Source organism: Cucumis melo, chromosome 8, assembly GCF_025177605.1.
Source record: "Cucumis melo cultivar AY chromosome 8, USDA_Cmelo_AY_1.0, whole genome shotgun sequence".
Lineage (NCBI taxonomy): Eukaryota > Viridiplantae > Streptophyta > Magnoliopsida > Cucurbitales > Cucurbitaceae > Cucumis > Cucumis melo.
The window spans coordinates 15,868,395-15,940,483 of record NC_066864.1 but is presented as its reverse complement, the minus strand read 5'-3'; the positions used below and the strand labels follow the sequence as shown (position 1 = coordinate 15,940,483).

General features: G+C 36.2%; 3 protein-coding genes across 8 annotated transcripts in view; all 3 read right to left on the bottom strand.

The window, feature by feature from the left end:
• Positions 1–938, bottom strand: part of LOC103499530 (uncharacterized) — a 1,910-nt gene extending 972 nt beyond the window's left edge. The window contains exons 1-2 of the mRNA XM_008462548.3: positions 792–938; positions 1–223 (exon numbers count right to left, since the gene is read on the bottom strand). The exon at positions 1–223 is cut by the window's left edge and continues 272 nt beyond it. Coding sequence (XP_008460770.1) covers positions 1–223; positions 792–894 — 326 coding nt within the window. The 5' untranslated portion in view covers positions 895–938. The remainder of the gene's footprint in view (positions 224–791) is intronic.
• A 40,773-nt stretch (positions 939–41,711) lies between these two features.
• Positions 41,712–71,332, bottom strand: LOC103499535 (uncharacterized). Of its 6 annotated transcripts, none has more exons than XM_008462550.3 (9): positions 71,072–71,332; positions 70,310–70,487; positions 70,132–70,181; positions 69,985–70,054; positions 69,777–69,882; positions 59,831–59,897; positions 59,515–59,590; positions 42,810–43,108; positions 41,712–42,025 (listed from the first exon to the last, which is right to left on the bottom strand). In XM_008462550.3, the coding sequence occupies exons 1-9, from the start codon at positions 71,090–71,092 to the stop codon at positions 41,942–41,944; spliced, it is 951 nt and encodes a 316-aa protein (XP_008460772.1). In that variant the 5' UTR covers positions 71,093–71,332; the 3' UTR covers positions 41,712–41,941. The 6 variants fall into 6 exon arrangements, with proteins under 6 accessions (XP_008460772.1, XP_008460773.1, XP_008460774.1 ...); XM_008462551.3 differs by lacking the exon at positions 71,072–71,332 and adding an exon at positions 70,670–70,873; XM_008462552.3 differs by lacking the exon at positions 71,072–71,332 and adding an exon at positions 70,670–70,833 and having other exon boundaries at positions 70,310–70,519.
• On the bottom strand, positions 43,118–59,503 carry LOC127150770 (uncharacterized). Its single transcript, XM_051089420.1, has 2 exons — positions 53,527–59,503; positions 43,118–53,420 (listed from the first exon to the last, which is right to left on the bottom strand). The coding sequence occupies exon 1, from the start codon at positions 54,516–54,518 to the stop codon at positions 53,607–53,609; it is 912 nt and encodes a 303-aa protein (XP_050945377.1). The 5' UTR covers positions 54,519–59,503; the 3' UTR covers positions 43,118–53,420; positions 53,527–53,606.
• Positions 71,333–72,089: the final 757 nt, after the last annotated feature.

Below are 72,089 nucleotides of genomic sequence, written 5' to 3'. Positions count from 1 at the left end.
CTTAACCTCACCGTCTGGGAGATTGAAGCCTCGTTCCCTAACCTAACAGCGTGGGACCCGCGGGGGATTGGGAAGTAGAACCCACCTGGCTGTGGCCCACCTGACACGTACTCAACTACTCCATTGATTTCCCATTTTGGGAGGGAGTCTTTCCCTAATATCACTGTTTTTCTTAAGTTTGATTTATGCGGTGGAGTTTCGAAGTCACCATTTGGGACAAGACCTGATCAAAATACAAATTAAACAAATTCTTTCACTACCAGAATCACATAAAACTGCACCCACAAATCTTGGTTCATTGCATGTAATTTTGATGCATCGCCATACATACAGTATTTGAAGTACAAAACATGTAGTTTACACAATTTCATAAAAGTGATGTGAGCCAGTGAGGTTAGGTCTTAGGTTTAGACAATTTCATAAAAATAACGACATTAAACAAGAAAGTAAACACAACAAAGTAAAGATTAAAAAGAAAATAACAACAACAACAACAACAACAACACTTGTTTGGCAAAGCTATTTTCAAAATATGAGATTTCTCTGTCTCTGTCTCTCTCTCTCTCTCTCTCTCTATATATATATATATATGTATTTTTTTTTTCTGTAAAAGAAGTAAAAGGCTCGAGAAGTTTAATATTATGATCTTCAACAAGGTTTAGAATCTGAAATGTTAGACGAAGCAATAACTTCAATAACTACAAAAATTTGAAAAAGAGAGAACAAAATAAATAAAATAAATTTAGTTGATAATAAAAATGGAGGAAGAAGAGAGTGATTTTCAGCCTTACCATCAAGATAGTGATAAGGAGGAGGAGCTGAAGATACAGATACAGCAAAAAGTGTGAGAATGAATGAAGAAATTAGAACAAAATTGCCCAAATTACTTCCCATTCTCCAAAAAATGTGTTTGGGAATTGAGATTTGAAAGATGCTTTCCTCTCAACTCTCTCCATTATATATACACATTTACATTTAAATAAATGTTTGATAATTTAACGTAGACGTCAAAAAATAAAAAAAAAAAAAAAAAAGAAGAGAAAAGAAAAGGAAAATCCACAAATTTCAATGCACCATTTTCTAATCTTCTTTGCCGCTTAATCTGCCGTCTGTTCTGTTTCTTTTCCATTCATACCCTCCAAGAAATTTCCTATATATATAATTGATATATATATTATCATACCAATTTAGGTGTATTTTGTTGTATTTCGTCTAATCTTATACAACAATTTCAATATCAAATAAGTTCGTAGATAATTAAATTTGAATATCAAACTCAATGTTCTTATCACTTTTATTGTAATACGTTTTTATATTTGCCCATAATTTTTAAATACACATGGTTAGCTATGGAGTAGTATAAAACATTTCATATCGTTAGATAATATAAATTTGATCATAATTTAAGTCTTGTTTGATAATCATTTTACTATTTGCATTTGTTTTAGAAACTAAGCCTATATATTCTTTTTTTTTTTATCTATTTTTTATTAAAGGGTTAGAACACTAACGGATTTGGTATAGGTTTAGGGTGTTCGAGTCCATCTCACCTTAATGCTCTCTTTATCTTACCCATACATAAAAAGGTGAAACAAAAGCAATTTAAAGAAAATTAGCTTAATGGAGTTGATAAAAATTTATAGATTTATGGGACAGATTTAGAAAATTAAAAAATAACTTTTAAAAAATTTGTTTGAAAAAAGATTAAGAGAAATCAGTTTAATATTGAGGGAAAAAAAAAAAACAAAAAGGTTAGAGAAGAGTAGTTAAAAATTTAGGGTGGAATGAGAGAGAGTGTAAGAAGCAGAATATGAAGGGCAAGAGTGTTAATATGATTGTTGGATACATCCAACAACCATAAAATTATCATCGACATTATATTTCAATCTCCTTTAATGATAAAATTTCGTTGGAAAATCAAAACCCCATTCTTCACACTAATCCTCCATCAACATATATCTATAGAGTTTTGAGTATTGGTTTCTTCCCACATAAGTGCGTGGACCCCACATGGGCTTTAAATTGATTGCCATAAGAGACTTTTGAGACTTACTCCTCTCATTGAAATTATATCTATATATTTTAATTCTAGCAGTGCTGTCTCTTTAGATCTGTCTATATATGTATTTTTCTTTCTTTTAATTAAAATATATATTTGGTACCTTCGAAAAGTTCCACCAGTCAAAAGTGCAATAAAGAAAGGTTTGGTGTCCTCTGTTCCATAATATGATCTTTACTTTAACTCTATTATGTTGTGCCGATTAAAAGAAGAGTAGTTGACCTCTAATAATATAGGACCAAATTCTTCATATAGTACACAAATAAAATCATATAAATTATTGTATGGAGGGACGTATCAGATCACCCCCCAAAGTTAAAGCATTTGACATGGCCAATGGACCAGATCGAGTACTTGGAGGTTAGCCAAGCTCACGAGTCCAATGTAAAGCTAACTGATGGTTAATTGGACAATAAGCACGATGCGGGCAAGTTACCCACTTTGTGCACTTAGCGCACAAGTAGCACACAAGAGAATACCAAGGTGGAAACTTATACCGGAGAGTAGGCATCCGACATGGACAAATTGCCTGCGACACTGTCGTGCAACATAAATCTCATGGTATGTAATTTATAAACAATCTTCATTTGTTTAATAAAATATAGAAGAAGTTATTTTATTCTACGTTTAAATTTGTCTATCTCAATTCAATAAACTAAAATCCAACCTTACTCTATGCAACTTAAGTGGTAATAAACTAAAAGGTCTATAGCATATGGATAATGTCGGATATTCTTATCTTGGTAATACTAAGGATACAATTTGATTTATATATAAATATGAAATAAGGTGAAAAAGTTAGGTAATTGTAAATTACCTTTGGTCGTTACTTTAGTTAACAACTATAGGAATAAAAAAAGTAACATTAATAACAAATAACACATAAAGCTTTGTTAACCCAGTTACGTGAAATCCACCTATGTCTGGAGAGCTTTTGGCTTAGATATGTAGATATTATTAAGATTCAAATGAGTAAATAACTTTTAATAACCTAGAAGAGATTCTTCTAGTATAATAACTCTTTTTAGTTATGAATAGAAACTAAAAATAATGAGGCTCTCCCTAAATTGTGTTTGAATCTAATGAAGATAAACCAGACTTCCTCTAAAGTAGATGACCCAGAATCAACCGACTTAATCTTCTTTATATCTCTTATTAATAATATATTGGAACCACTAACGAAGATATCAAGTATTCTTCATAAAATATTAAAGAAGGTAATTCTTTACCTTCGTACAGGTTCTTCCTGCGATGATTAAATCTTCCAAAATTGTTGCAAAAAAGAATTAACCTTAATGGCAAGGATTTTCTTCTTTTATAGCACCGAGAAGCATTAGGAAACCAACAGATCTTTTAAATAAATTTACGCGCAACACTTTTCTTAAAGATAAAAGATAATTAAAAAGATTCCTAAAAATAAGAAAGATCTTTTATCTTTTCTTTAAATACTCCGTTCGATCTTTTGTCTTTCTTTTAATAAAAAGAAACTATTTTAATTATTTGTCAAAATTGTAACAAACTCCCCCTTTTGACAAAAAATGAATAGTTTTCTTTTTTATGTGCAACTAATGACGAACTTAATCCTCTTCTTGAAACATTAAGCCACCAAGAGATAGAGAGCAGAAAGTATATATTTATAAGAAACACAAAAGATAAGTCATTAATCAAATACAAGCCCTTAACATAATATAATGACTTTAAAGATGAAAAATAGTCTTCAAATAAACAAATAAATTCAATCACCACAGAAGCATCCAAAAACAACCACCTTATAGATCATAAACATATTAGCAACAAATAGCAACAACACTAACCAGTTCAGCTTATAGCAAAAAAAATACCATCACAGCCACACAACAACAATAATCACACCAAAATTTTACCATCAACACCAGCCAACAAAAGTATGAAGAACATAGCAACAATGTTTTCTCCTCCTTTGCACATAAAAGAGAAAAACTCATTCTATAGAGGAATTTGCAGTACTTGATAAAGGGAGAAGGGCCTTTAAATGACAAATAAGAGCATCCACTTATGGTCTTCTCTATGTTAAAGTGTTTGTGGTACTACTCAGAGCTTGAGACTCAGCAAACAAGTTGCTGATGATCCGAGATGCTAATGAATGAGGAATAAGGAGGTCATCTGAAGATATATCAATATGCTTTGAATTATAAGACTGAGGTCCTCAAGGAGGCCGAACTAAGTGCTCAATATCTGGAACATAAGAGCCTTGAAATAATCTGTAGATGAGGAATAGAGTTTTAGGAGTAGGCACTGGAGCATCTTGATCAGACAAAATCCTCGGATGTTGGTGAAGAAGTAGGTTAAAGAAGAACCTTGGAAATGGAATTGGTATCTTGACACCAAAAGTGCCCACATGTCGTAATGATTGGGAATAAATAAATATACCAACATCAATAGAAGAACCATTGCCAATTTGATATAGAAATGTAGCAAGGGCAGCAAAGACATTGGAGGCATGCGAAGATGGAAACCAATTTGAAATGCCTATCTTATTTAGAATAGCATATTTTATGCTTAGAGAAACGACAGATATTTGACCATTAGCTGGCTATTTAAAAATAACACCACCAGTAAGTTTTGAGGCCAGTTCTTTGTGAGAAGGTTGAGATGTAGGAGTTTCATTTGGCAAAGCATTTCCTAGAAAAGTATTAAAATGTACGGAGAAGGTTTAAAGAGAAAACCCTTGATATGAACAAGCTGATATTTAGAACTACTTGGATCATTTAAATCTGAAGGAAGATTTACAATAAACTCTCTAATCAACTTTGGATAGAAGGGGCCGACATCGAAAATAGTCTTTGAAAGGCTAGCCTTAACAATAAGATCTATAATACTAATATAGGAATGATGTTTTTCATAAATATTTTGCTCATCAGCCATACGTTTTTGGACTACATATTTCCATCTTTGAACGCTGTCTTCATGGTGAAAGGATATTCCATTAATAGTAATAGAAGGGATATTTGAAGTTAGTTTTCTTCTTCTAGCTTTTGTGGTAATTATTTTAAGACCTTTGGAAGACTTTTTTGAATTGTTTAGAACATGAACATGATCCTCATGTCTAGGACAAGGTGCAGTAGAAGTAAATGGTTGAGCGAGATTGATAACAGGCTCTTTAGGACAAGGGGAATCTGTCACACCCCGTCCTATACATATCCTTGGTTGGTATGCGAGACGCAGTGCGACTTGAACATCCTTGACGCTTCTAAACACCAAAGACACTGTCTTGAGTTCCTTAATCTTTTCTTAATCGCCTCATAACCTATCTTAATCTTAACTTATACCTTATCAAAAACCTTTAGGCAATATGCAAGCAAAACTCAGAGAAGATCAGAGAAGATCAACCAAATTAAACTTTTTTAATCTTTATCCAAGTACTTACAACAACTTTACATTTATAAACATAAATACAACAATGTAAAACTTAAGCTAAAACGTCTTGACAGCCTTCTCGCCTAACAAGTCCCCCACCCTTCCCTACTGGGCCTTAACGCCTGCTCCCTAGAAGATGAATTTTAAAATATAAGTATATGGACTCAGTGAGATTTTAATAAATCCTTTTCACAAATATCTTCTATAAACTCTATTTCCCCAAACAAAACAAAAACATATAAATTCATCTTTTCAAACAACATAACAATTTCATATATAAACATTCATTTTGCTTAACGTCTATTAATTACCAACATTTCTTTTACCAAGGATCCCGAATTATCCACTACGCTAGGTCACGTAACTTTGCGTTTACACTACTGAAACAACAACATTCGAGGATATACAAATTCGTCCTTGTTGCCCAGGCTGCTAAGTGTAACACATTCCTTTCAAAGTATTAACCATCGTCTTATAACCATGTAGCCTCGTACACCCCATGGTGACCTTTACTCTTTATGTGCACATAAAAGTTAGTTCATTACAAGAAAGTAGCTAATGGTTTGAAAACCATTTCATAGACAAGTCATACTCTGAAGTACATAAATCATACTTTGAAACATATAAGCTTTTCATGTAAATCTCTTTTAGAAACTTTGTGTTAATATCATCAAAGAATTTTATAACGAAAGCTGGAAATCATATAAATATGTTGAAGAAAACCTCACAAAAATCTTAATCTTAAATCGAAATACCCTTCTTTTTCCCCTTCTTGTGTAGGCTCTTTGGCATCACTTTCAACTCCTTTTGATTTTCTCTTAAAATGTGCAGAATAACAACAACTAATGGTCTGCCCCCAAGCTCTATTTATACTTCTCAACCGAGCTTAATCACCCTTAAACTTTTATCCTTTTGCTAGCTACTACTCATAATGGTGCACGTGTAAGCTTCAGGGGCTATTTAGAAGGGGGATAAACATTATGGGGTTGAGTTATCTTAACCTCATAACCCTAGTTTTAGGGTTTCAATAATATCCATATTACCTCTCAAACCTCCACATTCTCTCATCTGCCCACTTGCCGATTTCTCTCCTTCATCATCTCCTTCAACCTGTGTTAAGCCTTTCCTTCAACCTGTGTTCGTCTTCCCTTCGATCCCTCTTTCTCTTCCATTTGATTTTTCTTCTTTCTTCTTCTCCTTTTACTCCTTCATTGTCGATTTGTCGTCCTTCTATGTGAGAAGTTTCGCCATTTCATTTTTGCGCCCGAAAAATCCATCCCCCTTCCATAAAAAACCTCATTTGCTTCTCTTCGGAATCCATCTTTACATCTCTCTAAACCATCTCTCTCACTCTTCGAAACTCAAACTCGTTTTGTTGAAGGCTTCACTCCAACGACATTGCCTCCAAAACATTTTGGTTTCTGATTTGTGGGTTTCGTTGAATGGTTTAGACTATTCCTCGTCTTTGAAACCTTCCCTTACATGTTCGATGGGTGTTCTCTATCAACATGCAAGATTGTTGTTGCCCCTTGGAATTCCCCTTGTCGCTCGATGATCCATTTTGTCACTCGGTGTTTCTCTTGTCGTTTGGTGTTTCCCTTCACTGATTTAGAATAGGTGCTACACTCCACATCATTTTGTGGTAATCAGTGACGGTCGAACATGGTATGGAGGTAACTCTTGGTTTGATTTTTTTTTTTTTGTGAAGCTGATGATGAGTTCTAAATTGGGATTGATTTCTGATTTTTTTTTTGCATATTTAAATATGTTTGCATTTTTTTCTTATGTTTAGTACATGTTTGGTTCTGTTGTTTCTTTTGGTTCCTCTGATGTTTTTTTTTTTGTGTTTGTATATTGCTTCATTTACTTATACAAAGATTTTCTTGATTTGTTTCCAATACTTGTATCTAAAATTATTGGCTTCAATGTTTGTTCTTTCGGCTCTGTGATGATTTTACCTATTGGACATTATTCTGTGAATTATGAATTTGTGTTGCCCTCTTCTTGTAATTTTCTTTCACTTTGATTTAGTACATTATATCATATTATGTTGACTGACTGCTCTTATGGGGAAAAAAATTGGCTGCCTAGAATCTGTTCCTTGCAAATTGTTTTGTCTCTTCAATCCTTTTGACAATATTTCTTTCTGTACTAAATATGGTAGCTTCCAATGGTTAGGGTTTAATTGTTGTTGGACTTTTCTATGCTTTTATCTTGTCATGTGCGGAGATTCTTCTATGGTTTTTAGTGTGTGGTCATTAAAGGCGTCATAACTTCCCCCATCCCCCCTATGTATACACCTTTCCTCTTTTGCCATATTACTTGCATTTGGGACTTCATTGACTGCCTTCTTCTGTCTTTTGCTATTTTCTCTTTGGTAGGTCACTTTTTGTTTCCATATTTTGATCATTCTCCATCCCTTTTTGCCTTCTTTTGTTTATATAATCCATATTGTCATTGATGTCATCCATGTATGTTGCTATCTTTTACTTTCATTTCAACCACTTAACAAAAAGTGTTTTAGTCTCCTTATATGCTTTTACTTCTTTTCCTTTTAATTGATGTTTCCACTACTATGAAATTTGGTTCAAATTCTTGAACGGATTTCTTTACTTTGAGCCTACTTATTTTTTAAAAAAAATCGTTTACATTTTCATGCTTATTATTAATGCCTTACGTTTTGAATCTTAATTTCGGGTCCATTCGTTGACGTACAAAGTATGTATTCGTTATCTTTCTTTTATTTTTTTCAATAACTCCACTCATTTGCAATACTTCGTTCGCATGTCTATTTGTCGTTTACTAATCTTGTTTTTCTTATGCAGGACGTCGACCTTCACAATATCCTTGTAAGAGGTACTACGAATTAGCTGTTTGTAGTCTATTTTTTTGGTTTGTTGTCGTTTTGTTTCATTTATTGTTACGAATGTGTAATTTAATTTCAATTGTTCCCAACAAACTTTCAGTTTTGTAATTTGACATTTTTTGGTTTTGTATTGACACTACATTTCACTTTATGTAGAACATTTGTCGTATGCTTTCATTATATGCACTTTATAATTTGAAAATATTTTCAATTTATTCCATGCACATTTAATACATTGTTTTGCAAAAGTACTATCCCAATACTTTGTATTTCACTACTACGACCCACAGTAGTCTAACAAAATATTGAACGATAATTTTTTTCCATTCACTACTATCTTTGACTTTAACAAACATGATCATCAAATGTGAAGTCGATAAATTGAAATGCAATAAAAAGCAGAAATTTACATTCTCATTATTATGTCAATTTACAAAAGTTAAATGATGCCCCCCAATATGTTAAAAAATGAAACTAAGAAAATTTTAAATCTATTATAGTTCCAATATTAACACATGTTTAATTTTTGAAAATCTTTTCACATTAGGAAACATAGGTCTAAAACTATTTTAACATTTTCTAATTTAACCGCCAATATCTTTTAAAACAATATTTAAGTGGAATTCGCGTGTGAGCTATGACAGAGAAATGTTTTACTTTGTTTGTAGTACAACTTATTTGAAATTAGGATTTTTGGCGATACTTGTATATATTTTTCTAAGTACACACATCCATCACAAGTGTAACCACCTAGTAAAATTGGAAATTTTAAAAAAGTTGTACATAATTTTCTTCCCATCTAGTTTCATCACAAGTTTTACCAATTTTTAAATTAGACTTTTTAAAACATCTATATTCAATATTGCTTCTTTGCAATCCACATTCATCACAAGTTGTCCCATGTTTGAAATTTGAATTTTTTAAAAAGTTGTAGGTATGTTTCATATTCGAACTTGATGTTTACTTGTTTGTTTTCTAAGATGTATATCACCATTCTAATAACACAACGTACTTAATCATGGTTAGGACAGTTGTTATCTTCAAATGGATTCACAAAACCTTGCTGCAATCCTAACTGTGTTCACTGTTTCCCAACGTTAGTTACTGCTAACGTTGGAGGCACTCATGAATGACAATAAGCGGCTGACACATACACCCTACGATACTAGGCATAAAATTAGGCAACTTGCGTACTTCGCATGATACACGAGTCCGACCTAGTATGTTTCTGGCCTTTCGTCAACAGAGATTGTCGATGTTGAGGAAATGGTTGCAATGTTCTTGCACGTTCTTGTCCATGACGTGAAGAACCAAGTTATATAGAGGGAATTCGTTCGATCCTGTGAGACTGTTTCTTGACATTTCAACTTCGTCTTGTTGGTTGTGATACGATTGCACGATAAACTGCTAAAGAAATCGTAGCTAGTAACCAACACCTGCATCGATCCACGGTGGAAGTGCTTCGACGTGCACATAGTCGAAATCATCTGTATGTCGCATATCACTACATCCCAATAATTAATGGTGGTTTGTTTAACTCTGCAAAATTACCTTGGAGGCATTGAACGGGATGTATATAATGGTGAACGTGTCATAAATTGATCGCCCTAGGTATAGAACGCGTGAGGGCGAGATTGCCACTAATGTCCTCGGAGTGTGTAACACAAAAGGTGATTTTGTATTCATTTTAGTCAGTTGGAAAGGATTCGCAGTAGATTCGTGCATTCTTCAGGATGCGCTTGCACTACCAAACAGGCTGCAAGTTTCCAAGGGTATTTACAATTTCTACTCCTCCCACGACGTTTAAAAATTCCTACATCACCATGTATAACCTATTGTGTTATATAACAAGGTTTTACTATCTGTGCGACGTGGGGTATCTAAACGCAGAGGGATTTCTCACTCCACGCAGAGGGATTTCTCACTCCTTACAGAGGGAAGAGGTACCACTTGCAAGAGTGGTGTGGCGTTGGAAATGAATCAACCACTGCGAAAGAGTACTTCAACATGAAACACTCATCCGCATGAAATGTCATTGAGCGTACGTTCGGTCTTTTAAAAGGTCACTGGAAAATCCTTCATGGGAAGTCATACTACCCCATCCAAGTGCAATGTTAGACCATTCTAGCATATTCCCTACTGCACAATTTGATAAATAGAGAGATGACGAATGTTGATGACTTACAAGACATTGACTAGGAGACTCGGCATATGCGATGACCACTGTAGGTTATGACATTCACTACATTGAGACCTCGAATGAATGGACTCAATGGCAGGATGAATTAGCTGAGGCGATGTTCAACGAATGGTAGTTGTATAATGAATAACTCCTAACATTTGAAATTAGAAGCTATTGTGTTTTTGCAATTTTACTACCGCTATTGTGTTATTGAATGTTGAATGTATGCGTGTATGGTTTACAGTAATGGAAAATATACATTCCCATGATATACACTGAAGTTGTTTCTTTTTCATGTTTCTTTACCGTTACCATTTGACATTACTTACGTATGAATGTCTTTGTTATCATCTTCATTATCAATATGGCAAGTTTGTCGCATGCCCCTAAGCATGTGTGGATAAAAGAGGAAGAGGTCACACTAGTGGAGTGTTTGGTGGAGTTGGTACCCGTAGTTGGATGGAAGTCAGACAACGGCACGTTCCAACCAGGTTATGTGGCCCAACTTGTCCGAATGATGACTGTAAAGTTTCCTGAATGTCTTGTCCAAGCCACTACTGTTGTAGACTGCCGAATAAAGACATTGAAGTGAACCTTTTAGGCAATTGTAGAAATGCATGGCCCATCATGCAGCGGGTTCGGGTGTAATGATGAGGTGAAGTGCATAATTGCAGAGAAGAACCTATTCGACAACTGGGTCAAAGTAAGGAAAAATTTTAAAAACGGAACAATACTTTTAAACTTTACTCCGGTTAGATCGTTTAGGTAATGCAAGTTTTTATTGGTTATGTTTTTATGCATACATATCCTACAACGAAGGGCCTCCTAAACTTATCCTTTTACGATGAACTGGCCTATGTGTTAAGGAGGGATAGAGTAATGGATCAAGGTACATAGACTTTCATCGACGGCTGGTCCAATGACCCTGATGGGTGTGAGGGATTTCAAATGTCTGATGAAAATGATATGGAGATCCCCACCATGTACATTAAGGGGTTTAACATGTTCCAAAATTATGTACGGACCTCACAACCTAGTTGAGCGTTCGACGGTAGGACCGGATCGAGTGGATCAAAGTGAAAGAGGGGAGGGCAGCAGGTGGGTGAGATTGAGCTAATTCATGAGGTGCTGAAGTATGTGAATGACCAGCTGAGGGCCATTGCTAAGTGGCCTTATGTCGCGCTTCGGAATGATACCACAGTTCGTCAGGAAGTCCTTTACCAGCTGCGTGCGATGCTCGAACTAAGTAGGTTAGAGAGGACGCGCTACTCGCAGATCCTCTTTCGTAGTTTGGCCGACATGCACGGTTTTCTTAAGATGATTGATGAGGAGAAGATGGACTTCTATACAATCCTTCTACAAGAAGACTCATGACTATTCTTCTACTTCCACCGACTTATTTTATGTTTTCTTACTTCTCTCCTTATATGATTTGTACTGTTCTTGGTAATTCTATTTGATGAAACTGTTTTAGTATTTACTCTATTCGTTGGAATCAATGCAAGTCCTAGTATCGCAATTTGCATTAACGGGTGTTGGTTGAACATATTTAAATTTGTACCGTGAGTGTAACATTTGCAAAAAAAAAAAAAAAGTGTTTAGGTGCCACGTAATTAGTAATTTAAGCACGTTAAATATGGATGTCTGCGTTCGAGCAAGTAAGCCAAATTGTTAAAAAAAAAATATTAGATGCTTTACAAAATGACTTTAAAAAAAATATCACAACTCTACCCACATAACGTTTCTCTCAAACATATCTTATCACAACTTTATCCTAATGCGACCCACATAACCCTTCCCCCAAACACATCTTATCATAAGACTACTGTTTTAAACCCTTCCCCTAAACACATGTTATGATAAAACTAGGTTTATCATAACACTAGTTTTATCATAACCCTAACCTTTCCATAACCCAACCCTTCCCCCAAACCCTAAGAGTTATCCCAAACATGCTTAACTTAATCTCTACACGTGACCGATAAACTTAGGAAAGTTCTAAGAAATTTTATTGTTTCTTCTCCCCAAGTTCTCCTTCTCACATAATTCCTTAATTGGATATGAACAATTAAACTTCAAAAATCTTCCTCACGAACTACCCTGATCCTCCCCCTTCTTCTCACCTACTCTTACTTTAAAATGCCTAGTTCAAAATACTTATCCAAAATTTTACTCCTTTGCTTTTAATTTAGATGTTGGTCTTACAAAATCAATATTAGGGACAGATGCTGCAAGAATAGATTCAGTAGGTGCTTCTTGAGAGGTAGAGCAATCATGAGAAGCATCATTAGTGGCTTTAGATAAGTTCTCATAATTTTTATTCAAATCACCAGAAGAAATAGTACGATCATCCATAAGTACGGTTTATTCAACAATAATATTAGGGTTGAAAGATTTATCAGAAGCATTATCTGAGGAATCGTTCTCAGAATCATGAGACAATGAAACAGTAGGGGTTGTAGTAGGTTTCTTTGATAATGGAGGACATGAAATAAGAACTTCATGTTGAAAAGTAAAGGGGAAATTAGGAATTTTAGAAGTTTTTTCATTTACACTGAGCTTTTTTGAGAAAATAATCCAAACAGGTATTATCTTTTCATTTGAATTACCGTCAGAATGAAGGACAGGTTGATTATGAACATGTGCAAATGGATTCTTTGAAGACTTAAAGCATGGTAGAATAAAAAACATTTGGAACAGGAGACTTACTTAATCTGGAAGGTTTTCCAAAAGGACGATGTTTAGGATTACTTTTTAGATGCTTTCCTCCCCTCATGTGAACCTCGTGCAAGTCCATTCTTGGGCTAATGTCTTTAGAAGGGCTAATGTCTTTAGAAACAATTGGAGAAGAAAAATGATAATGATAGATAGTTTCTAGAATACAAAGAAAGGATGGAGATAAAGAGTGATCAGGGTGAGGGGATTTTGAATGATGATCTTTTTGAATAACTTCTTTCGCATTCTCTCCCTGATCTTTAAAAAAAATGATGAAAGCCTTTGGGCCAGAAAGAAATGGGGGCTTTTTATAGGAAGGCTTTAAGAAAAAATATGGAAAGTTTTCAGATTTAACCAAGGGGAATCTGTGGAAATGACAAATATAAGAATAGAAAATAGAAAAATAGCAAACTATTATTTGTTTTTTATTTATGGAAAAACTAACTGCCTTAAATATTTTTCTACTTTTTTGGGTCAAAATTACCCCTCCACGGATGAGAACTGTCCAGATACAAATACAGTGTATTTCATAAGATCGAAAAATCAAATAAAATATCACATATCCGATTACAATGTATTTGTAAACACACCCACTTATGATAATTATTAGCTAAATCAAAAAAATATTATATTCTTTCAGAGATCCCTAAACATATTTAATTGGTTTCAATATCCCCTAATTATTCCGATTTTTACCTTCAAATTAATAAAAAATAACTTCAAAAATTTAATTTCTTAATGCAATAATTATAGTTTCAAACTATTATAGTTCAAAACTATATAATGCAGTAATTATTTATTATCATAAAAAAAATGAACGAAAAAGATATTCAAATATTCATTTTTGAAATTTTGGAATTATACATTCGAAAGTGAATACGTCCTAAAATAATGGCAAAGATAATGCAATAATTAATTATTAACAAAAAATTAAAAAAATAACAAAAAATCATTTAAAAGTTTCAAATTTCAAAGCCCACGTAAATACCAATCATTCCCTAAAATTATGGCAAATATAATGCAAATAGTTAAGTTTAGACTCAAATCTCAACCCTCCCTAAAATCATGCCAAATACAATGCAAATATTAATTATCTAGGGAAAAATACGGAATTAAGGGAAACGAAATTAAAAGATTCATCGGAAGACCATATTGACAATCAACTGGAACGCTCATGGCCGTAGAAACGTAAATTTGAACGAAGAACGTAGCAAAGGATATTGTTTTCGAAATTTTAACTGCAGAAATCCAACGAAAGGTTGAAGAACGAACACAATAGTACAAATGATCAGAAGGTTGAAGATCGGTGGAAAGAGATCTGGGAACGGTTCCGGTGAAAAGCAATCGGCGGTGCAAACCGATTAAAAAGGGAAGGTCGCGCGTATCTGGAGAAGTGGAGTGGTTGCATGCAGAAGATGTGATGTTTTACAAAAGATGATTTCTTTTTTTTTTTTTTTTTGGGAAAGAAAATTAAAAGATTGAAGGGAGTGCATACTATGTATTAATTATAAGGTATTTGTGGTTTTTCTTACTATTGTATTTAGAAATCTATATTGTCAATTAGGTAGGGGCATTTAAGACATAGTTGTCTCATTTATTATGTGAAAATTAATTGTTTTGCTATTTTGACAATTTAAAAATAAAATTGTCATTTATACAAATTAAACCTTATATTTTGCTATTCTTCTTGTCGTCCTTTTAACGAACTCCCAGACCAGCTCTGAAGATTTTAAAGGAAGCTACATCAAGCAGTTTGGTAAAAATATCTGCCAACTGAAGGGAAGACCTAATATGTTCTAGAGAAATAAATGCCTAATGTGAATGTGTTTGGTTCTACTATGTTGATCAGGGTTTCTAGAGATATTAATTGCACTCATATTATCATAATATAGAGTCATAGTTTCTTGCTTGATGATCTCATATTCAAGAAGCATTTGCTTCATCCACTAATGATATTAAAACACTATTTCATTGACCATGCAAATTTCAAACTTGAATTGCATTTGGTCAATAAACCCATTCAAAAAGGCCTGAAGAGATTCTCCGAAGATGATGTCGTCCACATAGACTTGAGCAATAATAAAATCTTGACTGGAACGTTTAATAAATAAAGTCTAATCAGGTCCCTCTCTACAATAGCCTTGTTGAGACATAAATTCAGCTAGCCTATCATACTAAGCTCTTGGAGCTTGCTTAAGACCTTATAAAGCTTTGTGTAGCTTATATACATGGTGAGGATTTACAAGATCAACAAACCCTAGGCTAAGCAACGAATACTTCTTCATTTTGAAAACCATTCAGAAAGGCACTTTTAACATCCATATGGTAAAGTTTGATTTTGTGAATACAAGTTAAGCCAAGTAGCAACCAATTAGCTTCAAGTCTAGCTACTAGAGCAAATGTTTCTTTGAAGTCCACACTTTCAATCTGAGAATATCCCAGGGCTACCAATTAAGCTTTATTTCTTGTCACTATCCTTGATCAATTGTTCTATTTCTAAAGATCCATTTGGTGCCGATAATACTAGCTTCCATAGGCTTGGGAACCAATTCCCAGACTTGACTCCTTTGATTTTTCGAACGTTTTAGCTCGAACCTCGCACACCTCCAAATTTTGAACTCAGCAAGGTCCTCATTGCAAAAAAGTGAATGATAAGATCAACTTAGAAAAATTTATAAAAGAGGTTTGAGATAAAGATTGCTCGTCTAAAGACTACAAGAAATATTTACTAAGTTCATTTCGCTTTGGAAAGTGTCATCGCTAGGTGCAAGTTAAATTAAAGTTACCATAAATTTCATCACGAAAGTTGTCCTTGCGAGGAACAAGAGAAAGCATGCTAAGAATACATAAATGAAACAAACGCCAAGAAAAGTAAATAACATAAGAATTAAGAAATATGGACTTAGAAGAAATTTGATTAATCAAGATGAATGTACATCAAACAAAAGAACAAAAATACAAACGCAGATTAAAAGAAATTACAAAAGATAACACCCCCAAATTTAGTTGTCCAGGGGAGGATCAAGTTCGCTTGGAGTTGGATCAGTTGGCTGGATAAAGGGGGTGGAAGGCACGATCAAATAAGGCAAAATGATGGGTTTTGGTACACACTATACAGAGATCGCACGAGTGTATTCCATTTGGGCAGCAAACTGCCTATCATGTCGCTCTACAATTTGGCGCAATTAATTTGAATGTGTGATCATCAAACTTGTGAGGTTTATCATGGCAGAAGACATCTGAGTGACTATTGAGGTAAGCTGGGGCGTTCAAGTCTTCCATTTTGGCATTTAGCCCCGTTACTATGTTGTTGAGGCTGACAATTTGTTCTTACATCACCACGTTCTCTCGAATGAGCATAAGAATCTTGAGTAACATATCGTGGTGATCCTCGTTGATGAAACTCTGCCGCTTAAGTACTTCATTAAATACTTAGGTCATGGGCTCCACGATTATGTCAATGAGTAAATTGTAAACGACCCCTTCATTTTTTACGGGAGCTTTAACTTCAGGCTGGGTCCTTCTTGCTAATCCTATCTTGCTTGCTTCATCAAAGACATGTTTTTCTTTGATGAGTGGGTCATAAACAATCAGCTATCTCTCCAAGTTACATGGAGTGCCATCCTCTGTTGCGTTCATTGGTGCATCATCCTCTTCCGAAAGTTCAATCACTGGGACATTCAAATCTGGCCGCGCAAGGTCTAAGTCAATGGTTTGACGAGATGGTGTGTGGCTAGGCAACACAGAGTTTTGTCACGTTGAAGAAGTTTGGGGAGTTTGGTATTTGGGAGAGGGAGGAAGGTCGTCATTGGACTGGGATGGAGATTGGGAAGGCGAGGATGATATGCTGAGGGAAGGATGGAGAGAGTGATTTTGGCGATCACAACCAAGTGAGGGCTTCACTGGCTGAAGAAAATGAGTGATTTTGGTGGTGGAGAAGGCGATATGGTTTCATCGTTGAGAGGAGGTAGGAGGTCTTTTTGGTTCTAAGGAAGAGTAGGCGGGTCACTTTTAGTTGAGGGTGGATGGTCTTGAAGGCTTATAGACTTGGATAGGGAAGGGATTTTTTCTTCTATGACCCTATTGGATGTTAATTTCCTTCTTTTTTGACGTGGATGGTCCTTCTCAAGTGCTTCTTCGCTTTCTGCGTCAACTTCCCCTTTTGAGGTGGATGCATTCTTTCTCTTTAAGAGCAGAGGTGACCAGGAAGTGTTTCCTTTCATCTTCTTCTTGCTCCCTTGCTTTCGCTAGTGTCTTTAGGCGATTCTTCCTCCTTATTCTGATGGAGGTTTATAACATGGTTAAGTCATGCCAAGTTACACCTCTCTCCCACGATATTAGTCTCTAGGAATCTCGTAACGGTAGGGAGGTACTTAACACAACTTTTTTACGGTAGTAGGAAAGGGCTTGGCGCCTTCGAGGTGCTCCATCTAGGCGAGGAGTGTCAATTGCATTAAAAAGCCCAAATTGAATGCTTGCTTTGTGAGGATGCATTAGAGAAGCAACACATACTTAATTGGCACCGTAATATCATGCATGGTGGGGAGGATTTTCTTCTTGATGAAAAATAAGCACACATTTGCTTCTGTCGTCAGTTGGTGTGGGTATAACTACAACTCTTCATAAGCGTCCTTTTCCAATCCGCCCTGGCCACACGATTACCTTTAAAATTTTCTTCGTAAGTCCTTCAGTGGGCTCGATAATGAGTGGCTGGCACCTCATTAGGGAGTCTGTAAAGTTCGTTGATGGCCTCTGTGTTGAATGGCACCCTTTCCCTTTCCATTGTTGTATACAAGTCCTTCGGGTGGTATTTGGCCTCGAAGAACATACCTACCACATCCGGTTGTACTTTTATCTCGCCTTTAAGCAAAACTTAATTCACAATTAATGTCTTGTTTGGCCTGTAGAGGAATTCTGGCAATGAGGCCTTAAATCGTAACAGCCCCTTTTCAATTTTGATTATTTTTTCTAGCTCTTGGGCGTTTAGTATCCCACCTTGTAGGGCATCCTCAAGTCTGGATGTCCCCGCCTTGCTTTTCTTTTTCTTGGGTTGGACGACTTCTTTGAGTCTAGGCTCATTAGGCGAGAGCCTTGGTTCCAATGGACTCATTCTTTCTATTTCTTTGCTGAATTCTTCCGCCACAACCTCAAGGTGATCTACTTTTTGATTCTCAGTGGCCTTATACCTTGTTGCCTGATCTTCAACCTTCTCGCTTAGATGCGAGAGTTCCTTCTTCTTTTTCTTTTGGACAATTTGAATCTTCACCAACTTTTTCTCTTTGAATGTTTGGCGGAGACGATTGCCCTCTTTACGTGCCTTCTCCTTGTGTCTCGCCTCTTCTTCTTCTCTTTTCCTTTTATCTTCCATCATGTGTGTACTTCTTCCTTCTTCTCTCTTCATCCTCTCTGATCCTCTCCTCTTATCACCTTACTCTTTCTTTTTTTCTTTTCTTCATCAACTTATCTTCTTCCTTTTTCTTCTCTGCCTCAGCTTTCTCGCGATTGAGTTCTTAAATAAGCTTCAGCACCCTATCAAAGTATTCCATCGAGACTTCAATTTCTTCTGTTTCACTAGATTCTCTGACTCTAAAAATTACTTTGACCACACCGTGTTTGACGCATTTGTACCCAGGCTGGGAGTCTTTATCAACGTTCATGGTATTAAATCAGGTTCCATATTAGGCAGACCATGATATATGGCTTCTTCTTGCCTCATCCATTCATCAGCTTCCAGAATTGAGTCCGTGGCGCTTGTCTTTGGTCTCTGAGCCTACTCCGAATTAAGCCTAACAAAGCGGCTTCTTAAATAGAATATTCATCTCCTTTAATAATAAAACTTGAGTTCAAATCAAATCATCTCAACATATTGAGCGGTTTACATAATTTAAATTTCATTAACAAATATTTATAATTTTTATGGAAATCATTTTCTTTCAAATCATTCATCATCAATATGTCGCATAGGACAGTCATTCACATATTGCATTATATAAACCATAACGCATAATCATTCTGCATATTTCATTACATCTTTGTATCCTTCCTCAGCTTAAGCGTTTGCCACACTCTTTTGCTGAGTTACAGTTGTGCGGAGTTATCTCAACACCACAGAAAGTCTCCATCAATTCCATCATGCATGATGCGTCTTCCAATGCTAGATCATAGGGCAAACATAGGACATCTCATACCAGATCACATAGCAAGTATGTGGTATCCTATTCTAGATCACACAGTAAGAATAGGGCATCCTATCCCAAGTCACACAACAAGGATAAGGTATCTCACACCAGAACACACAACAAGTGCGAGGAGTCTCATTGCATAAGGTAACAAAGATCATTTCATCACAACATCCCAATTCATATTTAATTTCAAATCATTTTACCAAACCCATTTTAAGAAATTGATTAGGACATAAAGAGAAACCATGTAATTGAAGAATTTAATGAAGAAATATATATATATATATATATATATATATATATATATATATATATATATATATATATATATATATATATATATATATGTATGTATATATATAAGGATTCAAACATTGTAGAAATTCTTTTAGTTTGAAATCATTTTAAGAAGAAGCCAATAAGAATCAAGTATATTCCTTGTCTAGGTCCTTAGCCAAAGTCTTTTCGTACTTCTTTCGAAATTCTTGTCGAACTCAAGTTCGTGGTGAATCACTAGAAATCTTTAAAATTCTTTCAATTCTTTCTTAAGTGAATAGAAGGTAAAATAGCCTTAGAAAATGGTTGGACTTCTCTAATTTATAAGCCTATCCGGTGAGACTTTTCATGCCAAAATGATTGCTTATGTTTGACGATGAGAATCATCCAAACATCAAAATGTCACGTGTCACTTATCACATCTTACTTGAATTTAGTTGGACGGTAAGGTCAAATCAACCTACTGCTCTTTTTGCACAAAGATGATGTCAACATCATCACAATGAAGGAAGATCACAACGCCTCTTAGTTCATTGCATAGTTAGAACACGAAATGCAAGTTACCTTGCAAACTTTCCAATCACTAGCTTTCATCACACCACAGTCTCATTGCATTGCCAGATCTTGTCGCGTGCAATCTTATCGTGTAGTTTAGAATGCAATCATGGTCTCACCGTGAGTGACATTATCTTGATAGGATGGTCAAACAGTTTGATTTTAAATAAGATATACCATCAGAATGCAATACTAAGCTACTTATGCACAATATTGACTTGAGAACTACGATTGGTTAGATAAGGTCACACATTGGTAGTCTATGACAATCTCTTACAATGAGAGCTTCGATTCAGCAATTTAACTCAAGAATACATCCATTGGTATAATAATATTACAATACTCTACATCACTCAATCAGGAGCAGTTGTGGGTCTTTCACCTAATATATATTTAAATATTGTATAATTACTTTAAATTATATACTAAATTAAACATTTACTACTCTTTTTTTGTGTTTTACAATTCACATAAATCAAACAAGAGTAGACTTCGTGATGTTGTAGATGATCCATAACAAGTCCTTAATATATGCAATAATAATCAGAGGTATATGGAGAAGATACTTTATATGTACGATCTACCTACTGCGCCTCTAACAGTTCATATGGGACATGTTCGAGTGGAAGAAGCTGAACTCAATGAGGTTTACCATAATGTGGAAGAAGTGCCTCTTACGACATAGACATAGAGCCAGAATGGTTATTGGAGTCCGATGACGATGATGTCAGCATTGGGTCCAGGGGATTATGGTTTGGGGGTCAGTACAATATATTATGATTCAAGGATCGGTCCATCGTCTTCATACATGGATGTCGGTCTATCAACTTCATACATGTATGGACACGAACGCGACCATGGAGAACATACAAATATCTGTAATATGAAGCACTAGTAGAGGTATCAAATCCATAAGAGTACCAACAAAAACTAGAGAATTAAGGGGAGCCAGAGCAAAATAGTGTTCAGAGTTGATGAAGACAACCAGCCCGAAATTGACGACGTCTATGTTGTTAAATATATTGATTTTCTTTTAATTTTTAAATAAAAGTAAAACATTCATATATACATTTTAATTTACATTTAGTTTTTTCGATTATAAATCATTATTAGAAAATAGTTCAACAATCATATTTTTAATCATTAAAATATATAATTATAAATTTTCATAAAATTAATGACAAACGAAAGAGCTATAAACGTAAAAAAATATATATAAATGTCTAGTTAGATTAATTACAAATTAAAAATTAAAAAATAAAAGATCGAGGTTTGAAGAAAATATATAGCAGGTCAAAATTTCAACTCAAGAGATAAAAGAGAAAAATTAAAACCTATCCTAAAATCTCTAAATATTTTCAAATCCACCCAATTCCTCTAATTACTCTTAAACGTACCAATATTCATTAAATAAAAAAGACGTTTATATAGGTGAAATTGCATCAAATGACAAATTTGAAAAAAGTAGTCCATAACACCTTTTTTTTCACGTATTGCAAATATAACAAATATGATTAGTTATATCATAGAGCTATCAGCTTTTAAATTTGTTACTTTTACAATTTAGAAAATTTAATGACATAAGTCCTATTATCATAAAATTTTGATTTTTTTTTCAAATAATGTGGCTTAAAAAAAATATTGTCGAAAATAAGGTAGTTGGAAAACAATTGTAAAAACTAGGGTTGTGAAGTCGTGTACCAGGTACACGACTTCTGTAAATTGTGGACTGAGTCTACGATTTAGGGCCAATATCGTTACCCGATCCACGACAAATGATTGGACTAGTGTACCCGATCCACGACTTCTGACTGGAGTCGTGTACCGGGTACAAGATTTTCGTACCTGACATCACAGCTGGCAGTCAACAGTAATGTTGACTGACATTTTATCTGGTAGTGCGGAAGTCGTGTACCGGGTACACGACTTTCGTCACGTGAAGGCTGCCACCTGTCCTTCATGCAGAAAGTCGTGTATGGGGTACACGACTTTCCCGCCTATTTAAACCCCCCACACCCTTTCGTTTTTCCTCACCCTTTCTTCACTCATCCAAATTTTTCCCCATTCTTCCATATTTTCCTCTCTTCTGTCGATTTCTTCTCCATTTTCCCATATTTTCCACTTCTCCTTTACTCTTCCACCTATCTCCTCCACTTTTCTCCTCCATCCAACTCCACTTATTTTAACTCGTCAAACTGAGGTAAGTTTATTTAATTTTTATTATGTTTTATATATTTATTTATTACTTATAAATTTTTTTTAGGTTGTTATATATTTTGAAAACCTTATTGGAATAGTTATTATTAATTACGTATTTTTTTTAGGTTGTTATATATTTTTATTTATTAGTTATATATTGGTTTTAGGGTTGTATATTTTTACAATATTATTGGAATAATTATTATTAGTTATGTATTTTTTTAGGTTGTTATATATTTTTATTTATTAGTTGTATATTGTTAATAATTAAAATTTAACAACAACAACAACAATAATAATGGAAGGTGCGATGGAGTTATTCATATTTAACAGCTAATTACAACAACAACAAAAACAACAACAACAATAATAATAATGGAAGGTCTGATGGAGTTATTCATATTTAACAGCTATTTAAATAAGTCATTGCGACTTGAAGATTTAGTTATTCTTGAACCTGGTAATCACGGAGATAGTGATATAGATGTAGAAGTTGATGAACTATTTGGTAATGAAGAAAATATGGAAAAAGAGAATGAAAGGATCCCTTCTGAGATATTTACACATATAGATAGGGACATTACGAATTCTATTTGTGAACAAGGGTCTACATTGGCAAATAGGGATGAATCTGTAGACACGTCATGTTTAATTCAGAAGGAAATTTTATTTGACTTCAAGGAAGATCTTCAATTAACAGTAAAAAAGTATTGTGTGACCCAACACTACGAAATTGTTGTAGTCGAATCGAACCAAAATATTTGGTCTATTCAATGCAAACAGTGAAGTAATGGTTGCAACTGGAGGTTACGTGAAAGTAGGCGTAAAAGCCACGGATTGTTTGAAATCGGTCGACTGGAAGAAGAGCACTCAAGTCTGTACTCAAATCTAACACAAGATCACTCACAGCTACATTCTAATTTCATGAGTATCGAAATTCAAAACATAGTCAGAGTTGATCCTAGTGTTACTGTGCATGTGCTCATGGAAATGATAAAACAACAATATGGTTACACTGTTAAGTACAGACGGGTGTGACAAGCGAAGAGGAAAGCTTTGGTTTCTGTTTTTGGTGATTAGGAGAAATCGTACAACGAGCTACCGTACTGGTTGAGTGTCGTTGTATATTATAATACGGGAACTCAAGTTGATTGGTTTTTCCTTCCATCTAATATACTCGGGACAACCATTTTTGGACGCGTTTTCTAGACATTTGTTCCTGCAATAGAAGGGTTCAAATATTGTAGGCCATTAATTCAGATCGACGGATCCAATTTGTATGGAAAGTATAAAGACAAAATGTTAACTGTCCTATCTATCGATGCAAATGGTCATATATTTCCTCTTGCATTTGCTATTGTGGAAGGGGAAAACGCGTCCAGTTGGTCATGGTTTCTTTATGCATTGGGTCAGTACGTTATTGATCGATATGGTATTTGCTTGATCTTCGACAGGTATTGGGGCATTCTTTCTGCCATTAATAATGAGGAGAACGGTTGGAGTGAACCTCGAGCATTCCATCGATATTGTCTTCGTCATGTTGCTAGCAACTTAAATAATAAATACAAATCGAAGCAACTAAAAGGCGCAAATTTATAAGAAACATGAAAGAAATAAAACAACTGAACCCAGAGTGTCTTCAATTCTTTGAAGATATTAACCTACAAAAATGGACCCAGTCTCATGATAATGGGTATCGATATGGGTGGATGACAAGCAACACAGCTGAATGTATGAATGAGGTATTTAAAGGAGCTCGTATATTACCCATCACTTTTTTGGTTAGATTAACATTTTATCGCACAATTCTGTATTTCGAATGTCAAAGAGATGAGATAAGTGAAGCAGTCAGACTGTGGCGAAGTTTATACAGAATATGCGATGAGAAAGCTAAGAAGATGGGGAAAATGGGCTTCTGCACATTCAGTGACATCCATTGATAGAGAAACCCAGATGTTTGAGGTTCACACGGGTATGAGTATGATTTCTCCATACAAAGGCCAGCACACACAGATAGTGAGTTTGATGGAAAGGACCTGTTCGTACAACAAGTGGCAATCGTTTAAGATACCATGCTCCCATGTAATTGCAGTTTGTAATTACATGCACTTAACGTATGCAACATACATTGATGAATGCTACTTGTTGTCGAACTTCAAACGATGTTATACTGGTCGATTCCATCCAATCCAACACCCAGATTATTGGCCTGAGTTATCATTCACCGAAGTTTGTCTAAATGCGGACTTACTTAAAGGACCCGATCGACCAAGAACAACGAGGATCCATATTGAAATAGATTGGAAAGAGTCTGGTCAATCACTCAAATGCACTATTTGTAAAGTCGAAGGACACAACAGACGTACTTGTCCTCAACGTGCATCTTCTTCTTCAAGACACTAATTTTAGGATGTATTATTAGGATTTTATGATGTAATTGTTTGATGTAATTGCTTCTATGTAATTTTAGAAAGGTTTAATGAACTACTTCTGTATTTTTATATATACATTTGAGTATATTTTGATAATAAATGTAAATTGGGGTTTAATGTATACTTTTGTTCTAGTGCAATTATATAATTATATAATGGTCTTGCTTTTCTTCTTCATGTAATTAATGAAATATTTTTTATATATTTGCAGAATGGATCCTGGTCCAGTTGATGATAGCCATCTATATCTACAGGCAACTCATAGATCATAGAGCATATGGGATACCTCCTACACCGTCGTGTTGAGTTGTCGGAGGAGAGAGGCAGCGTCTCAGGGTACCATCCCCTTCAACCAGTGTATTGCACCATATTTAGAGGCTACTAGATTTCTCTGGGTTTTCAGGTTGGATTCATGCAGTTAGATTGACATTTGATTACTGCACTAGTCGAGCGTTGGAGACTAGAGACCCACACATTTCACATGCCATGTGGGGAGTGCAGGATCACCCTGCAGGATGTTGCAGTGCAGTTGGGGTTGCTAGTGGATGGGGAGCCTCTGACAGGATCATTAAGGTATAATTGGATGCTTATCTGCAATGATTACTTGGGAGTTGTACCGCCTGACATGAAAGGTCAATGACTGAGTCTTCCATGGTTGGCAGAACAGTTTGAAGAATTGCCACCAGATGCTGACATTGTGAGCATTCAAAGATACGCTCGTGCCTACATCATGCAGTTGATTGGGGGCTTTATTTTTGCTGATAAGTCAAACACTTTGGTCTACTGTATGTTTTCTCAATTTTTATTCGATTTCGACCAGGTACGTACACGTGGGGTGTTGCGACTCTCGCATGGTTATATAAGGAACTCTGTCGAACGAGTAATGCACAGTCCTTAGAGATCGCTGGCCCATTAATGTTGCTACAAGTATGGGCATACAATAGATTCTCCATTGTAGCTCCACAGAGAACGCTGCAGCATTCAGATGGTCGACCTTTGAGTTTCAGGTACTATTTAATATACATGTTTTTTTAATAGAATTTGCACTATCTATAATTTATTAATGGTTTATTTCACAAATTAGATGAAGCAGTGTTCAAGCTACATCTGAATAGTCAGGGAATATGTTGCTCATATATCGATGGACATTTGATCGGTTGAGTCGGTCTCAGGTAATAAAATATAATACAAATGTTCTATAATTTTATTTTTTGTTGACTACTGACGTTTGTTTTTTCAATAGGTTAATTGGACACCATATACGCCTGACATTATGGCATCGCTTCCTGCTAGATGTCATATGGTCAAGTGGTTTGGACTGGTGTGGGTCTATTGATTTGTTTCCATCTAGTCGAAAAACATCAACCAGATCGCGTGTTGCGACAGTTTAATATGTTGCAAATGCCACAAGCGATTAGCTACACAGATCAGAGGTTGCATCAAATAGATTTAAGGGGTAAGCATGATCAAGATTGGTATCGGATTCATGCGGAACATATCGGGGTGTGAAATTCGCGATATGATTTTCGGGTTGAAGCACCCACCACAAGCCAACCGACGGTATCAGAGAACTATTTTGTTTGGTACAAGTCGATTACCAGACGCTTCATCACCCAAAAGGATACTTTCTACCATTGGATGGTAAGGATTTAATATGCTTTGTTTTATACATTTAATCATAATAAAACAATAATTTGGTTTGTATTACTTGCAATCTTTCAGTATAATTTTGTTGACATAGTACAAACTTTCTCTGTGGAACACGATATAAAAGCTTTAGGGCACATATGTGACAGAACCACAGAACGCGTAGAACACATTATTCAGCAGACTCGACGACTTACTGTTGCCGACACAGATCGTAGACGCATGCGATGTAGACGATGACGGCAAGGCGATGATGTCGTAGAGGGTGATGAGGATAATTGAAAGTTTGTAAATTAATTTTGAATTCTTGTTAATTTCAATTTAAAATGTATAAGACATTGTTAATAAATTTTTTAAATGTCTAACTTTTTTGAAAGTATGGTAGTTTTTTACTAAGAAACTTGACCCTAAACTCTTGATAACTTATACATTTAGTACACAAACAATTTATCTCAATTCAATTGAAATTTAGAACATATCGTTTATAGACTTCTCGATACATCTATTACATCGAATTATATTAAAATCTTGATAAAGGAAACTAACACAAGTATTTGCTACACATAATTTGAGTTCTTATCTAATAATAATTCTAATTCTAATTCTAATAATAATAATAATAATAATAATAATAATAATAAACATAATAAACATAATAAACATAATAAACATAATAATAATAATAACAACAACAACAACAACAACAATAACGACGACGACGACGACGACGACAATAATAATAATAATAACAACAACAACAACATAATAATAATAATATTAACTATAATAATAATAATAATAATAATAACATAATAATAAATTAAAACCAGTAAAGAAGTGGTGCACGACTTCTTTATCATCCGTCCACGTTAGACGGTCAAAAGGTCCAAGTTAACGGTACACGACTTCCTTCGAAAATTCAAATTTCACTCTATTTTTTACAATAGTTTGCCTCGCCACTCTACTTTTGTAATTTTTTTCAACTAACTCTATTTTTGTCAATAATTTTAAAAATCATTGTATTTTCTATTTTCTAAGATAAACCCTAAAAATTGTTACTGTCGTTACCAACACAACTTTATATAGTATAAAAATTACATGAAGATTAATTATAAAACACTCCAAAATCATTTTAAAAAAAATTGATTTATAATGTTTGACCAATTAATTTTATAAAGTAATTTATAAGTTAAATGAAGCATAAGAACATGATGAAATGGATTTGAGAAGTTTCCATAGATTTGAATTACGAGACAAAGACAGCCCATCTCAGTGGGTGCGCCGCAAACAACGGAGGAAGTAGGTGGGTTTCCGTTTCAGGAGAACAGTATGGACTGTTTCTGTGGTTCTTTAAGGATCACGTGGACTCTCCCACGAAAGCTCTCAACTCAAAAGTCAACAGTTTACACGTGTCATGTTTCTAAAAGAGTGACACATAAGTTACATTGTTATATATTGCAGGGGATGATTTGAAATTTGACGGTAGTTAAAAGCAACGCCAGTTTCGGACGGGTTTTGTGGCATGGTCACGTGCATAACTCATAACACCGACTGCAGACCAAAAATGGGAAAACAACCTCCTCACTCCTCACTCCTCACTTCTCACTCCTCACTCCTCACTCCTGCCGGTATTAAATACTTAATTATTTATGTTACTCCCCAAATACTTTTCAAACATTTTTTCTTTTAAATTGTTTTGGAAAAATATAAATTTTAATCCAAAATTTGATAAGTGCATGTGCATCACTGCATCCATTCCTACATTAAATTTTAAAACTTAAAATTTATGGAAAAGTACATTTCATCTTGCTTTCTTTCTAAGTCTAATTTCTATTCGGTAATTAAATTTAAAAACTTATACTTCTCATTTCAATTTAATCCTTAAATTTTATGGTATTAAAATTCCATTCTTCGAAATTTAGTAAAACTACGGGGGTGTTCAAGAAAAACAGTAATTCAATCAATCGTAAAGGTTTGATTGGATTAATTTTCTGTTAAATTAGGTTTGGTTAGAAAATTGAAAAAAAAATATTGAACCAGATTACCAAGTTGGACAGTCAAGAGGTCAGATTTAACTAACCCAACCCGATTATAATATATATATATATATATAAACCCTAAATACATTTAACCTTCACGCTTTTCCCTTCTTCAATGGGTAAGCAAGCTGAAATTGAAACCTCATTCTCCTAGACTCACGTTCTTAGTACTTAAATCTAATAAACTAACATCCTTAGCTGGTTAACGAGTATAACATATAGGGATCAATTTTCTAGATATAACTTAAAGGGTCTATAGTATAGGGATTGTTGGGTACCTTACTCTGGTAACACTATGGATACGACTTACTTTGTATTTGATACAAATGCAGTAATCCAACGCGTCCGTGTAAGTGATATGCAAGTGAGGATATTCTATACAATGAGTTTGCACAAGACTAAACCACAAAATAATAACCACTAGATATAACTTCGTTAGCTAGTTAGGTTTTTATTTCACTAGGAAGACTTAAGTAACTTAGTCTTAACCTTTGAGTGTATTATGAACTTCTATTTACGAAGGATTTGTCTTTTGATTTGTGTGGGTGAGTGTGGCCAGATTGCCGACTCAATAAGATTATCATTTTGAGGACAAGACCGAGTGGATACTTGAAAACATAATCAGACAAGATGAAATTCACTCCTTCTCGACATTAGGGTAAGTTAATTAGCGTTTCTTTAAATAGTGTCTTCGAGACTTCGAGAGGAGTTTATGTTTATTGATTGGACCATAAATAAGTTGTTCACTAGAAAAGCATTGGTATTTAAAGACTAGAAGAAACCCAGGGGTAGTAATTTGATCTAGCTAGCGTGACTGACACTTGTGAAGGTAACTTATTGTTATTGATCTTTATCCATGGACACAAAAATATATCTATAGTGAGAAAGTGCAGCTCTGAGTCTTTAGTGGAGTGTACACATAGTTAACGAATATTTGTGAATGTGGTTAATGAGTTTAGTCAATTAATTTTATATCGTTGTAGCTTCTGATCTATAGATCCATTAGTTCGCCTTCCTAGCTCGTAAAGGACAATGAGGTTCAATTTATATTGGATGTAAGTTGAAATATTCAGATTAACTTTGGAAATTAATATAGTGTATGGTGATACATTATAATATAAAGTTTAATTAAACTTCATTATAGAAATTTAATTTTGGATATGATTCAAAATTAATTTATGAGAGAATAAAATATTTGAATGAGTTCAAAGGTTAACTTTAATGTGAATTAGATTCATATTAAAGCTATCAGTTAAAATTTAATGCATATATGATACATATTAAAACTATAGGTTAGGAAAGATTTTTATATATGAGTATGATTTAAATTTAGATATAAGATATTTAATTTAACAATTAATTAATTGAAAAATTAATTATGATTTAATTAAATTAATTAAATAAAAAGTATAGTTTATATGGGGATGTTCATTTAGTTATGATGTACATGAAATATTAATTTAATTTAATTTAATTAATTATTGAATTAATTTTATTAAATTATTATTATTTATTTTATTAAATAAATAAAGTAACTTCCTTATGTGGGATAATCCCATGTTCTCTATTATTCCCCTCCCTTTTAGCCTTTTGCTAAAAAAGACCGTAGGGGATGGCATTTGGTAGCTTCATGGCTTCATCATTTTAGATGTGAAAAAGAAAATCTTTGTGATCTCAAAATAATTATCTCTACAAAATTTTCATTTCAATTTTGTTTTTCACAAATCAAAATTTTCAATTGGTAGATTATAGAGATTTCTAGATGGAGACCTCAATATTAACATTTTGTAGATAGACGGACTTCAACAAACGTAATTTTTTTTTTATCTGTAACTCTATTTTTTATGTAAATGCATGCTTAGCTTTTAAGTTAAAGTAACTTAGGGCCCGTTTGGTAACGTTCTTATTCTTTGTTTCTTATTTCTTGTTTCTTGTTCCATGTTTCCTGTTTCTTCTTTTTTTAGAAGAAGAAACAATAATGCGTTTGATAACTGTTTCTATTTCTTGTTTCTTGAAAAAAAAAAAAAAGAAACAGAAACAAAAAATGTGTTTGATAACTGTGTTTCTTGTTTACTTATTTTTTTTTCTAGATTTATTTTTTATTTTTCGCATCTACTTCAATTAAACATTAAACAAAAATATAGGTTTATCCATCAAACATAAAAAATAAAATTATCAAAAGTTTATTCATTTAATACGAATGCACAAATAAAAATAATAACATAAACATAAAATTATATTTATCCTTCAAATGTTGCCAAATTTGATTGGCAATATCATCTCTTACTCAAGTCATTTCTCTTAGATGATGTCGATTCACTTCTTAATCCATCAATTTCAACAACCTCATCGTTATTTCGTGACATCTAGAATTTAATATTAGTTTTAAAGTAAGATATTATGTCTTCAATATTCAGAATTGAAAGAAACGAAACAAAATTTAACTTTAACTCTACTACCTATAATGCTTTAGAGAAAAACCCACAACGAAAATCCATATTTTCACAAAGAGGAAGACGAAAACTATGGATCCGACGAAGAGGAACAAACAAGTAAAAACTATGGATCCGACGAAGAGGAACAATCTAGTGAAGAGGAAGAGTTCGGGTTGTCGAGGAAGACGATGAGAGTGAAGAGGAAGACGGTGTGCAGAGAAAAACGATGAGTGAAAGAGGAAGGGGATGATTATTTGGGGAAAGACGATGGAGATAAGAGGAAAATGAAACCAATAAAAATAATTAAGAAAAAGGAAAATGAAACAAATAAAAATATTTGAGAAAAATGAAAATGAAACCAATAAAAATAATTGAAAAAAGGAAAATGAACCAATAAAAATAATTGAGAAAAAGGAAAAGGAAATCAATAAAAATAATTGAGAAACAGAAAAATGAAACCAATAAAAATAATTGTGAAAAAGGAAAAGAAAAGAAATAAAAGTAATTGAGAAAAAGGAAAAAGAAACCAATAAAAATAATTGAGAAAAAGAAAAAAAACCAATAAAAATAATTGAGAAAAATGAAAGGAAACAAATACAAATAATTGAGAAAAAAGAAAAACAAAACAAATAGAAATAAATTGAGAAAATGAAAACCAATAGAAGTAATTGAGAAACGGAACAAAAAAATACTTTTTTTGTTCCCAATAATTCCTTATAAAATGAGAAACGTTTCTACTTTTTTTAAGAACGAGAAACAATGAACGTTATCAAACTTTCTTAAAAAATGGAAACAGAAACAAGAAACAGGGAACAAGAACGTTACCAAACAGGCCCTTAGGTTTTAAATTTTTTCCCAATGTATTAATTTTTCTAAGTTCCAATGAAGTTGGAGTTTATTAGTTCCATTAATTATTTTTGCTACAAAAGACTTTTATCCCTCCCTGTAAGATAATAAAGATAACCTAAATGATTATCTTAGTAAAAAAAATTATATAATATAAAACTTTAGATTAATTTTCATAAATATAACAAACTTGTAAAATATTAATGGTGGTGTGTAACAAAATGAAAAAGCCCATTAATCTGGCCATTTTTTTTTTAAATAATCCACGTTTTCTCTTCATTTTTATCGTCTTTCTCTTTTTTTTTTCATCGTTTTTTTCTCTTATCCTTCTGCAATTTTTTTAAATATTTTCATTTGCCCTTCCTTTGCATCTTCTTTCTTCTGAATTTTTCTTTTCTTTCCATCGTCTGTTTTTCTTCTTTTCAATTTCTTCTTTTATTTTTTTCAAATTGTTATTTGTTCAAGATCATGTACCAAATATTAAAGATATATATATATATATATATATATATATATATATATATTAAATTGTTATTTGGTTGTTTAAAATTGTGGGTCAAATATAAAAGATCGAGAAAAAAATCGTTGGATATTGAATAACAAAATCGATAAAAGAATCTTAAAAAAATCGATTTGGGTAGCCAAATTTAATTTAAACAATCATCGTGTACCAACAAATCCTTTACCAAAAAAATCAGATTTTGCTACCCAAATTAAAAATAAATATAAACGATTCATATATCAAATATAAATGATTTGTACCAAAAAAAATCTTAAAAAAAAAAAATTGTGATTCGGTTACTTAAATTTAAACGATCAAATTGAAAAAAATAATTGAGATTTATTGAAGCCAAATATAAAACAAATTAAAAAATATTAAACACAAACATGAAGAAAGAAGGTCAAAAGTGAAGAGACATGTTTCCATGCGAATAGCTAATTTGAGATTATATGACATAATAGAAATAGAGAGTTAAATAAAATGTAAATAAAAAATCATGTTTACGAATGGGACTTCAACTACCTCCAAAGAATCAGACTCAACCTTCGCCAGAGGTTTTGCCTATGCCACTCTTTCTAACTCAGCCAAACTAACCTCCGCAACTTTAGCTTCTGAAATTTTGATTTCAAGAAAATTTGCAGCCTTTCATTATTGGCTTTCAAAGATGAATAACGGAGATTCCACCATGGACCCCCTTGTGACAAAGTTCTGAACAAAGCCACACCCACATTTATATAGCTTCCAATTGCCTTCCTCACAAGCCTTCTCTCCAGATGAAGCTAGAAAGAAGAAAAGGGGAAGGGAGACGGAGACCTCCCGAAACAAAGTTTCCTTTTATGAATGTTAGTGACAAAATCCCAAGGTCGGATTTATTCACATTGATTTCCACTTCTTTGTCTGCTTTAACTAAAGAGAGTGTTTTGGTTATTCATCACTTTTGTCACCAAGCTTAGCACCAACACTGTCAAAATACTTTTGTCTCTTCTTGCCTTATATAATTGGTCTCTTATTCTAATGGATATTAATAATGCCTATTTGAATGATGACTTATTTGAGGAAGTATGCATGGATTTGCCATTTTATACGAGACATGGTTCTTCAAGGTTGCTTGGAAGCTTCTTCCTGTTTGATCTACTGCTCAGCTAGCTGAGATGTTTTGGAAAGCTTTGTCTTCTTTATTGCTTCACATTTTATGTTTAAGATTGGTGTTTTCGATTTATGTAGTCCATCTTGAAAGGAGGTAACAGAGATATTGGTTGATATAGATTTGATTTCTGGTTAAGTAGTGTTGTGGGTTACAGTTGTCATACAATTGTCTTTTCTTTTCCTTTTTTTAGTATTCGATCAAACCATTCTTTGTATTTATTTGGAACTTTCTTCATAAATGTAAATAGAAAAGGAGAGCATATTTTTTTCTCCTTTCTCTCTCTAGAAAAGAACATTGTCGAATACGAAAGGGAGATCAATCAAAAAAGAGGCCATGAATTCAGAAGCAGTGGGCCTTTCACCCTCTTTCTAGTGACTCGGGGAGCTGATCTGAGAAATGCACTTCAATAAAAAAAAATCAAAGAAAAGAAAGCATATTTTTTTCTCCTCTCTCTCTCTAGAAAAGAACATTGTCTCATTGAATAATAAGGTTGACAAGTAAATGTTCGGTGGCTTAATGCACATTAAAATCTAGCTATTTGCTATTTGAATACAGGGATATCGATCACTACAAGAAGTGGGGAGACTCCCGACTCACAAAAACGTCGGTGGAAGTGGTAAAGACATCAGAAAATGAATTCTCAATGTAGAAAGGAACGTTGGGAAGACCATCGAAAGAAACACGTCGAAAGACCGTCAGAAGAAACGCGTCAGAAGACTGATTCCCAATGTGTCACCAACAAGAAGTAGGGAATAATATTCTCCCAATGTCTTCTTTACCGACATCTGATGCTTGGAAAACCTTCTCTCAACATCTTCTTTATCAACATCTTCTTTATCGATGCGTCGACAATAGGTAATCCCCAACATCCACAGTCCTGGCGTTATCTGTGCGTCAGGAATAACTACTCCCGACGTGTTTATATCCAACGTCGTCCATGCGTCGAGAATAACTATCCCCGACGTGACATTTGTAGCATATTCCCAATATTTTATTGCGTCGAAAAATATTTTTAATACATTTTCTAATATTTTAAATATGTAATTTTTATTTTTTTCTGAAATATTTTCCTGTGATGTTTTCTAATCGAGTATCTATTTTTTGAAATATTCACATTCGTTTTCGATTAAATTAAAGAAAATTCAAAATAAATTAGTAAATTAAGAAATACAAACACAAATTCAACAAAAAATTTAATGTTAATAATACAAAGAAGTTCAAAAAATGTAACATCATTCATAATATAAAATTAATGTTTATAATATAAAAAAGCACAAAAAAGTCGTATGTCTCCTAATGAGCCTCGTACGCCATTCTACACCACAAGTCCTACAATGATACAAAAGTGGCTAAGTTTAGTACATATATGCATATCATCACTGTATACTATCATTTTAATAACTTAAGAATAATGGAAACATATATATGTACCGCAAAGCTAGAGATCATGTGGTGATCCTTGTTGTGCCCAAGTCATTTCTTCTATCAGCTTCCGCATTCATTCCACTTCTGAAACTAACACTTCGTGTTTTCTTGTTTGCTCTTCAATCTGTTGCATAACTTGATCAAGCTTAGCCAGTAATTGAAGCTCTACTGTGGATTGCGGATATGACGTTGTGGAATTGCTCGCACTTGTCGTCTTGTGGGCCTTCGACTTGAGTCCCCAACATAGGCCTTTCAAGTAGTCCAGTCATCTACCCAACACAGTCTTCCATGTATCATCCCTAGAGAGTGGTTGACTACCCGCTAAGGTAGGTTGGGATTTGAATTCTAGCATTTGATGCTGCAACAAATTTAGAAATTATCTTAGTAAGTAAAAAATATACTATATATTAAAGAGGACAAATAAAAGCAGAAATGTTGGTTGGATAACTTACATGCGCATCCTCCGCAGCCTGAGAGACGAACGTCCCATCTTGAATGTGTGTTTTCGGAACAACTCCACATGGTCGACCAGCTCTCCTCTTTGCTCAGCGAGCTCGTACTATCGTTGTAAAAACGACTTTGACCTGTTGCTATGATTGTAAAGCTGCTTCTGCCTAGCAGCCTTGTTTGTCCGTGATTGCTTCTGCATGAAAACATTTATAATGTTTATTTCTTATACATATTAAAAGTTGAAATCGTAATTAAACATGACAAAGGGTTTAGTTGCTCACTTGGAACGCACAGCTCATGTAGCGGTCATAGAGGAAGTGTCGATCCTTATCACGTCCCACCAATAGGTGTGGTGGGTTGGCACAAGCCTCCTCGGGATCGCTGTACTTTTTGAAGTGCTTATAACAGTTACCCTGAAACTCTTTAAAGGTATTGAGCATCTGATGCTCAACAAACCTATTCATTGCTTGATCATTGAAATCATGCACAAAAAGTTGGTACATATTACAAAAACAACACATTAGCTTGGTTAACTTAAATATGTTTCAAATGAAATCATAAATTTGTAGTGGAATTTTTTTCCTCTGTTATGATTAACCTTGTACCGAGCCTCGCCACATGTAGGACAATGTTGCAAATGAGAAAACACTTTTCAGTATAATACACAGTCGTACTTGCACGTGTGAATAGTCTTGTATCCCAAGCCCAAGTCATGAAGTTTTTGTTTGACTTTATAAAATGAACTAAAGATAGTACTACTACACATTGGAAACACTACTCTTAAGAGTTCTAACAACATGTTGAACGACTTGTTACTCCAACCATTCAGAACTTTCACATGTTGCAACTTAACCAAAAAATTCAAGGAGAAAAATTCATAACAACTGGGGTACAACTCATTACGTGCTTTATTCAATAAGTCCTGCAATATGTTTGTTCTATCTTCATCTATATTTACCCCAATATTCCTCGGTATTTCATCTTCCAAACGATGTTCCTCCATTTCCTCTTCCTGTTCAATCGAGACTCGTAAATCATTCAGCATACCAAACATATCATCTTGTTCACTAAACTGCCTACTATTAATTCCTTCATCAAAAGGATTACTACTATTTCATTCCTCAAAATGTTTTGTACCTCTAAAGCTTAATAACTCTTCATGATACACCCGTTCTATGTAGTAGGGGGATATTCCAATAGTCAGTAGATGTCATTTCACACCCTCTAGTGAGTTCCAATTTAAGTTCATACATCTCTTGCATGGACACCTAATTCTTCCGTAGGCATCAAAGTGAAACTTGGTAAATTCTAAAAATTGGGTCACTCCCTCTCTATACTCACGGGAAAACTTATTCCTAAGTTTCATCCAACCCTCGTCCATTGTTTAAGTCCCTAAAACATAAATAGGTTTGATTAGAAACATATTTATCTCCTCTCACATCCTAAACTTACTCCCTTGAATATACAGTGTCTCAAAATTTTCACTACAACTAACTTCAAACTATAGAGGCTACCATAACTTCAGGATAGCCAGCACAACCTAATTATGAATCACAAACAACTTCAATCTTCACATCCTACCCACCCCTTCCAACAACGCTACCTTACAAGCTATCCTACTACCATCTCTTCAAACCCTAAAAAATACAAACAAATTCAAAACAAAAAAGACTACCATAAATGTAGGATAGTCATCCCAAATGAACAATAAAGTTATTTGAAACTACTAAAAAATAAACTATTAGAATTGAACTGCAGGATAGCTAAAACGAATCTTAACAAATATTACATAATTTTCAACACAAATATTACATATTTTCAATTCAAACCACCACCCCCTTCAAAATTTCAATTAACCCCCCCCCCCCCCCCACCCTCCCCCACTTCAAATTTTCAATTCAACCCCCTTTCAAATTTTCAATTCGACCCCTCCCTTTAAATTTTCAATTCGACCCCCCTTTCAAATTTTCAATTCAACCCCCCCTCCCCCCTCTAATTTTCAACCCACCCCATTCAAATATTCAATGAAACCTCATTCCCCCTCTTCAAATTCAACCGACACATTTAAATTTTCAATTCTCCCAAGTCAATTTCTCAAATATCCCCCCCTCCAACCCACATTTCAAACTTACCTCAAGTAGGAATGTGCGGTGATAGACAACGGGAGAGGGACGACGACAGGCTCACGGCGGTGATGGTTGGACGCTTCTTTTCTCTTCAATCGCCGGCGGAATCATTCTCTCGTCCTTTGCCTCTCTTTCATTTTGGTTCTGTGTTTCATATAATTGAAACATCAATTTTATATGGGAACTCCCGATGCAACAAGAAAATTTTGGGAGATCCCTTTACTCCCGATGTCATTCTCGATGTATAACTAATGGCATCAGGGATCTCGTATTACTCCCGACACCATTCCCGACGCACAAAAATAGCGTCGGGAGATCAACGATGTCCCCGATGCCACGTAGGATGCGTTGGAAATATTTGTCTAACATAATTAATGTTCGATAATTTTCAACTGATGGTTCCCGACGCTTGCATGCTGCGTCAGGATAAGTTATTATTTCCGACATCTTTCCCGACATCTATATCACGACATCGGTAAAAGGACATTCGCCCAACATGTGAAAATTGGCGTCGGAATAATGTGTCTTTCCCGATGTTTATTCTTTCAATGCCTTTTTCTGTGTCGGGAGAACCTCGATTTCTTGTAGTGAATTAACTACGTAATGAGAGAGTAAGTAATTGTGGAACATCATCGTTTCTTTCAATTAACCTAAATGTGCATCAAAGAGATATGATATGTGGCTTAGTCACGGAGAGGTTGAGACTATTTTAAAGGTTGTAAACAATGAACACGAGATTGTTAACATATTCAATAAAATGAAGTTACTCATCTCTCAACCTTCTGCATTAAATTGATCTGATTTTTCATACTTTAAAACGAGTGTACAATTACTTGTTTTCTTTTCACTGATTTCCATGCAATATCGTCCATACTTCGTTTGTAACTCATATAGGAACATAAAGCTGCATAAAACCTTAGTTTCTATAGGGGGTCATATATTATTATTTTACTAAAAGTTTATTGTGTTCGACCTTCTTGGATCAGCTCACTGAGAGCACACTTCCTTTAAAATTTACGCTTGGAACTAAAGGAGATAACTTGCGACTATGCTTTCATTATCTATCTTGGACTATTCATTTTAAAAAGGCAACAAGGATATGTGAGAGCATAACGAAAGGAAATTGGAAAAAACAAACTATACCACGAACACTCCATATCTTTAAATCTTAAAATGGAATTAAAGAACATAAAAAAAAAAAAAAGTAGAACTCGTTTTGAAAAACTATAGGAAATTAATTATATATTACAAAATAGGAGTTTTCACCTTGCTTGGAGATGGAACACACAATAAGACATGTAAGTATTTTCTAGAATTAAGCATCAGAAAGAAGAATTACAAGATGATGATAAGAAGGAAGGAACAATAGTTGTTCAGTTCTGACTCATTCCTTAAATTAAGTGTGGGCATTACATTTGGTTTTAGATTGATAACAAAAGAAATATATCATAGAAAATGTAAGATTTCATTTAGAAACTGATCTTAACAGCGACAAATAATTTGATTTTCTATTTCCTCATCAATATACAACTTTTCACACCCACAATTTCATCAAAGTTCACAACATAATATTTGTTATCAATCCACCATATTTTTTAAAAAGTTGTTCGATATAACCATTTTTATTTTTCATCATTCGAAAATAGCACACTTTTATAAATTTGTGGATGTTTCATCTTGATCTTTTTCGGTCGAATTGTCACCAAGATTATGTTGTGAACATTTGAAATTCAAATTAAATGAATCCATGTCCTCTTTTTTTCCTTGCCCGAGTTCTCACTTTTTTTTTTACTCTAAAATGACTCAAAGTCCATTGTTACTCGCGTACTTAAAACAGTTTAGTGCATCTTTAAGCTTTGATTTGTAGATGTATTCCACCTTTAATCTACTTTATCGGTTTGCTTTTGAGTTACCGTTAGAGTTTTATCTGAGAAATCTAAGCTATATTGTTAGTTTCATTCGATGATTTTCTGGAAACTTCATCCTACCGTGCCAAAAAAGTCATGAATCTCGATCAATATTGAATTGGCTTTTCAAGTAATTAAATATAAAAAAAGCTGTTTTTGAAAAAATTCATGTATTTAACAACCACCTAAAATGAATTTTGAAAAAATGAGTTTACATACTAAATTGGTTTAGGATAAGCAATTAAAACCAACTTTTAGAAAAACGAATTTTGAGTGTTTAATGGTTAATCTCTCTTGATTTAAGTGAAAAACTTTGGTCACGACCTCTGATCCTCGTTGGCCAACCATCGACAACTATCTCTGATGACTGTTGTAAACCAACCTCTAACCACTATCATTGCCGACAATTGCTGGTGAACCTCCGACCATCGTTTCCACACTACCACCGATGGTCAATTTCCGTCTACAGTTTTTTTCCACAACTACTACTAACCAACTTCATATGACACTTTTTCAACAAAGGCCAAACTTCAAGTGATCTTTTTTCGATAACCATCAAAAGTTAACCGCCGACCATTGTTGATCGATGATTGTCAATTGTTGTACATGAACCATCAGTCATTGTTTTTCTAGCTATTGTTTTTGTCGACTACTGACAATCAATTTTTATCTACCATTTTTACAATCCTTGTCGGCCAACCTCCGTCAAACACTTTTTGACAACCATCATCGACTAACTTTCGACAACTATTTTTCCATGTCTGCCACCTACCAACTTTTAAGGACATTTTTCGATGTCTGCCATCTATCCACTTCTAGCAACTAGTTTTTGTATTGACCACCTCCAACAACCTCTTGTCATTGTTTTTTAGTGACCACTTTTAAGAAATCATTGTTTGACCAACTTCCGACGACATTCTTAATGATCTTTACTACCTATTGTTGTAGGCCAACCTCCAACCATCGTCTATGTTCACTTCTTTCCAGCGACCATCTTCTCGATAATTGTTGCCAACCAACCTCCTGGTGGCTGCTTTTTGGCAACCGTGAATGACTAATTTTTTACAACCTTTTTTTTTTGTGACTGCCATCGATCAACTTTCGACGACTACTGTAGTCAACCTCTAGTCACTATTTTCTAGTATACTGACATTTGCCAACCTTCACACGACCACTTTTGGGTAACCATCTCCAACCAACTTTCAACGACTACTTTTTTATGACTATTGTTAACCAACATAACCTCTTGTCATTGTTTTCATACAATAATCATTGACTAACCTATATTCATTGTTTTTTAGTTACCATCATCAACAACTTTCTTTGACCATTTTCCAACGATTATTGCCGACCATCTCCAACTATCATCTTCAAAGACCGTCAACAATCAACTTCTAGCTACCATTTCTTTTTTTGAACTATTGCTCCCAACCTTTGATGACTGTTTTCTGGCAACCCCTGTCAGCTAACTTCCAACAACCATTACTGCCAAGCTTCAATAATCATTTTCCAATAGCCGCCACCGATCATCTTCGACCATCGTCTTAGGTGACTATTTTCATGCTAACATTGATGACCATGTTCCAACAAGCATCTTTTTGTGACCTTGTCACCAATCTTGAGTTATCGTTTTCCAACGATCATAGTCATCAACCACCTTCAACTACTATCCCCCATGATTATTGATCAATGAGTGCATGTAAAATAAAAGCACAAGCATAATTCTAACATTAATTATCATATCTTAGTCTTAAAGATGAATTTATAAACTCAACCTGATTTTGACCAAAGAGCAATTAGCTGTAATCTCAAATTATATACTTAAATTTTTACCAAAAAAGTTTGTCTATATTGTATACAACTGATACATATTTATTTATCGAGTCCATAACTGAAGTAATTATGATATTGTTCGATATTTATTTATTGTGATGGTTCATCATTTTACCATTGGAAATGTTGGGAGAGCAAGGAACATACCAAAAAAAACACCAAACAAATGATCGAAATTAAGTTGACTAATCTCACTAGCTTGTTTAATTATCACACAATCAATCTTAGTCTACTGTGATGACTCATTTGGTTTTGATTTCTTCAAAATAAATCAGCATGTCATTTTGAACCAATTTACTTGCCCTTGTTTGGAGAAATTAGGACTCGAGTAATCGAACTAATAATCGAACCATTTCAACTATTAGCCTTATCACACATTACTTGCATTCTTTTTGGACCTTAAAAAAAATGGGTACATTTGAGCCAATGTAGAAGCAAAACAGCCTCATGCACCATATCAGTTAGGTTTCAATGTTATCAAGTAGATGCAAATAAAAAGTAGGAAATTAACTTGAATTAATAATAATAAAGAGATATTTTGGCAATAGAAATTAGACGCCTGCACGAAAATTGATTCCTTGAGATCAAATTTTAACAAAACAATCTCTAGGGTAAGCAAATATCACCACCAAAATTCTGGAGGCAACCAAACAAGTATTAATTGGAAGCCTACAAACCATCCACCATTCAATTCATTAAAACCGGTAGAAGATACTGCAAGCTTAGTCGATTTCCATACCAGAAATTGCTTCATCTAAAATTATCTGTAGTTCTTTCGATCTTTGTCTTGTCAAGGCAATGCAATCCTGCAACCACGCCATCGGACAAAGATTGGAGCATGGAATGACTTGTCGTTTAAACCGTAACTTTGACAAGTAAATCACAACTATGATATTCTAGTTCTTAGAGCATGTTTGACAATTTTAAATTGTTAAAATGATTTTTGATGGGTTCAAAATCACTCATTAGTTTATAAGAATCGAAGAAGTTGATCCTAAAACAAGACAAACAAAATAGAACTTTTTGCTTATGGATGGTATTTTTTATATTAAAAAGTTATATATTGGAAAATTGATGATGATTATAATAACAATATAACTATCAAGTCAATTCATTATTTTTGTTCATTTACTGAGTAAACTGACAAGTACAAATTAGAGGTGGTCCCAAGCATTTTTAAAATCTTCCATGAAACTTTTAAAAAATTAACCACTTAAAAATGTCCTCTTTGGTACCCTGTTTTTTAGTTTATAAATATTAATCCTAAAAACACCCTTTTCAGGTCTAAATTTCTAGCTTTTTTACATTTCCAAAAATCAAACTAAAAAAAAAATATTTAAAAACATGTACTTGTTTTTTAAATTTGACTAAGAATTCACTCTTTTACTTAAGAAAGATGAAACGATTGTAAGAAATTGATACAAAATAGGTTTAATTTTTCTGAACGAGCCCTAAATGATTGTTATAATCCTAACACCATATTGAAAATCCAACTAACTTGACCAAACTTAACAAACAGGAAAAGTGTGAAGAATGACAAAATCCAGAACCAATCCATCAATAAAGTTGTGGGAGAAAGGAAAGACCAACCTGAACAGCTGATGTATAAGCAAGAACGGAACCACCCGGCTTGTAGAAGGAAACCAGTTGACCAGATGAATCCAAAACCACAGTTACAATAGTTTCCATGACGGACTCCTCCTCTGCAGTAGGATCGGCCAAGATGTACTTCTTGTGGAGTAGGCATGTTAATGAGAAAGGAACGGAGTTCAATTTCAGTTTCCTTTTCTCTTTATTGACAGGTTCCTTCTCAAAGTTTTCTCCCCCTTCTTCCTCAGAGACAAATACTACTCTTCCATCATCATTTAGAGCAACAACAGGGATTTGCACTAAAAATATAAACCAGGAAGCAGTTTAAAAGAGTACTAATCGTTTTAAAGTAGTTCAACCTACCAAGTTACCAAACAAGATAGAAAAGAAATCTCATTAACATTTTTCAGCTTTCGAAGAGAAATTATTAGATTTTTCAAATTATAAAATAACCACTGATCATTGGCATGCTTCATAAAACATAGGATCAACTGAAGATAACACCTTACAACTTCCGAGTTTAAATTTTTCTTGCTCTTTGATTAACCAAAGAAAATTACTGAAGGGAGGATAAAATATTCATACAAACACATACTATTCCACTCCTTCCCCAATCCTCCCCCAAACACATACTATCATAACACTACTTATCATAATCCTTCCTCCAAACGCATACTATCATAACAATATGCTAGACCACCAATCCTATTTACGTATCATAGGAAGAATAAGAAGAAACATGAAACCAATGAGGTAGGGACAAGTGGCAGGGAAGATCATGGCCATGAAACCAATCCTAAGGAGGCGCGTGTTGAAGGGGAAGAAAGCAAGGAGGATGGGGACCAGAAAGGGGGACCCACAGTTAGTTAGTAGTGGGTAATTAAAAGGGGACAACAGGCACAGGGGAGGGATACGAATGTTTTGGAGAGAAAAGGCAGGGGCAGCCACCTCCTGAGAGGGGAGAGTGCAGTACCAAGTTTTGTCATTTTTATTTTTGTGTTTAAGTAGTAGGCTGGAGGGGTGAACGTTATTATTCTGGGCAGCCTTAGTATTGTGTTCTCGCGTTCTCGTTAAGTTTCTGTGTGTTTTTGCTCTTAAGCATTGGTTGTTTTGTTAAGCTTCTGTGTGTTATTGTTCTTAAGCTATAGTTTGATTTTGTTCCTCGAGTGTTCGGGCTGTACTCTGAGTATTGGAAAGGAATAGTAAAAGTGAACGTTGCAAGTGTCTTAACATTTGGTATCAGAGCCTCATACCTGGGCAAATCGTAGCAATGGCGAAAGCAGCGGAAGAGCGGTTGGAGACGGTGGAGCTGGAAATGAAAAGGCTACCGATGATTGAGGAGAACATAGCATTGTTAGCCAAAAGTATCGCGAAAATGAACTCGCAAATCGACAAACAGGCGCAGCAGCAGCAAGTGATATTGAAGTACATTGAAGGAATCATTAAAGACGATTCTCCGGGACGAAAGATAGAAGAAGGGTCCACTAGCAAGGTTACTATGGCAGAGGCGTCATCCCCGACAACTGTCGAAGAACCGAAGTTGGAAACAAAAACAGAAGAAGAGCGATCATTGGATCGGAGCAAGTTTAAGAAAGTGGAGATGCCAGTTTTCGATGGAACCGACCCCGACTCGTGGCTTTTCCGAGCAGACCGATATTTCAAAATACACAACTTGTCGGATTCGGAGAAACTCACAGTGGCAGTGATCAGCTTCGATGGGCCTGCGTTGGACTGGTACCGGTCACAAGAAGAGCGGGAAGCTTCTGCCGGGTGGGATGATTTGAAACAGAAAATGTTGGTGAGGTTCCGAGCGACCAGGGAAGGAACGTTGGTGGGCCGATTTTTAACGATCAAGCAGGAGACCACCGTCGAGGAATACCGAAACTGTTTCGACAAGCTACTGGCATCGGTGGCTTCCCTGCCTACGGTGGTGTTAGAAGAAACATTTATGAACGGGCTAAACCCGTGGTTGAAGTCTGAAGTAGAAACCCTGGAGCCCAATGGGCTGGCCCAGATGATGAAGTTGGCATTGAAGATAGAAAACAGAGAGTTGGTCCGAAGGGAATGTGGGCTGATCAGTGCCTACGATATTAAAATCGGCCATAAACATCAGCAGACTAAGAACACCGGTCCAACAGCCACAAAGGAGGGAACGACCAGTGGAAGTTGGCCAATGAGAACGATAACCCTGAGAGAGGTAGCCACGGGGGATAACCGTCGGGAAGGGCCCACGAAACGACTGTCTGACGCAGAGTTCCAAGCTCGAAGGGAAAAGGGCTTATGTTTCCGTTGTGGGGAGAAGTACTTTGCAGGGCACCGATGCAAATCGAAAGAACATAAGGAGCTCCGAATGCTCGTAGTCAAAGAAGGAGGGGAGGAGTTAGAGATTGTGGAGGAGTTCTTTGATGCCGAAACTGAGATGAAGCAAGTAGAAGTACAAAACGTGGAAAACTTAAACATCGAATTGTCACTCAACTCAGTGGTGGACTGACCAACCCGGGGACCATGAAGGTAAAAGGAAGGGTGGGAGAAGAAGAAGTGGTGATCTTAATCGACTGTGGGGCGACACACAACTTCATCGCGGAAAACTTGGTGACCCGACTGGGATTAACATTGCAGGAGACACCGATCTATGGAGTGATCCTAGGGTCGGAAACAGCAGTCAAGGGTAAGGGGGTGTGCCGCGATGTTGAAGTACAATTGGAAGGCTGGCAGGTGACTGATAGCTTCCTACCACTGCAGTTGGGGGGAGTTGACATGATCCTAGGAATGTAGTGGCTCCATTCTCTTGGGGTGACCGAAGTCGATTGGAAAAGGCTGATGCTGACTTTCCATCACTAGGGGAGAAAGGTTGTGATACGAGGGGATCCGAGCCTTACCAAAACACGGGTCAGTTTAAAGAACTTGATGAAATCATGGGGAGCAGACGATCAGGGGCTTCTAGTGGAATGTCGAACCATAGAGTGTGGGCCGTTGGAAGAACATGAACAAGACAGAGAACAGGGGGAGGTAGACGTAGAACCAATAGCGACCCTGCTTAAGCAGTTTGCTAGCGTGTTTGAATGGCCCACGACGCTTCCACCACAGTGCAGCATTGACCACCACATCTACCTGAAGAGTGGGACGGATCCAGTGAACGTAAGGCCATACCGGTACGCGCATCATCAGAAGGAAGAAATGGAGAGATTGGTGGATGAGATGTTATCTTCAGGGATCATATGTCCGAGCAAAAGCCCGTACTCCAGTCCGGTGCTGTTGGTGAGGAAGAAAGACTGGAGTTGGAGGTTCTGTGTAGACCACCGGGCACTGAACAATGTCACGATCCCAGACAAGTTTCCCATACCGGTGATAGAAGAACTGTTCGACGAATTGAAAGGAGCTAGTGTATTCTCCAAGGTAGAGCTCAAAGCCGGTTATCATCAAATTAGGATGTGCCCCGAAGACATCGAAAAGACCGCGTTCAGAACTCATGAAGGGCACTACGAATTCTTAGTGATGCCGTTCGGATTAACGAATGCCCCATCGACCTTTCAGGCGCTGATGAATCAGGTGTTCAAGCCATATTTGAGAAGGTTTGTGCTGGTATTCTTTGATGATATTCTAGTCTATAGTCGATGGATGGAAGAACATGTCCAGCACTTAGAAGTGGTCTTAGGACTACTACAAGAAAAGGAGTTATATGCGAATTTGGAGAAGTGCAGCTTTGCAAAACCACGGATCAGCTATTTGGGGCATTTCATTTTGGAACAGGGCATTGAAGCAGATCCGGAAAAGATACGGGCAGTGAGTGAATGGCCGACTCCGACCAATGTACGGAAAGTTAGAGGCTTCCTCGGGCTGACTGGCTACTACAGGCGTTTTGTTAAAAACTATGGAGCAATAGCAGCGCCGCTCACCCAACTGCTTAAGAAAGGAGCGTACAAGTGGGATGCAGAAGCTGAGACCGCCTTTGGTAAGCTGAAAAAGGCCATGATGACCCCGGTGCTCACCATGCCAGACTTCAATCTGCCTTTCGAAATTGAATCAGATGCGTCGGGGTTTGGACTGGGGGCTGTGCTGACTCAATGCCGAAAGTCGGTGGCTTATTTCAGTAAGACACTAAGTATGCGAGACAGAGCACGGCCAGTATATGAAAGAGAATTAATTGTCGTGGTTCTTGTAGTACAAAGATGGCGGCCATACTTGCTAGGAAGGAAGTTCACGGTGAAGACAGACCAAAGGTCGCTGAAGTTTTTGTTGGAACAACGGGTTGTGCAACCCCAATATCAGAAGTGGGTAGCAAAGCTCCTGGGTTATTCGTTTGAAGTGGCTTACCAACCAGGACTGGAGAATAGAGCAGCCGATGCCTTGTCCAGGATTTCCCCAGCAGTACAGCTGAATCAAATCACAGCCCCCGCAATGATAGATGTGGAAATCATCAAGGAAGAGACAAAGCAAGATCCCGCGCTGCAAGAAATCATCAGATTGATAGAAGAGCAAGGGATGGAGACACCCCATTACACTCCGCAGCAGGGGGTGTTAAAGTTTAAAGGACGGCTGGTGATTCCAAGCAAGTCCACATTGCTACCTACGATATTGCACACCTACCATGACTCAGTGTTCGGAGGGCACTCGGGATTTTTGAGAACTTATAAGCGGTTGATTGGGGAGATCTACTGGAAAGGAATGAAGGACATTATGCGGTACTGTGAAGAGTGTGCGATCTGCCAGCGAAATAAGTCATCAGCATTATCTCCAGTAGGGCTACTGATGCCTTTGGAAATTCCAGACGCAATATGGAGTGATATCTCCATGGACTTCATTGAAGGTCTACCAAAATCCAAGGGATGGGATGTGATACTCGTGGTGGTGGATAGGCTGAGTAAATATGGTCATTTTCTGTTGCTGAAGCACCCTTTCACAGCCAAGATGGTGGCTGAAACATTTGTAAAGGAAGTGGTCAGACTTCATGGGTACCCAAGGTCGATAGTGTCTGACAGGGACAAGGTATTCTTGAGCCATTTCTGGAAAGAACTCTTCCGTTTGGCAGGTACTAAGCTGAACCGGAGCTCCTCATATCACCCCCAATCGGATGGTCAGACTGAGGTGGTGAACAAGAGTGTTGAGACATATTTGAGGTGTTTTTGTGGGGAAAGACCGCACGAATGAAGCCAGTGGTTACATTGGGCAGAATACTGGTACAATACTACCTATCATAGTTCGATCGGAATTACTCCTTTCCAAGCTGTCTATGGACGCCTACCTCCTCCCTTGATTTAGTATGTAGACATGGAGACACCCAATTCAACACTAGACCAGCAGCTGAAAGACAGAGATATAACACTGGGAGCATTGAAGGAACACCTGAAATTAGCTCAAGAAAGGATGGAAAAACAGGCTGACACGAAGAGAAGGGAAGTAGAATTCCAAGGAGATTTGGTGTTTCTCAAATTGCGACCTTACAGGCAGGCATCCATCAGAAAGAAAAGAAATGAAAAGCTGTCACCAAAGTACTTCGGGCCTTATCGGATCTTAGAAAGAATCAGGAAAGTAGCATATAGACTCGAACTCCCTGCAGATGCTGCTATCCACCCCGTGTTCCATGTGTCACAGTTGAAGAAAGCTGTCGGAAGAGGAGAAACTGTGCAACCATTGAATCCATACATGAATGAAAACCATGAATGGATTACACAACCCGAAGAAGTTTACAGCTATCGCAAGAATCCAGCAACTAGGGAATGGGAAGTCTTGATCAGTTGGAAGGGACTGCCGCCACACGAGGCAACATGGGAGAGTTGCACTGACATGAAATATCAGTTTCCAGAATTCCACCTTGAGGACAAGGTGGATTTGGAAGAGGAGAGTGATGCTAGGCCACCAATCCTATTTACGTATCATAGGAAGAATAAGAAGAAACATGAAACAAATGAGGTGGGGACAAGTGGCAGGAAAGATCATGGCCATGAAACCAATCCTGAAGAGGCACGTGTTGAAGGGGAAGAAAGCAAGGAGGATGGGGACCAGAAAGGGGGACCCACAGTTAGTTAGTAGTGAGTAATTAAAAGGGGACAGCAGGCACAGGGGAAGGGTACGAATGTTTTGGAGAGAAAAGGCAGGGGCAGCCACCTCTTGAAAGGAGAGAGTGCAATACCAGGTTTTGTCATTTTCATTTTTGTGTTTAAGTAGTAGGCTAGAGGGGGTGAACGTTATTATTCTGGGCAGCCTTAGTATTGTGTTCTTGCGTTTTCGTTAAGTTTCTGTGTGTTTTTGCTCTTAAGCATTGGTTGTTTTGTTAAGCTTCTGTGTGTTATTGTTCTTAAGCTATAGTTTGATTTTGTTCCTCGAGTGTTCGGGCTGTACTCTGAGTATTGGAAAGGAATAGTAAAAGTGAACGTTGCAAGTGTCTTAACACAATACCTATTATAATCCTTCTCCCAAACGCTTACTATTATAACACTAGGACTATTATAATATTAGGATTATTATAAGACTAACCCTTCGATAAATCAACCTTTCTCCCAAATGCCCCTTATAATTAAAAAACTTAGTCCAAGAATAGGATGAAGAAAAGCACTAGTTGAGGCAGTAGGATAAGCTCTACTTCCACAATAAGTTTTAGGCAACTGGAGACCACTACAGCACCTTTCTCCAATTCAAAGTTGATGGAGCCCGAAATTATAAGACAAGAACATAAATGATATGATCTTATTTGATATGGATAGTAATTGAATTACAGAATCAAATGACAATCGAATAGATCAGGAAGATCAATTCATGAACACACAATGAAACCTTCCTCTCTCTGTTATCCTTTCTCTCAAGGATGTAACAGGAAAACTAATCAAAACATACCTAACTTTCCCTCCCTTTTGCTCAACTATTTATAACAGATAAAACTCTAACTAACTTGGGTACCATTGTGGTCCCCTTTAACAGAACCATGAGTGGAAAGCAATGCCCGAAGAGATATTTGGCTATCAGAAGAAGTAGCGGAAGGATTGGAAGTGTTAATCAGTTGGAAGGGTCTACCGAGACATGAAGCAACTTGGGAAGCTTATGATGAAGCCTACCAATTGTTTCCAGATTTTCACCTTGATGACAAGGTGGATTTGGAGAGGGAATGTTTATAGACCACCGATTAGACCACCTATGATTCTGCAGTATAGTAGAAGAAGAAAGAAAAGAATAACACGTGTAAAAGGGGACCACAATGGGACCCAAGTCAGCTAAAGTCCTAGAGCATTTTTGTTCAGTATAAATAGTCTTTCTTTTGGAGGGAAAAGCAGTTATGTTGTAATTACAATTTCTGTTCCATCCTTGAGAAAAAGGATAATAGAGAGAGGAGACTTTGCCGTAGATCATCGAATTGATTCTCTATCAATTCGATAGCATTTCATTCCATTACTTTTGTAATTCTTCGATTTCCTATATTGAACAATATCATAATTACTTCAGTTCTTGTTCCACAAATTTGAGCTCCATCACATTACTTTCCTCCTCCAAATCCACCTTGTTCTCAAGGTGAAAGTTAGGAAATTTTTATTGGAAATCATCACAGATTTCCCATGTGGCTTCATGCGGTGGCAATACCTTCCAACTGATCAGCACTTCACACAATTCCTGTTGAGCAATTCTTTTGATAACCAAACACCTCTTCTGGTATAGCCCTCCATTCATGAGTTTCATAAACATATGGAACAAGCTGATGCACTTTTGTATGCTCCCCTAACATCTTCTTGAGTTGAGAAACATGAAACACTGGGTGTATAGCAACTGAGGGTGGCAACTCTAATCTACAAGCAACTGGCTCAATCTTTTCAATTATTTTGTAGGGCCCGAAAAACTTGGGAGAAAGCTTTTCATTTCTTCTCTTCCTTAGAGACACTTATCAATATGGACGGATTTTCAAGAATACCATCTCTCCAACTTGGAACTCCACATGCCTTCTCTTAAAATCTGCACATTTCATCGTACCTTGGGCAACTCCGAGGTGTTTTTTTCAATGCTCCTACGTTAACATCTCTCTTTAAGTTGTTGATCAAGTGTAGAATTAGGTGTCTCAACAATCTCCATAATAGATGAGTGTTGGTGGCAAAAGGTTGTAGACAGCCTGAAATGGAGTGATGTCAATTGATCTTTGGTATGGGGTATTATACCAAAATTGTGCCCAATGCAACCAGTTCACCTTTCTTTAGGTTTCTCCCCACAAAAGCAACGCAAATAAACATCCACTCCCCGATTTACTACCTCTATTTGCCCATCAGACTGTGGATAGTATGTTGAACTTCTGCTCAATCTTGTTCCAAATAAACGAAACATTTCATGCCAGAAGTTACTAAGAAACACCTTATCTCTATCTGACACTATGGATGTGGGAAAACCATGCAACCTCAAGATTTCTTTAACAAATATTTCAGCCATTGACTTGGCAGCGCAAGGATGCTTCAACGCTAAAAAATGTGCATATTTACTCAACCTGTCCATCACTACTAAGATCACATCAAACCCAGCAGCCTTAGGTAGTCCATCAATGAAATCCATGAAATATCACTCCAAATGGAGTCTGAAACCTCCAATGGTAATAACAACCCTGCTAGATTGAAAACCAATGACTTATTGTGTTGGAAAACAATACATTCTTCACAATACATCTTTACATCTTGTTTCATACCTTCCCAATACAACTCTCCCATCAATCTTTTATATGTCTGCAAGTACCCAGAGTGTCCCCCAAAGATTGAATCATGATCAGTGTGTAAAATAGTGGGTAACATTGTTGAAGACTTGGATATTTCCAATCTTCCTTTGTATCTCAACATTCCCTGCTGATGTAATGAAAAGTCAGTAACTCCTCCCTCATTTTTTTGTAGCTCAACAATTATTTCCATTAGATAACGATCTCTCTCCAATTCATCCTTTATTAACAATCAGAACTAATAATGTTGGAGTAGTTAGGTGGTACAAATGCACCGTTGGAGGCATGTTGGAGGCACTCTTGACAGGGCATCAGCAGCTTTGCTCTCTAGCTCTGGTTTATAAACAACCTCAAATGTATAGCCCAATAGTTTAGCTATCCATTTTTGGTATTGTGGTTGAATGACTCTTTTGCTCTAACAGGAACTTTAAAGAACATTGGTCTGTTTTAACAAAAAATTTCCTCCCCATCAAATATGGTCCCCACCTTCGTACTACTCATACCACTACCATTAATTCTCTCTCATACACAGGCTTTACTCGATCCCTCATTACTAGTGTATGGCTGAAATGTGCTATAGGCCTCTTAGCTTGAGTTAATACAACTCCCACTCCGTATCTTGAGGCATCTGTTTCAATCTCGAATGGCAAATTAAAATCAAGCAATGCTAGCACGGGCATGTCATCATTGTATTCTGTAACTTCACGAGTGCCCCTTGCGCTTCTACGGACCATTTAAAGGCTCCTAATTTCAATAACTGTGTCAATGGAGAAGCCATGGTTCCATAGTTTTGTACAAAATATCTGTAATACCCAGTCAAGCCTAGAAATCCTCTTACATCTCTTACATTTGTAGGGATAGGGCACTCCTTTATTGCCCTAATCTTCTCGCGATCAACCTCAACTCCCTTCTCTGATATGATGTGCCCTAGGTACTCCACCCTTGTTCGAGCAAAGTTACATTTCTTCTTGTTTGCCTACAACTCATGTTCTCTTAGCACTTCCAAAACGAACTCCAGATGCTGCAAATGCTCTTCCAAACTCCTGCTGTATATCATAACGTCATCAAAGAATACTAATACAAATTTTCTCAAATAAGATCTAAAAATGGTAATCATTAAAGATTGAAAAGTGGATGGGGCATTAGTCAACCCAAAGGGCATGACTAAGAACTCGTAACGGCCTTCATGGGTTCTGAATGCGTCTCTACATCCTCTGCACACATCCTTATTTGATGATACCCTGCTTTCAGGTCAATTTTCGAAAATAATGTTGCACCATTTAACTCATCAAATAGCTCTTCAATCACCGGGATAGGGAACTTATATGGGATAGTAACATAGTTTAAAGCTCGATAATCTACAAAATCTCCAACTCCCATCTTTCTTTTTAGCTAACAATACTGGGCTTGAGTGTGGGCTGGTGCTAGTGCTAGGGTGAATGACCCTAGAAGCTAACATCTCATCCACTAGTTTTTCCATTTTCTCTTGTCGATAAGCGTATCTGTAGGGCCTTCCATTCATTGGATATGTGCCCTTCTTTAAATGTATGTGATGCACAATACCCTTCCTTGGAGGTAACTCTTCCAGCTACTCAAAGACATTTTCGAATTTTACTAGCAATGCTGGGATTGATTCCTTCATAGTCGGCACATCATCCACTCCATATAACTTTGCTAGTGTCATGCCCCGTACCATAGCTCTACATTCAATCAAGTAACCTTGGTCAGAAGCAGACCAAGACTTCATCATGCTCTTTAAACTTACTCTAGCCTTGGTTAGGCTAGGATCTCACCTCGTCACTCTTGCGGTTTTCATTATATAAAGTCATCGTGAGATTCCTCCAATCCATCTCAGTTACCCCCAACATATGCAACCACTGCATTCCTAAGATTACATCTACTCCTCCTAACTCCAATGGTAAAATGCTTTCCACTACCTTCCATTCATTCAACAGCAGATGTTTCACACAACATATGCAACCACTGCATTCCTAAGATTACATCTACTCCTCCTAACTCCAATGGTAAAATGCTTTCCACTACCTTCCATTCATTCAACAGCAGATGTTTCACATATCCCTTTTCCTTTTATTGCAGTCCCTGATCCCAATATAACCCTATAATTAGAGGTTTACTTCTTGCAAGAATGACACTAATTTTTCAGATATGAAATCGTGAGTGGCACAACAATTGGTCAATACTATTACTTCTTCTACCTTAATTTTCCCTTCCACCTTCATAGTTCCAAGATTAGACAGGCCAACTAATGAGTTTACTGATAACTCTACAACTGACCTTGTTTCTTCCTTTGCTTCCAACAATTTCATCTCCTTATTCCTCTCATAATCTTCGTCTTCAATAATTTCTACTTCCTCATCATTCTCCCGAACCACAAACATCCTTAAATCTCTCTGTTCTTTAACTTTACATCGAAAACAAAGCCCCTTGTCCCTATGTGCCTGAAATTCAACATCAGAAAGCTTTTTCGCCGGTCCTTTTCGCCGGTTATCTCCAGCCGTCACCCCTCTCAAAGTTATCGTTCTCATAGGGAAGTTGTTTCCAGGTTTACTATCATTCATACTTAATGGGTTAACAGCTCTACGAATGGAAAAATTAGTTTGGGTCTTACCTTCGATGTTCTTTAGATTTGCTTCTCTTTGTGTAATTTCACAATTCTCCACTCGTTGGGTCAATTTTATCATTTGCGGCAGCCCAACTGGCTCCCAGAACTCAACTTCAGCCTTGATCCATGGAGTCAGCCCATTCATGAAGGTTTCCTCTAATACTTCCTTCAGTAGATGAGGCAACAGTGCTACTAACTTATCGAAGAGGTTGCAATACTCCTCTACCGTCGTCTCTTGTTTGATCGCTAAGAATTGTCCACAAATGGGGCCTTCCCTTACTAATCGGAAATGGACCAGTAGTCTTTGCTTCAATTCCACCCAATCTTTGAATGGATCGCGTTCTTCGTGCGATCGATACCAGTCTAATGCCGCTCCATCAAAACTAATTTCAATATTTTTCGCTAACAACATTAGATTCTCCTCAATCGCAGGCAACTTGGGTAATTCAACACATATTCCCAAAAAATTTTGATAGAAAATGCTTCCAATTTCTCTTCAATGCGTTTCTATGCCATTCTCTTTTGATTTCCAACGAAAAAATGCTCTGATACCAATATGATAGAACAATAACTCGTTATGTTCTTATTCAATTGATATTATTGAAAGATTACAATGAAAAATTGATTCAAGGATCAATTCATAACAGAACAAAGGAAATTGTAAAAGATTAATTCATAACAGAACAAAGGCAATTGTAAAAGAACGCACAAACTCTCTCCCTCTCTGTTTATCCTATCTCAAAAGGATGAAAACAGAAACCTATCACAAAATGATCCCCCTTTCTCTCCCTGACTTCCCTCCTTTATTAATAGCTTATTTTCTGACTAACTCTAGTCCCATTCTCATTGCTTATGCTTTCCTTCACACGTGCTCTCCCTTTCTTCCCTTTTCTACTATATTGTAAAATAATAGGTGGTCTAACACACACAGCAGCCATATATCAACAGAAAACTGACAATTGAAAAAAAAGTGCTTTTGTGATCCACTATATTTTTTGCAAAGACCCATGAGGGAGAAGTATATTTGAAGTCTATCCATCGTGTTAATGCAAGAATGAGCGGTCTCCCATATGAGGAACTTGATTCATTTTGGGACAATAGATTAAAGATACCCTTCAATTGGAAGGAAATCATTTGACAACTGAGCTATCAATGATTAAACAGTGAATTTGCCACTGTTATCAAGGTTCAAAATCCATAAATTATTCCATGGTATTAGCTGTATACTAGGAATGAGCTGAATGAAGGAAGTCCCTTCAATGATTTCTTATCTTTAACGTGACTTCTGAAGCACAAAAGCCAAGACCAAGAATTGTTTTCATGACTCCAAACCTTTGCAATTGAAGCATCTGTAGATTTGGCAATGGCAAACAATTTGGGAAATTTTCATTTGAGGGCATCATTTCCAATCCAGTAATCAGACCAAAAGGAAGATGTTGGCTTTAAAAAAAATTCTCTAATTAATTTTCCAGTATTAATCAGATAGGAGAGCCTTCAAAGAATTAATTCATAATAATTTTGACTTTGGAGCCAAGAATTGGAGAACATAACCTTGAATAAAGTAACTTGCTTGGACCAATAAAACCAGGAGTAGCTACAAACACATGGTTAAGAAAATTGCCCTCCACAGGCCACACAACATATAGGACAAATCAAAAGCATGAGAGATGATTTGGGAAGCTTCTTTTGATGAAGCAATGGAGAAGATTGTCAAATAGAGCATAATCCATATGAGAATATTTATCCCCTTGGGATATTTGGATTTCCATAAAACCACAAAAAACTACTTTGTAAAGGAGAAAAGGTCGCTAAAAGCATAGACAGAGATTTCACAGATAAGCACCAGATGAATTTAAGCTCCAAATCCTATAATCATGAAAATCAACTTGAAAGGCGCTCCAAAAGATTAAAATCTATAATTTCATCATCCTTCCACAATCTTCTGAAATGCTCCAAGAATGGTGGGAAACATCCCAAAATTCGAAGCCCAAACCAATAAGTGAAGCAATAGCAGCAACTAAACGAGGAATGCTAAGCATTAAAGGAGAAACACCAACCCAACGATCATGCAAAAAGAAAATGCACATAACATGTTCCAATTTGTAAGTAGCAAAAGAATCCACTGGCTTCAAAAGTCTAGAAATACTAATCCAAGGGCTTTAAAGACTCATCCAATCTCTTTCAGCCGTAGGCCAACCAAACGAATTTTCCCCATTACTAACACTCCCCTTTCTCCAAAGTGAGGCTCATTTATAATCTCCAACCCGCTAGCCATCTTTTTTTAAAACAGAAACATAAAATGAAAAGACAGTAAACATCAAAATACTATAAGTCCGCACGAACTAAACAATAGTGAACAAGGGATCCTAGGTGACCCCACTTGACAAGAGTTGTGATATTTCTTTGTTTTAAAGCTCCAAATGCCTAAATCCCTCTCATCTTTTCTTGAGATTTAGTGACACAAAGGTCCATCTAACCAAATGGTTGATTTTACAAATCTCAAACCCTTCCCAAAAAAGTTTCTCATCATACATTCCCAATCCCAGCCCACTCATGAAGGCATAAGGAAAGGAGAAATATAATATAATGAAATGCAAGAAAGCACCCAATTACAAAGAGCATTAAATGGCCTCCTTTAGATATTATGGCAGTTTACTTCAGGACATGATTACTAAAGGCCCATTTGATAACGTTTATGTTTTCTATTTCCTGTTTTTGTTTCTCAATTTTTAAGAAATAGACTTGTTTGAAAACCATTCCTGTTTTTCATTTCCAAATTTTAACGAAGCTTCTAAAATTTAGGCCAAATTTGAGGAACTATGCAAATGGGCCCGTTTGGTAAGGTTCTCGTTCCCTGTTTTTGTTTTAAGTTTTTAAAAAAACTGAGGTGTTTGGTAATGTTCCTTGTTTCTCGTTCTCAAAAAAAATATAAACGTTTCCCATTTTATAAGGAACTATTGGGAACAAAAAAAAGTAGTTTCTTCTGTTCCATTTCTCAATTATTTCTATTGGTTTCTTTTTCCTTTTTCTCAATTTATTTCTATTTGTTTCCGTTTCTTTTTTCTCAATTATTTTTATTGGTTTCCTTTTCTTTTTTCTCAACTATTTTTATTGGTTTCCTTTTCCTTTTTCTCAATTGTTTTTATTGGTTTCCTTTTCCCGTTTCTCAATTATTTTTATTGGTTTTCTTTCTATTTTTCTCAATTATTTTTATTTGTTTTCTTTTCATTTTTCTCAATTATTTTTATTGGTTTCCTTTTCCTCTTATCTCCGTCGTCTTCCCCAAATAACTTATCATTTTCCTCTACATGTTGTCTTCTTCTTCGCCTCTCATCGTCTTCCTCTACAATCCGGACTCTTTCTCTTCGTCGGATCCATAGTTTTTGCCTGACTCTTCCTCTTCGCCGGATTCATAGTTTTCGTCTTCCTCTTTGCGTGGATCTGGGCTTTCGTTGTATGTTTTTCTCTCAAGCATTGTAGGTAGTAGAGTTAAATGTCAAATTTTTGTTTTGTTTCTTTTAATTCTGAATATTGAGAACATGATAATTTATTTTAAAATTAATATTACATTCTAGATGTCATAAAATATCGATGAGGTTGTTGAAATTGATGGATTAAAAAGTAAGTCGACATCATCTAAGAATAATGGCCCAAGTGAGAGATGATATTGCCAATCAAATTTGGCAACATTTGAAGGATAGATACAATTTTATGTTTATGTTATTATTTTTATTTGTGCACTAGTACTTTTGTATTAAATGAATAAACTTTTGATAATTTTATTTTCTATGTTTAATGATGACATATTTTTGTTTAATGTTTAATTGAATTAGATGTGAATAAAATAAAAAATAAATCTCGAAGAAAATCAAGAAACAAGAAACCGTTATCAAACACATTTTTTGTTTCTATTTCTTTTTTTCAAGAAACAAGAAATATTATCAAACACATTCCTATTTCTTGTTCTAAAAAAAGAAGAAATAGGAAACCGAGAACAGGGAACAGGAATGTTACCAAGCGGACCCTTAGTTCCTCCTTGTTTCGTTTCTACTGTATAAGTGTGTATTGGAAACCGTATCAAAATAGGCTTTCGGCTAGGCTGGTTTAGGCACATTTGAATCCCCTTTCTCCCTTGTAGGATTGAGTCCCAGTTACAGTTTTCTTACTTTTTTTTTTTTTTTTTGTGTTTCTTTAATAGTCATTTTTTTTATTATTAATTTTTTCCTGATTGTTCATTTTTCTTTTTTTTCGTAACAGTTAATTGTTTATTTTTTTCTTTTGGTTGAAAATTTTTCTTTTATTTCATATTTTTGCAATATTTATATATTGGTTTAACTTTTAATTTTAAATTTTTCAATATTTAGATTTATATATTATTTCAATTTCTTGGTATATTTAGATATGTCTTTTTAAATTTTGAAATTCAAATTTCACATATAGACATGTTAACATAATGTTTTAATTTTTAATTTTTTTTTAGTACATTTGAAAACTGTTCACAATTTTACGGTATAATATTTGTTTACCAAAATATTCATTTAGCTTTATTTTAATATCACAGTTCATGGGTTCAAGTCTAACAATTTGCAACTTTTTTTTTTTGCTTTTTAATCAGTATTCTTTTTTTTTTAATTAATATTTCTGCAATTTATTTTTTGAAGTAAATTTCAAATTTTGCAATATGCATGTTTATATATTATTTTAGTTTTGAATTTTTTATTTTTTGTACATTAGAAATCGGTTAAAATGTAGTGGTATGGTTACCAAAGTTGGTTCTTGGGGTGGTCGCCATCGGAGTTCATGATGGTGGTTGCCAAAGGTGGTGGTTGGAGTTAGTTACTGACGGTAGTGGTCGTTAGAGTTGTCTCGCAGCAGTGGCTAGAGGTGGCCAATGATGATGGTTAGAGGTGGTGGTTGCAAGTGAGCGGCAACCAGAAGCTGGCGGGGGAGGTGATGGTCAGAGATGGTGAATGAAGACAAAAAAAGAAAAGAAGAAAGGTGAGGGAAAAATTATGAGAAACGACAAACTAAGAAAATGTTAGCTTTTGATTTTTTGTTTCTGTTTTCTAAGAAACAAGAGACAAAAATAGTTACCAAACATATTTCTGTTTCTAGTTCTTAAAAAATAAGAAACAGGAAACGAGAAACACAAACATTATCAAAATGGGCCGTAAATGTCCCTATAAATTTTGATAACAACAAAAGGAATCTAAAGAGGGAAAAATCTGAAATGTAAAGGATTAAAAGCGTAAAGTAACAAACTATGATCTGAAAATCTATTCTTAGTGTTAAAGGAGGACAAAATGTCCTGTCCCACCATACTCGGCATTACTGCCATAAGCATAACATCTACCAAATTACACAAAAATATATCATGTTGGGAACAAGTTGAGAGCCTGAAACCTTACAATGAGAAAATGCAGCTGCTGCAGAAAGAAGTGCAGCATCAAAAAGAGAACCATCAGCGTCCAAACAGTAAATATCCTGTGCAACACATGTCAAATTGCTATCTCATTTAAAACAATTAACCGCAATAATAAACTTGCATTCTGGCTAAGATTCAAGCTATAGAGAGAAAAAGTCCAATACAAGTGAGGATGATGCAAGAAAAAATTTAGGAACAAAGTATAAAGATATAACGGTGAAGGAACCTCACTTCAAACTCCAACATACTGCTAGAATAAATATATATATATTCACAATGCATGAATTTAAAGCACATACCAAGTAAGCCATCCAAGCAGCTTTTCCTTTAACAAGAGATAGTTCTCTCAGATCAATCATCCCAGAACTGAATAATTTACATCAGTATCTTGATTAGTCAGTTAGATTTAAAGGAAATGGACCAGGGATAAGAGATCAGTAACCAAAAAAGTGTATTGCATTCCTTGTACCAGATTTTACTTCACTTATGAGGTAATGAGAAACACAAAATTGCAAGCAGAATAGTTTTGCAACAGTTTAATTTTCTAAGAAAATTCAAAATAGAAAACTTAGACATTTCCCAAACTATAACAACAAAGAAGGTTACAGAAAATCCTTCCAATAGCTCTACCCAAAAGGAGGATATCAATCAGAGAGTTTTAATCCAGAATACCAGAAAAATCAATAGTGAAAATCACCCAAATTTCTTTTTTTGAAGAAATGAAACCACGCTTTCATTCAAGCAATGAAAGAATATACGAGGTCGTACAAAAGAAACAAGCCCAACAAAAAGGAAGGGGCCCAATGCACACTACCAAAACGGATTCCAATTGAAAAGTACAAGTTCCTAATTATAAAAAGATTTAGTAACAGATGCCCATAAGGAAGTGTTAAACCAAGCCAACGGCCAAACTTCGTCACACGATCTTTCTACCTCTCTGTAAGTTTTATTATTATTCTCCCAACAAATCCTCTCACATGATGGTAAAAAGGTGCCCTGTCACAATTCTGAAACCTTCTCCTTCAAAGGAGGATTCGAGAACACTTCCTCTTCTAAGTACTGCCGTCTCTATGCCACACCCAACAAACCTTAAAGGGCCCTAAAAATCTCAAGCATAGAGGAACTTGAAGAAGAAACTACAAGATAACCTGATAGAGGAACTTGAAACCGCCCTCCTGAGTGGTCTCACGCAAGCTCTAGATCACTCCACAAAATAGCCTAACCAACACTCACTCGTCCTCTTACTATTTATACAATATCCCATTTACTAACTTTCCATCAAATGACCATTATACCCCTTAATAATAACATAACAATATTCTTATAGGTACCTAACATTACCTCGTCCTTCAAAACACTTTGTCTAGAAGATGTGCTTACAGACGTGATCACAAAATTGAGCAACTCTTTTTCTAAAGAAAAAAAGAAAAGAAAAGTTGTTAACAATCCCCAGCAGTCTACTCTTCAATGTTGCAAAAAGAATTCTTCCCTTCAGCTTTGGAAAACTATTGGCTCCAATTAGTTCCATTGACTTCAGCCCATAACCCATAATCATCTTCCTTAAGCCCATAAAGCACCCCAATATTCTTGAATCTTCTTACCGAACACGTTGGGCATAGCCCTGGGAGTTTAAATTCCAACCTCTCCTTCTCTAATGGGCTAGGCCCATAATCAACTTGTTGGGCCAAACTCCAATTCTCTTGGGTCAGCACACCTTTACCCTCCTTAGAAGCAGCCATGAGCTACCAACAGTTCCAACCCATAATCATGCCCAAAATCATGCTGCCAGTTTCATTCCATGGTCCCACCTCCAGGCAAGTTTTTCTTCCCTCCCATTTTCTGAACCCATCATCCACCCCATTGGCAGAATAATGGGCCTCCATTGCTTTGTTTAAAGTAAGCCTTAAGCTTATTCGACATGGTAAAACCCAAAATTTTAGGCTTTGTTTCTTTTGCCCATACCCTCTTTCCTATCAGTTTTTGCTGCATCATTGGCCCCAATTCCTGACATTTCATGAGGACATCAACTTCTTCTCCCACTTCTTCACGCTATTCATCCCTTCTCCAAACCACTAACTTCAGCCACCATAGATCGGTTCGGCTCCTTCGAACCCCATAGCTCAGGCTAGTTTGCCATATCTAGCGCTTCCAATCTCCGCAACTTCTTGTCTTCTCCTCCCGACTAGATCAACAGTGATTCCATCCACAAAACCCTCGCCATCCCCTTCCTTGAGCCACCAACATATTATTTTCTTCTTGTGGCCAGTCATCCTCTACTTCTTTTAGCCATAATCGTTTCTTCATGGAGTCTTCATTTCTGATCACACAAGCGATCTCCGCCGACCTTCCTATATAGTTTCTTCATGGTCACTCCTTGCCAACCTCTTCACCTTCTCTCTACAAAACTTGCAACCACGTTTTCTTCAAGATTTTATCTTCAACCAAGCTAGTTTTACAATTTTCTCTTCCTCATGTCTGCATATCTTCATCAGTATTAAGTATTTTTTACTTTCGTTCTTCTCCAGTCACGCTTTCCTTTTTTTAGATGAAACAACTTTAATTGAGAAAAAAAAATGAAAGAATACAAGGGCATTGTTAGATATCATATTACATTTGCTTGCACCCATCAATCTAAGTTTTGGGTCAATTGGCAATTTAAGAAGCTATCAGAACAGGTGGTCCAAAGAGGTTTTATGTTCAAGCCCCTGCAATATTGTTTCCTCCCCATTTAAAATTGATTTTCACTTGTTAGACCTTCTTCACATATCGAGTCCATAACTGAAGGGGAGTGTTAGATATTATATTAAATGTCTCCACCCATCAGTTTATGCTTTTGGGTTAATTGGTAATTTAAGAGGCATACAAAAAACAACCCGCCCAACAAAATACCCCTACCAAAGGAAGAGGGTCCAATTAAGGGAAATGTTTCCGGAGGAATAATTACGGAAGAATAATTACAAAAAAGCTTTAAAGCCAAAGCCTTGACATGTGGAATCTTGCCAAAGACAAAATCTCTCAAATGTCCCTTTACCTCCCTCTAAACCAGCCTACCCTTCCTTTCCCTCCCTCTTTTTCATCATGTAACATGCTCGAATCTTCATCCCTTCGACTTCAATAAGATCTTGATCTCTCTCTAACTGAATTTGCTCTTCTTTGTGCATATTTTTCTCTTTCCTCGATTCTTTTTTGATTTATCCTTCTTTTTTATCTTGTTCTTATCTATCTTTGAAAACTTGCTTCCATTGTGTCCAAACATTATCTATCTCCGCTTTCCACACTTCTTCAACCAATATTTGAGTTTCTTTCCATGCTTCATCATCCTTCTTTCCTTCACTCCACTTGTCCTCTAATGTTGATCCAAAGGCATGAGGATCCATCACTAACTTTCAAATTTCCTTTGTTGTGCATTGTTAATTCCAGCAAGTTCTAGATTGATCACATTCATCGTTCTTCCATCCACTTTTTGTCACGCTCCGCCCCAAAGTTGCTTACTGCAACCCTGTGGAGGCATGCGCCTGGACCTTCCAAGCTTACCACACCGCATAGTAAACGTCGAACGCCCAATAAGCGAAACAACTTCTCTTTTCTTCTTCAATGCAAAGCTTTAAACGCCAAGCCTTCTTAACACTTCAGCGTAAAACATCAACTTAAAATTCATTAACTTCATCTTAACGATTTGTTCACTTTCACTTTTACACCATTACGCGATAGATGTGAGATAATACAGTGGAATGAATACAAGACTTTCCTTTATTAACTTAACACTTTTACAAGGTTCAAATGCAACTTAAATTTTTCCTTACAGCAAGACTTAAACATAATCTTAAGCCATTTCTTTGCCTAACTCAACTTTTCCAACTTTGCGTCTGGTTTACTCGTCTCATCCTATAGCAATGCTCCTTGTTCCCTTCTTCGCCGCCAAGGTGCAACTCTTTGCGCCATGGTGGGAGAGGCTTAGTGGGAACCTCTTGGCACTGATACTCAGCCTCAATTCTAATTACTGTCCCTTCCCTTCCTTGCTTCTTCAATTGCTTCACAAAGATACCCCTTTCCTCGTCCACCGCCTAATGTTGCTTCTTGAAGCGAGGTACTTAGAGGTGTGAAGCCTTACTTCCCCTAGCTTGGTTCTTCGACTCCTTTGCTCTCTAGCTCACTAGGTTAGGCCCACTAACTTGGGTATCACTCTCGCCTTCCTTCGAGTCAGAACATTCACACAAAGGAGTAACTCACTTACCAGCCGGCTCCTTAAGCATAATAAAAGTTTCCATGGCCAACACGCCATGTAAGGTTACCGAATAATTCTGACTTCCCTCCTTAACTAGGCTACACCGCCTAAAGTCCACCATTCGCTTGGCTGCAACGCTTGACAACCTGGGGGAGGAGAAGCTTTAAAACATATGGACTTAGTGAGTGATGGGTTGAGAAATACCTTTATGGGAAAACAATAATATTTCGATAACAAATATCAACAAGGCTAGACTGCGGACAAATAATTCTCATCGCAACAAATCGCAACAATCATTAACACAAGTGTGAATGAAATTTGGCACATCCGAAACCTCGACAACCACCATCATATGTACCAATAACTCCCACGCGTTTGGGTCGTCACTCATCCGCATCAATCATAGTGATCATCGCCACAAGCACAATTTCTTTCCACACATTTTGAGCAATCACACGTTCACATCAACCGTGACAACCGTTAAATAAATTCATGCGTGTTCAAACCGTCACGCATTCCAAATCATTGTCAGAGTTTGGGATTCTCCCCTCGCCTGAACCTGGGATTCACACTCAACCAGCGTCACGCGAGTTACCTGAGATTTCCACCAGTGCCTCGTCAAATTCATCCTTTTTCATTCAACCAGCGTCTCATTGTAAAGTTACTAAACTTGGGAATCTCCCCTCGCCTGAAGCTAGGATTCACACTCAACAAGCATTACACAAGTTATCTGGGATTCCCACCAGCGACTAGTGATAGATCTCATCTTCCCTTGGTAAACCACCGTTACAACTGTACACAGAAAGGTTAGCACGCTTACCTACTTTCCCTACAAGCATTTCAGTAGTCACCAGAATCACAGAATAAGGAACAACATTAGAATATTCTCACTAACAGAACATACTTTTCATGTAATTACGTTTACAACACGTCACTAACGGGTTATGGAAGACATTCGCAAACATTTTTTTCCATTGATGAAAGATTTTCATATACTAACTATTTATGAAAGGCATTCATAACCGGTTCCTCCCTTGGCAAGGATTCACTGATATTCCACTCACGAAAACTACTTAAGGACAACAATAGTTATAGAGATACTCACTTGGACTAGGAAGAATCGCCCACAAACAATTATTCCTAACTCATACAAGTAAAGAAAGATTTAAACATAAAGGAAATTTTAGAAATCACGTTGGAATCTTGCTTGTCACTCACTCAAATACCAAAGCCTCAATCCCTTCCTTTTATGTCGTTGGATTCCTCTTCTCGCCTAGTGGTTTCCTCATCTGTCGTTCAGTTCTTCAAATTTTCCTTGTTACTTTCACCAGAAGGTCTAATACTTCGAAAACTCTCCTTTCCTCTTCGGCATTTGGCCCTTTTTTATAGTGACCTCCAACATCCAAGGATCGTTTCAACACTTTACACGTGTCTTCTTACCGACTCATTGTGCCATGCAGCCCACCTAAACTCGACATGTGGGCTATCCATCAGCGGCGATTGGACTTTTCCCTCAAGACGCACACCTTATCTCTTTGGAAGCCAAACTCTCAAATCGTTTGACCCTCCTATCTCATCGGGAAGCAGCCGACATTTATTTCCTTTCAATGAGGTGTCAAGTCATCTTGACAAGACGCTTCCTCACCTCCTTTCTTAGGTGTAGGCACTTCTTTTCCGTGTTACTATGCTAAACGCTTAACTTTTGGCGTTCGACACACGCTTCTTCCTTGTCGGCTTATTCTCATCGCATCACTTGCCTTCTCGCAACGGAACTTAGACTTAAGCACTTATTCTCGCGTCACCTTCCTCCCTTTTTCATACTTCCTCACGGGATGTCCTATACTCCTCTTCACCCGGACCTCATTCCTTCGGGTCAAGGCCATAATGCATATTCCTTGTCATTAGGCCTTTATTGTTATTGGGTATGCGATCAGGCCCTCACACTTTTGCACCATTTTTCCAATTCTTTCCCAGGTTGTTGCTCTGAAACCATTTGTTAGGATACTTCCAACAAGAATCAAGATCTAAAATATATTGAGAATTAAAGAACTACAAGATAACCCAAGTATAGAGGAACTTGGAACCTTGCTTTTGAATGCTTCACCCAAGCGTTAGATCACTTCACAAAATAGCCAAATCTACACTCGCTCATCCTCTTTCTGTTTATACATCCCAATTACTAACTTTCCATCTAATGACCACTATACCCCTTAATACTAACATACTAATATTCTTATCTAAGTACCTAACATAATCACTTTTCTTTCAACCCCAACTATGAAGGTCATGCTTGCTCACCACAATTTGTAACAAAGAGCGTCCCTCTAGGTACTTAGTCATGCAGTAAACATTTTTGCTTCTCAAGCTTCAAATCCACATACCACCAAGGGCAAAAGGGAGGCAAGCTATTGATGGAACACTGATTTCCTTTACAATTACAGTAAAGGATTGAGGAAATCTCAATCCTTCTCTCAACTCTCCAATGTACTTCTCTCTCTCAAGAAGTTACAAAGCCCTAAACAATTCTAACATAATTCTCATGCCCTCTCTTCACTCCCCAACTTCCTATTTATAACCATCTAACTACCACCTAACTAATTACCTTTATATCCCTATCCTATACTAATCTAGGTATCTAATATTACCCAGCTCTTTAAAAACACCTTGTCCTCAAGATGTGTTTACAACTTTTTTTTTTTAGTTACCGACAATTTTTTGTAATCTGCCCTTAAAAAAAAATCCTCCACAGCTTCGTATTTTTTTTTAATTATTTTCAGTTGTTTCTCCTCTAGTGGGCTAGGCCCATAATCAATTTGTTTTGTCAAATGCCCTCCACCTACTTAATGTTGGGCCTCCATTTAATTATTTAAGATAAGTTGCAGCCCATTTGAACAGATTTTAGGGTTTAGTTTTCTTTCCTCTAACCTCCTTTTCTATCCTTTTCTGTCACGTCATCAGCATCACGGCAACATCTTCTTCTTTACGCAACTCTCCCGCTTTCCGTATCGCCTTCTCGGACAACCACCATTTGCCGGCGTTTTCTTCCTCCTCATCCACACGACTGCTGCCGTCTTCTTTTTCCATCGAAACCAGTCAACTTCCGGCGTCTTCTTTTTCCATCGAAACCAGTCACTTCCGGCGTCTCCGAACAACAACTTTTTCTTCACTTGGATCTTCGTTTCGGGTCTCGCTGGTAATTCTCGCCGATCTTCCATGATTTCCGGTTTGTTTGCTAAAAATCACCTACGGCTAAGTTCTTCCCTCACTGATTGGAAAGGAAGTAACAACCTCTGTTTTAATCTCAACCAATCCTTGAATGCATCGTGTTCATCCTTCGACCGAGACCAATCTAATGTGGTTCCATCGAATCTGATTACAGCAACGATTACTCTCTCAGAATCGATCGGTTTATATTTTTGGAAATTCCGTTCGGTCCAAAAAATAAATGAATCGAACTTCTTGCCGCTAAACCTCGGTAACTCTACCTTCTTGAATTTGTTTCGATCGCTTATATCTTCTTCAATTCCTATCTTCTTTGTTTGTTCTTCGCTCACCTTCTCTTCAGTTTCTATTTCCTTCCTTTGTTCTTCAAGATCTATTTCCTTCCTTTGTTCTTCGTTCTCGATTCTTTTCATAGGTGTACTTCCTCCTTCAACTATACTCTTCATTACTGGTAGATTCATTGCGATTCTTTCACTCACTGTCGATTTTTCCTTCACCATGGTTTCAACGTATTGTAAAAACAATTGTTGATTTTCTTCGATTTGAATTCTTAACCTCTGGAGGCTCTTTGTTAAGGATCCCATATTTTCTTCAATTGCCGGAATTTTGCTTAATTCTTTCTTCATCCCAATCACTTCTTGTTCAAAGGCTTCCAGTTTTTCTTCAATTTGCATTTGCTCCATTGTTGATTTCCTTCCCAAGATTCACCGCTCTGATACCAATTTGATGGAACACTGATTTCCTTTACGATTTCCTTCTCATTATTGAATTCAGAAACAATTACAGTAAAGGATTGAGGAAATCTCAATCCTTCTCTCAACTCTCCAATGTACTTCTCTCTCAAGAAGTTACAAAGGCCTAAACAATTCTAACATAATTCTCATGCCCTCTCTTCACTCCCCAATGTTAGAATTGTTTAGGCCTTTGTAACTTCTTGAGAGAGAGAAGTACATTGGAGAGTTGAGAGAAGGATTGAGGAAACCTCAATCCTTTATTGTAATTGTTTCTGAATTCAATAGTGAGAAGGAAATCGTAAAGGAAATCAGTGTTCCATCAGTTATTTTCCAATTTGACAAATGGTTGCCTTTTCCCAATCATCATTGTCTCTTGATGATTTTTTTATAGAATATTAACAATCTTGGAAGGCATTCTGAAAAGACACATGATGTAGGGAATAACTTCATAAAACAAAGTTACCAACTGAACAGGAGATCATATTCCACGCCAAGAGGTAAATTCATCCATTTGTATTTCACATAAATTGATGAATGATTGGATTCTAGAAGTCTTTAAAGGGGTGTTTTGTGGCCTGCAATGGGATGGGTTTATAATGCAATGTAATCTAAAACTCATGTTTAGCTTGAGTGTTTTAGGATTGATTTATGATACAAAACTCATTATGTTCCAATAGTTTTCAATCCAATACTCTTTCTCACTGTTTTCATACTCCACAACCTCATTTCCTTTTCGTCTTCGATTATTCATGATTTCCAACACACCTCATTCCCATAAATCCTGATACATTCCAGCTCTCCAACCAACTCTTAAAGGAGTGTTTGGCCAAAGGAGTAGTGAGGTAGGATTAGTTGTAAACTCCAATCTTTGTTTGGCCCATGGAGTTGGTGGGTCCCACTACTAGAAACATCAATTTTATATCTTAGCAACTCCTTAGATTATAGGCCCCAAAAGTTTACAGGTTCCTAGACTTCATAACTCCTTAGTCCTCATTATTCCACTCCTTATCCTAAACATCCCTTAAATGTAGGATTCGTCCCAAGTTATTTCCAAGTTTGGGCCGAGAGAACCCCACTTCATAGAGAATGTTAGAATCTCACCCCCAAATGGAAATGTTACACTAGCTTCATTAGATCAAACATCATGCCATCAGATGGCGTCATTCAATCAACTATAACAACATTGTTTCATCCACCAGCTTTGTGCTTTATATTTATTTAATTATTTAAAAAATTTCTGGGTTATTGGGGTTAGTCTTCTGTTATAATCTGTCCACTCATATGAATCTTGTAGTGCAGATCATGTTTGAAGTTCCCTCATGATTTGCCAAGATTCTTCGGATATAAATCTTGTTGTGTTCAAAAGTGATTATTTTTTCTTATTTTGATAAGAATAACTTTCATCGAGAAAAATGAAGGAATACTTGGGCATACAAAAAATGAAAAAACCAAGCCAACAAAAAACAAGAGACCCTACAAGAAGGAATCTAACTGTACAAAATCATATCTGAAGGATAATTACAAAAAGTCTTCAAAATTGAAGCCCAATGACAAACGTGAAAACGAATAACAGACCAGATTTCACCGCTCTCCTGCTTGACACCCCTAAAAACCCTTTGATTCCTTTCATCCCACAACACCCAAAGGGTGCAAACTGAATATCATCCATAAATTGTGCGTGTTCATCTCTTTTTTTATGACCGTGAGTGTCCACGTCAGCTTGCACGCACCTCGATTAGTTTCACAGTACAACTCACTTGACACTACAACATTTGGGTGTCAAGGAAACAGATAAGAAATTAACTCCTAGGCAAATGGCCACCATGGATTGAACCCATAACCTCTTATTTAGTTATCATTTGCAATTGTTTAAAAGTGATTATTGATAGTGTTCATATGAAAAGTCTCTTTTCTCTAAATTTAAAGTGAGAAAGCCATCTCAAACACTTCACTAGCATTCAAAATATTCTCTAACGCTTGATTGGCATCCACATTTGCTCGAAGAATATCAGCTGCAAGTTGCAATATGTCAAAGCAAAATTGCAAAAAAATGTGAAATGGTACCTCGAAATAGTGTCAGATAACTGCTTTGAAATCACAGGTGCTGCTTCCGCTGGTCTCCCAGGCCTAACGATTGGAGAGCATACTGGAGGCATGTGGAAATCAAGAGCTGGAAAAGATAAGACTCCAAATCACCAAGATGTATAGGATGTTATCGTAAAGATTATGATGAACAATGACCAAAAATCTTTAGTAATTGACGAAGGCCAACCTATGCAACCCTCATCCGGTGACTCTACAGAAGGTGTCATTACTTCCATTTTAATAGCAGCCAACATTGTCTGCACTATATCAAATTAAGAACAAACCGTCACAAAACCCTAGCACATATGATAAGGTTAAGTGTGGAGGTACTCACCGTCGAACCAATCTTAGCAAGGGCTGACCCGTTTGCAGAAGATACTGGTCCTAAATGAATAGTCGATATCCGAATTCAGTTTAGAGTGTCAAAATCAATGAAGCAAACTCGAAATGATAAACAAAAGCAGGAAATAGTAAGAAATGACAAATCATTGAAAATCAAAACCTGAACTAACCAAGAGCAATGGTTGTGTCTCTAGCTTTTCCCAGTGCTCTTCCATCAGGACGTATTGATTCAGCAAGATGGCGCTCATAAAACTGAATAGGAAAGAGTCGTCTAAAAGCATCGACTTCCATTTGCGACGACAAGTCCCCAGAAGCAGCATTTGGCAGTCCCATTGTTTGTACTATAATCTGTTTTACATAAACTGAAAACCAGTTATGATCTGAAAAAGGAAAAAAAAAAAAAAAAAAGGTCATTCCATATAGGTCGGAGCGGTGGCGCTCCGCTGTTGGCGATGCAACGGTGGCGACATTGTGCAAAGAAAAGTTCTGAGGGAGAGACAGAGAGAGAGACGGTAGAGAAGCTCTCTCACCAGCGGTCGACAGCGGGTGGAGGCGAGCGGGGGGGGGGGGGGGGGGGCGGAGGAAGAGCGGCTGCGAGCAGCGGAGGTCTCGAGGGAGAGTTGGCGTGAGAGAGAGGGAGTGGCGAGGTGGGGGTCTATTCCCGCAGCGTTCGTGTAGCTAAACTGAAGATTCACAATTTTTCTTTTACCATTCACACTTAACCTAGATTTTCTCAATTCAGTGCCTTAATTTCAGTAGCAATGTAGTTTAAGAAAAATTTACAAAAATAAGGAGAATTTACATAACCGAATGTATTTTTACCTTCTATGGCAAAAAAGAAAAATAGGGAGCTCAGGACACGCCTCTTTTCCATTTTTCAATTTTTCAATTTTTCAAAAATACTCAAGTTAAGACATATTTCTTCTTCCTACCTTCTTCGCCTCTTTCTTCATACTTCATCCCCGAGCGTCTTCTTCATCAATAACCATTGATGTTTTTAATACTTCTAGATCATCCGCATTTTCATCACCCGCAACAACTTCTTCTTCATCATCGGCAATCAGGTGTTCCTAGACAACTACTTTGTAAATCACCGGCGTTTTCATCACCGGCAATAATTTGTTCTTCATCATCGGTGATCATGCATTCTCTTCTTCTTTTCCTTCTTTTACTCTCCTTCTTCTTTACGGTTCTCATTACTTTCTTCTTATTTCGTATTCTTTTTTTCCTTTTATATTTGCAACTGTGTTAAAGTTTTCCTTGGGAGTTTTTGGCTCACTCTATGTTTGGGGCTTGAAGATTCTTTTTTCCATAGTCCTTCCCATAATCCTTCTCATTCTCCTCTCACTCTTTCAAACATACTCCAATTTCATCACTCTAATTTGTTCTCTTTTTTTTTTCTTTGGTTGTTTTTCTTCTTCTCCAGCTTTCTCCTCTCTCTTTTTTCGTTGGTTTTCCGTATCGTGGCATGACTTGAGCAAACGCATTAAACACTCTTTTCTTTTCTAACTATAGTCATAATTTAGGCGATAAAACAACTTAACGAAGAGGAATAAGACAAACAAATACTTTTATTAAACAAGCGTTCTACAACTCTTCTTAAGTTTAATCTAAACACCTTGGCAACCTCTTATCGCCTAGCAAGCCCTTTCACCTTTCCTTACTTGACCTTAATGCCTGAAAGGTAAAACTTTAAACATAAGTCTAAAAGAGTCAATGAAGTTTTATGAAATACTTTTCATGAAATACCTTTAGTAAACATCATTTCATCAAACATCAAAATCGCATAAATTCACCTTTTCATATAAACACAATTTCGTGTAACAAATCGTATACTTTTAACATTTCACATAAACACACATTAGTAAACAATTATTCATTTCGCCAAGAATTCTGAATCATTCTTCATGCTAAGTCTCATTACTTCACGTTTAGACTACTCTAACAACA

Bases quoted from the DNA above. Each gene is read 5' to 3' on its own strand.
- LOC127150770 (XM_051089420.1), bottom strand. From the start codon at position 54,518: ATGTTGTTAGCGAAAAATATTGAAATTAGTTTTGATGGAGCGGCATTA.
- LOC103499535 (XM_051089417.1), bottom strand. From the start codon at position 70,553: ATGACCTTTTTTTTTTTTTTTTTTCCTTTTTCAGATCATAACTGGTTT. The intron at 70,182-70,309 runs GTTAGTTCAGGT...CTATTCATTTAG, and splicing joins AGACACAACCATTGCTCTTG to GACCAGTATCTTCTGCAAAC. The intron at 59,898-69,776 runs GTACCATTTCAC...TAAATTATTCAG, and splicing joins TTATCTGACACTATTTCGAG to TTCTGGGATGATTGATCTGA.